Source organism: Pempheris klunzingeri, chromosome 12 (genome assembly GCF_042242105.1).
Source record: "Pempheris klunzingeri isolate RE-2024b chromosome 12, fPemKlu1.hap1, whole genome shotgun sequence".
In the NCBI taxonomy this organism is placed as follows: Eukaryota; Metazoa; Chordata; class Actinopteri; order Acropomatiformes; family Pempheridae; genus Pempheris; species Pempheris klunzingeri.
This window is the reverse complement of record NC_092023.1, coordinates 11307688-11379776: the sequence shown is the minus strand read 5'-3', so window position 1 is coordinate 11379776 and position 72089 is coordinate 11307688. Positions and strand designations below refer to the sequence as shown.

The following is a 72089-nucleotide window of genomic DNA, read 5'->3' as shown; positions in this document are numbered from 1 at the left end:
ACAATCTACAGTGGATATTTCTTATCAAGTATGCTTGATTGTATCAATGTAAAAAGACAATAAAAAACTGGAGCTGGTCTCTGAGAGATGAAAATCTTTGTGATAAGTGATATTGGTTAGTGATACAAATGATTTCTTGAGGGACATTGGAAGAAAACTTCGGGTTTTTTTGTTTTGTTGGGGTTTTTTTATGTGGTTAACTGAAAACCCCACACATTCCTTTGACTTCAACTTTGTGATTATTGTGTATTTTTAAGTTTAGTATGATTTATGTCATGATTCACCTTGCCTGTGATATGTCTTATATATCTATACTTGAATGTTATTATTTGCAGCAACAAATACCAAAATGTGAGATATATCAATCAAAGGTAATGTGCTGTAATGTGATGTCATGGCACTGGGACAGCACAAGAATTATTTACAAACCATTATTTACATCATTTACGAACCATTTTGTGCAATATCCAAACATACCTTCCCTTACCCAGGGTTTGTACAGAGTCTGGAAAATACTGAAAAATGTTTTCAAGGTCAGGAATATGAATATACTCTTTGGAAAATGCTTGATTTTAACATAATCTGGGGTTTCAGCCACAGAATGTAAACCCCAAATCTTCAGTTTTTGAAATGAAATGCTCCTGCTGAAATTAAAAGGGCCGTTTTTCTGTTCTGCTCTGTGTTGTGTGTAAATATGCATCCTCTGACCTTTAACTTCTACATGCATTTAAACATCCATGTTGCATGCACACTGATGCTAGCTAACTATTGCCCCTGCATCCGAGCTTTAAATAATCATGATCAAAACATACAATCAAAGTTAATATGAATAGCTGGTAAAATAAACAAAGCGATGATATATGTATTGATTGCTGTGGGTTTAAAGGAATTCTGGAAACTTTTGCAGTCACATTTATAGTAACAATTAAGATGTGGGTGTTTCCAGCCACTAGGGAGCAGCAGAACCATTCATGTGTGCAGAGTCTTGGTGCTCCATCTGTCAAATGTCTCATACATCAAAAACAACAGCTGACTGCCAATTGGACTGTGATGATGTGAAAACGCTGCTTGATGAAACCAAAAGCTACAAAACTAAGTTTAAAATGACATTATTGGAAAAACATGCTGGGAAATTGCTTTTAATTTGGACTTTGATGAATAATAATTGCCAAAATGAAAGCCTAGTTTTGTGTGATATTAGGAGAAACTGTTTTGTCCAAATTGATTCTAAAGTGCCAGGTCACATTAGGGCAGGCAAAAAAAGTAAATTCCCCTTTAACTTACCATTACAAGTACACACACACACACACACACACACACACACGCATAGTTTTTTGTGTAGTTTGCCTGTCTTGTGTGTGCCACGTGATGTATGCAGATTAAATGCATGTGTGACTGTGATCTGTGTGTATGTGTGTGTTGTAGTGCCTGTACTGGGTGTGTGTGTGTGTGTGTGAGAGAACATCCCGTTCTGAGTGTGTCTGCCCCCACACAGGGAGCCCTGCATTGTTCCGCTGCTGCAACCACAATTGCGTGTTTTTTCTGCATCCTCAAATGTGACACGTTTGTCTGTACTCATCACACTGTATGTCTGTGTATGTACTGTACATATATGTGTGTGTGTGTGTGTTTGGATTTGATTTTATTAGTGTCCCAATACCATCATTCTCCAATATTTTGTGTATCTGCTGTTCCTTATCGACAGCTGATGTTTTGTGTCATTTTTGTGTTTATTAACCCAGAAATATGTGTCACTCAGAAATAAGGTCAATTTCAGTTTCTCAAAATACTTGTTGTCAATAAATTAGTTACACTGGGCAATAACAATATAAAGAGTTCACATTATGAAGACATAACTATAGTTTTAGGTCAAAATGAAACCAGAAGTTCTTCAGTTAATATCTCACTATCAGCTAAAAAAAATTGAGGATGCATTCTCTGTTTTAATAGTGTCTTAATTTTACTGTTGGTTTTGCCGTTATGTCACAAATCTCTTTGTAACAACCTTTGGGGAACCCTCATAGAGGTCCACTGGATGATGACACACTGTTAGAAAAGACTGACAGCTACTCTAGAAGAGAGTCGTCTCATTCTGGAGATGATGCAGTGCAGTGATTTTCTTAATGAAAATGAGAAATCTGTTAAGCTAGTTATATTTCCAGCATAAGGTTTTGTCTTAAACTCTAGTCTGTAATCCAAAACTAATCAGGGGAAATTGCACTGATTGGAAATATGACTAGCTGACAGCTTGTTTTGTAGTGTAAGTTGGGTCACAGTATTCAACCAGCAGATAACCTGCCTCAGGACTCTATTACCATTAGTATATTCTCAAATTGTAGGAAACACTGACTCAACTATTTGCCATTAATGATACTTGTAGTATACATCCACTGTACAAACCTGATGTATTTAAAACAGGAACAGCTAGCTGAGCTGATACACTATGATGGCTTCTAGTTAATGTAGTTTACCTATATTTTTGCCCACAGTAGATTCAACCCTCATATGAAAAAGAGATGCCATCATAACTTGACACAATATGTGCACCTTATGTGTGTTCAGGGCTGCAGTACAAACCACAAATGATATGACATGTCTGTTCGTTTCTGGCTAGCTGTTTAATGCCACCAGTTTCTCCAAGCACATGATCTTCGGTATGACTGCCAGAAGGTGTGTTACATCACCTGAAAGTCTCCACAGGCAGCCTCTGTGATCAACCACTGCGTGTGTGTGTGTGTGTTTTTCAGACAGAAATTTCCACTGTGTAGGTGGATGCGTGGGCGGCAAGCGGAGGAGGGGTTTCCTTTGAGGTTGGCATCCCCGAACACAGAAAAAAAAACACAGAGGAGAAAAGGACTTCCCCCTGCTTCTGTAATTACACACACACACACACACACACACACACTGAATGGTGTTTCCATCACTTTGGAAGACATTACATTGAGTTATATTAATTTCCTGGGGACATAAACCTTAACTCAAACTTAACCCAACCCTAACTTTAAACCAAGGCTTCATCCTAAAATTTAATGATTTACATTATGGGGACTTACATTTTATCCCCAAAGGAAGGCGAGTCCCCATAATCAGACCATGTTAACAGATCTATGTCCCCACAACGTCAGTAATACGTGGTCTATGCACACACACACACACACACGCTCATAAATTAATTATGAAATTTGTCAATACTTGTCCGTGTTCTTGCTTGTAGTAGACTTTAATCACAGTTCACTAGAACATGATTCTTTTCTTCTCCTTCCCTTTCTCATTGTTTCTGTGGGTCCTTTACCACACAGGGCATAGATATAATAATGCAACCACTGCAATACAGTGTATATAATCACTGCCTGCTTTGCAAGCATGCATACTTATCTACATGGGGGAGGCAAGCCAATGTGATGGTGCAGAGTATGTAAACATGGCCACCACGTGGGAGTGTGTGCTTTTATACATTCTGCAACAGTACAAAAAGCTTAATAATTATTGCCGGTGGATTCTTCTCTAAATCCTCCGGTTTCGTTTGTTCACACAGTCAGCAAGAAGAGTTTGGACTGCACGGATCTCCATACACCGGATCAGTATCAGTTTTCCCTTTGTATTGTCATGAGTGATGCTTGTGTTGTGTATGATACATTATCCTGTTAATGTTCAGGAAGAAAATCATCAAATTGCAAAGATATTCAAACCAGTATCTACTTGCTGTCTTCAGAAATGAGCTTTGGCTGTTCCCACATCTTTTATAGTAACGCAGCACATGCTGATTTACTGCTAATGGTCTCAAATTAACATGTCACTTTAACATTATACTCTTCCTTACAAGCTACAAGCTATAAAACAAGTCTTAATCATGATTTCAATCAAGTTTTTTTTTCCATTTTACTCAGACACTGTTGAACTACAGCAAAGTACCGCTGATGTTAGCCAGGAAACGTGATCTCTCTCTCTCTCTCACACACACACACACACACACACAGGCAACACCTGCGTTGTTGGTTTACACTAGATTCGCGCTGATAAACTTCATGCTGCTGCCAGGTGCATAATGCCAGTGCGTATGTGTGTGTGCGCGCACGTGTATGTGTGTGTGTGTGTGTGTGTGTGTGTGTGTGAGAGTGTGAGTGTGTGTGTGTGCGTGCGCATGTGCCTGTAAGTGTGCTACCACATCACTCATACACACTTCTCTGTGGGAACACAAACACTCTATGAAACACAAGATACTCCTGAGGAAGCACAGATGAAAAGGACACATGTTGACACTTCCACACAGCCAGATTCTGTATGTTCCCTCATGAAATCATTATCTTATTTGTTATTGTGTAGTATTTCAGACTGTTGCTGGTATAAGGGCTTCTGAGTAAAACAGTTTGTCCCTCAAGGTTTGATGTGTCGTGTATTAACTGTCTCGCTATAACTGGATAACTAGATCGACTGCAGTCTAAGAAAGAAGGCACGGTAACCCTTGTATTAAACAGCTCATAGCCGTGTGGAGACATGGCGCTGCTTTCGTGTTTGGTTTTACCCATTGTACTCTGGTATAGAGAATGTGATCCTTGTATTTGTGTTGCCAAATAAACAAACGCTTGAAAGCCATAATTCATGTTCACTCTTTCTTTTACAGAAGAACTCTGATCTATACTGCGGGATGAATCTGGCTGTTTCATTTTATGCGCTGCAGTCCACTATTGACCAAAGAGGAATGCAGACAGCAGTGTGTTTTATGTGCCACTTATATTTGTTAAAATGCACAACTATGCTGAAGATGCCCCCACTGTGAATGGAAACCAGGATCCCTGCAGGCCTCTGTGAGAACTTGCCAATTGTACACGTAGAAGGCAGTAACCTCAAAGCGGGCCTGTTTCGTGCATGTCACTCTTCTCCAGTTTCCGATTCAAAATAATGATGGTGTGCAATACCTTTTAATGAATTATGCTGTTTTTTCTGTTTCCATTGACTCTCATATGTGTCCTACTGAAGGATGGGGGCAAGATGATGATTATCGAGCACCAGACTCCTCTGAAACTGATGTCGCCTCCAGCCACAGCTGTCGTGCTCGTCCTCACCATCAGGTAACAATGGATTCACACACTTAAGACAATTACCACAAAACTTTTCAGGGTGCACACTTCAGACTGAGCAAAAGAGCGATCACCCCTAAACCCTATGTTTCATGCAAGATTTTGAATGCCACTGACCATTAAAATAAACTGCTGTCATCATTTAATTGTTGATGAAGGTGATCTACTAGACCAGTGCTTCCCAATCCCGGTACTGGGGGCCACTGCCCTGCATGTTTTAGATGTTTCCCAGCTCCAACACACATAATTCAAGTGACCAGCTCTTCATCAAGCCTCTGCAGAAGTGTGATATGACCCAATCATTTGAATCAGGTTTAGTTACAAGTGATCCTCAATTAATTGGCCGGGATCTGTTTTCTTACCCCTCCGTCTGGTGTTTTAAGACCTCCCATTTTACACCTCTACTTACTTGATAGTTATATACTCTGAATTAATGTTTCGCAGACTTATGCAAGCCTAAAAAGCTTTACACTGCTAGCTCCTATCCCCAAAGTCTATAAACAGTTGTGGAAGCTCAGTCACTTTCAGTAGAACACTTCAGCAAACGTTTTTATGTCTTCAAACATTTAGCTTTATTCTTTAACTGGACTGACCCTCAGCATTAGACTGTTCCAACTGTGAGATAAATATCTTGTGTATCAAAAACAGGCAATTAGATTTGCTTTATCTAACTTTCAATGGATGTTGCCCTATTTTTCAGTGATAAAAATTGTTTTAAAAAGTTAGCCTGAAGTGAACTTCTTGTCCTTATTTGAAAAGTAGAAACCTCTCAGGTCCTCATGTTATGCAATGTCTCCATAGCCATCAATTATATATCTGTTAGTAATTATCTGAGGCTTTTCTGGCTCATTTTAAGCCGTGTTGAGAATCAGCACAGCACTGCCCAACATGCACAGCCGGCTGTAGGCCAATCTTGAGTTGGAGTATCCAGATAAACTTGAATACTGGGTTAAATATATGATAATTACAGAATTTAAAAGACTTATTTGGAGTTGATCTGCTGTCTCATTTTGAGTGCAAATTATCATAGTTGTGGTGTAAAGGTGAGAAAGCTTTGCTCAGGAGCAGTAGCTTCTGGCCTGAATTTCAAAATGAGACCTGAAATTTAGATCAGGGAGAGTGGAGGGGTTCACACGATCAACACGCTCTTGAGCACGTAACAAATTAGTTAAATTATGATATTTTCTTTCAATCTGTATTCATGATGTTGATGTTAATGTTTATCTATTGTTGCACTGTCACTAAACACACCACTGCATTGTTTCCCTTAATATTTGGAATATATAATATATGTTGCACTTAAAATATGCTTTAGGTTGGTTATGCTTTGGTTGAATTTGGCTCTCTTCATCTTCCCAAACAGACACACTGAAGTTCAACAGACTGGCGATGCATGCTGTTCCCATGACCTACAGCAGCTAAAGCCGTGAGCAGTGGAGACCAGTTCGCCTGATCCCAAACTGAACTCTCTGTCCTCATCTTTAGCAGAGAAGTCCTCACGTTCAGTCACAAGGCTTCCCCGGTCCACTTGACTCTTGAAAGCGACCTTTGTCGACTGCTGAAACCAGAATGCATTAAGTGACCACTCGCAATGTGGAAAAATCAGATTTTTCTTGCTTTGAAGGCAAACGGGAGATTTAACAGGTCTATCAGCGGGAAGATATGTGGAGTTGTAACATTGTAATTAAGTTAACTCAGTGCTTAGTTAATCTCAATAAAAAGTCATGAGAGGCATGTAAACTGTGTTTTCAGGCAAAGTGAGGGCGCCATGTGGACACAACTTCTTAGAATAATTCTCATCAAAACAAGGCTACAAGGAGAGATGGTGTCATTAGACAGCACGCACACACAGAAAGATGGAGCCGTCAGCGTAGTGATTGAGAGATTAATCTTTCTATGATAATTATCTTTGTTGATAAAGCATGTGCATGCACAATGTCAACAGTGTGTTTTATTTGACACAGAAAAAGCACATATTCAGAGATAGCAACAGAATAAATAGATAAAAAATGAAAAGCAGAGTATAAAAAATAATCTAGGTTGAAATATTAGAATAAAAATAAGATCCAGAGAGGCTGAAAGACCTAGAAAAGATGGATTACATCAAATAAAGTCGTAAAAACTTTCATAATTGAAAATCTTTCTGCTTGTGCAAGTTGTATCCCAGTTTAATGATGCTTGATGTGTGTTTTTAAAACAAATTTTGTTCTCACTGCATAGTTGGACAGAGAGAGGGGGGGGTCCCCAGCAGGAATAAACGTCATGACGTCATGTTTATGTGTGCGTTATGTGTCACAACCACAAAGTCACCAGGATGCCTCTTACTGACGTGTTTTTAATTGTTTTGTTAAATAAAACATATTGTAGCGTTTGGTCAGGTAGAGCTCTAAGGTAGCGCTTGTATTAGCTGACTGGCATCCGCTGTTTCATTTATGCTTCACAGTGCCAGGCTCGTTCACAGATGTGTGGCTGTCAGGTGACTCATAGCATCCAATCATATTCATACAGGTCTACAGTGCAACTGTTATGACCTGATACATATTTCTATTACTGATACACAAGTGTCTGACTGAACTGTAGTTTATTTTTCTTAATCTCCAACTGTAGCTATAGCCTGAATTTAAGTTGTAGAGTTGTAGATGTTTAGGGATTCCATCATCTGCTGTATTTTTCACCATTTTGGCCATAGTGTTTGTTAAATATAATATGCTATTAAACACAGTATCTTGAATGCCACTCACTGCAATTTTCCCGAGAATAGATAAATTACACTCATGTTACCCTACAGGGCCACTGTTAGTTTAGGTTACTTGTATTTTACTGTAACATGAGATAATGATGCATTACAAGACTACTGTATGTTGTCACATTTTCTAATTAGACTGATCTCAGAGAAGGGACACAATGAATAATGAGTTCACCCTCTTACAGTATGTGGCCCCCGTCGGTTTATATACCGCTGTTTAAAGCCTCAAGTTTGGCTTTACAAGCATTGCCATCTTGTTTATAGGAACCCAAAGTGACGTTCCTCAAACAGAGATGATTGAGTAGTCTCAACGTTGTCCCATCCTAAAGTAAACCCTGCTTTATCGTCTATTTCACTCTAAAGGGGACCCTAACTTACTAAATGATCATCATGCGAAATTGAAGAACACTATAAACTAGCGACTGAGACCATGAACTCATTAGGAAAGAGTTTACTGCGGTAATGAATCAGTTGAGAAGTAGGTTCATTTTCTCATAGACTTCCATTCATTCTGACTTCTTCTTTGCAACCTGCTGGTGATTAGAAAGAATGCAGGTTTAAGGCACTTCACTTCACTTCACTTTTGAGACATGGAAGCCACGTTCACCTCTTATATATAGTCTATGGTCACACACAGTATCTCAGATACTACTTACCTCACCACTTTCGCCTCTGCATTCCTGTAAAGGGAGACCAACCGACTGAAGTGTCAGGAAATTGTATTTGCCTTGTTGACATTGCAGTGCTGCATGTGGCCTTGTGATCAGACAGTGACATTTGTACACTTCATAAAAGTGACCACGTTTCTGGAGCTTGAATACACACACACACACACACACACACACACATGTATAATTTGGTCATAAAGGATTGTCTGATGAACGGCTGATGCAGCAATAATCTGTAAAAATTGGAATGTGACGCTCGTTATATTAGGTCTGTATTCTCAGAAGTGCCTCACACACACTAAACCATTATACCAATAATTAATTTCTTAGAAGTGTGCGTGTGTGTGTGTGTGTGTGTGTGTGTGTGCATGTCCTCATGTCCAGGCAGGTACATTTAACCACACACATTCACTCTTAGTGTGTGTGGTTAAATGTACCTGTGTGTATGTCTGCATGATTTATGTTGCTTTAAGTTGTTACTGCTTGCTTTCTTGCACCTTCTACCAGTGAAGGTATAGAAAACCACAACCTTTCCTATCTTTCTTCTTCACCCTCCCACACACACACACACACACACACACACACACACACACACACACGCACACACACATCTGTTGCTTTTAGAGGATAATAGAGAAAAATAAAAATAAAGAATCAGCACAGAATGAAAACTTAGAAAAAGGCTTATTACTAATATGAGGAAACAGAGAGAAAGAAATAGAGAAAGTAAGAAAGAAAAGATTGGTTTGGGGGCAGGTTCACTCTTTGAAACAGCCAAGGTGTGAGGAGGGATTTGTGTTTAAATATTAAAACCTCGCAGTGTGCAAGAAACAACAGAGATGAAAAACGGCCATGGTTAAAAAAGAAACACAAAAAAAACATAAAAGGTGTGCTGCTTTGTTGTGGCACGTTTCTTTGTCCTCTGGCTGTTGCCATCTCTCACCAGCTGTTTTATGTTCACCACAAGAGATTTGATTTTAAATAAATAGAACTGTGAGAAACTGAGCTTCTCAGAGTGATGGTGACTCAACTCAAACACACAATCTGCAGAATGTCTAAATAAATGGATGAACAGTATGTTTACATACTAAACGTTTGTTTACTTTGTCACTGTCCTTTTACCATGGTCAGAAGGAGTCAACCTGCTGCATACAGAAATTAACAAAGAAGCAATGAAGGTGCAATATTTATATCTATATTCTATATCTTTTTTTCATATGAACAAACACATGCATATTTTCTGACTGGTGTCATAAAATGCATCTCATAGATTTAATGAGATGGTTAGAATTTAAAAGACTATTGTTAATGTTAAAATGTTTCTCTATTTTTTTCTGATATTATATTCAGGTTTGTGACAGAAAAGATTTGATACAATCTTTGAAACTTATTTTGATGCAGCGTGATGCATAAATCCTATGTTTTTGCATTATAACGCTTGTCGATTTTGACCTTTGAACTCTTGTGGTGGCCCTGTTGCTTGTTTAGCCCCCTGTGTGCTCCTGCACAGTTACCCTGGAGCAGTTGAGTGGTGCCTCCTACACCTTGTAACGCCTGTGTCACAGTGTAAATACGGTATGCAAGTGTCCTCGTCTCACTGTGTGCACAGTATGTTGTGATTGCATGTCAGCTGCTGGGTTTTGCATTGCTTGTTTTAAGGGGTGCATTCTTTGATGTGTGTAAATGATATAGTATGTTTTTTTAAAATTATAGTATGGTTTTGTAGAATATTGTGCTCTTGTGCTTGTGTGTGAAACCAGTTTTCCACTCGTCTTCGGTCTCTCAGGCTTGTAGAGGAAACCCTGATCTCTCAATTTGAGTCAGCCCACTGTTCTCTATGGAAACTTCACACACAGTGACACATAAACACACACACATACAAACAGACATGGCACAATGATGGGACATGCCGTTAACATGTGAACACGTTAACAGATACACATCACCTGTTAGATAGATATAGATATATATATAGATAGACGGATCTAAGTACAGAAAAACAAAGATGACAACCACTATAAGAACTTTGTAGGCAATAATATGTTTTTTAAGTTCTTTGTTACAAAAATGCTCATAGTAGCTTCCCCCAGATGACTGAAAGGACAACATTTCAAAGATTGCTTGCAATTTTGTTCTTTGAAAGGTGCGATCACACCCTCAAGTTGTTGAAAGCAATCCTCATTCTTATCCTTTTTTTGTTGTGTTCATGACTTTGGTTCTTTGGTGTTCATCCACCTCTTGAAGCTAAACGAAGCCTGTACACAGAAGCCACATGCTCCGGAACAGTTGGGGTAATCTTAGTAACTTTCCATCAGCCCAAGGGACAGTTTGTCTCATCTTTAAATTTGGCTGATGGTCATTGGGCTGACTTCACTTTGTTCGACTCACACTGTGGCTGTCAGAAGCTTAAGAATGGGAGGGGGAGAGATGTTATCAGTGCCTTATACCAAATATCACAGAGATAAAAGTTGTGTGGTCAGCAGAGCAGTTCAAGTTTTTCTCTTAATGCTTGCTCTGGCAGGACGTGGCAGTGGGTTGGAGATTTCTGCTCTTGTCTAATAACATCTTTGCAGACCGAGTTACTGATCCATCTGACATCAAACCCACACAATTTATGCAAAACAATTCCACACAAACGCAGCGCACAGTCAGGATACACCTTGCACATGTCCAGACCAATCATGTTATATCAAACCTTTCTTGTTTTTAGGGGATATTTCGGTGTATCTCTTTGTGTTGAAATAAAATGCCACCAGGCCCTATGCAGGGGGAAACACCGAGTGCAAGTTATACCGTCTCTGCTTCTTTCATCTAAATATCTGCACCCTGCCTCCAAAATATCATGTTTTGGGTTTTTTAAAAGGGGGTTCGTGGTGGGTTTTATTTCTCTCACTTGTGCTAGATGAGTTGGAACGTGTGTGAGTGTGTGTGCATGCATGTCAAGTGCCATGTTTTCCGTGTGCAAGTGTTGCATGACTGAGTTTTCACCCGTAAATCAGGTACTGACAAAACTTGAATTTTAAGTAAAATTAACATCGTGAGAGTTGCCTGTGTAATGTGTCAACATATACAAACAGCACAGGCGTGACAAAAAGTTAAAATATTGCCGGTTTTGTCAAGTTACACAAATTGTTAGACCCAAGCAGCCCCATCCAAAATTTGGATAAAAGCATCTACAATACTTAATAAAAATAAAATGTTTTATCTACCAAATTGGGTGCGACCAAAAAGAATCCAAATGAAAAAAGACAGAAACTTACTGATGTTTTTTTCCTCCAATTATTCAGTCAGATGTGATAATGTCAACATGAAAGTATGTGCACACTTCACAACGTGCTTTTCCACTCTTTGCTTTGAGCTCGTGGCAGTTAAAAGTTAAGAGTAACACACAGAAGCACTGTAGAGACCATCTATTAGACCAACCATGTCTATTTTTCCATTTCCTCTGTTCACACTGAGCTGTTGAAGTAACTCACTAACCACATGCTTTTCTTGTCCAATAACCAAACTGACTTTGTACTCACAAAACACAGCTCAATGTGTGTCTTAGTTCTCAGTTTGAAGAGTTTCATGCATACTGTCCAAAAAATCATGTAGATGCAACAGGCAAGTAGGGGCCAGTCTGAAACAACGTGTTAGAATACTCGCCGAAAATCTCACCACGAAGCAATGTAGTGTGACAGAAATGTTTCAGGCTACTCAAACGCCTGGTGGATTAACGAACACCATCATGCAGTGGGGGATTGCAACTATCAATTTGTAATTGATGCAGAAGATCTGCTTTGGCACTGAAACACTCTGTAGCTGTTGTGGGGCTTTTGATCATATCACATGATCGTCATCACTAGTGTGCCAACTTATCATGGAATTGTATATTTTAAAGTTTCCCCTTATTTGGAGCATTGTAAGGATTCCTCGTCTATGTTCACTCTTCACCTTGGAAATTGCAGTTGAGGAAATTTCATTGGACAGTTAATTTGGTGGCTATTCTGGAGCTTGGGGTCATATCAAATGTTCTTTATTACTAGATAAAGTTAAATATAAAGATATAAAAGTGTATAAAGGGTGGCAGTGGCTCAGAGGTAGCATCAATCCACTAATCAAACAGTCAGAGGTTTGATTCCCGACTCCTCCAGTGTGCCTGTCAAAATGTCATTTGACTTGGTAATACACTGAACATGCCATACACCTGCAAACGTGACCCAAAGCGTATAACGCTCCTTAATTCCACTACTTGTGAAGAGTGTTCAAAACATCTCCTACCGACGGCTTCATCAAGGTGAGATGACAAATTTATTAAGAGAAATAATGCAGAACAAATGCGGACCCTGTCTCAAGGGAGTTTCAAGTCTTTTCGTGTTAATTTTCGTAACATGCTGACATAAAGTGAAACCAACCTGAAATCTTTCTAAAAATTGTGTTCAGTAAGTTATCACTGCATGGCGTTTTGAACATCATGTAGTGTACCACAGGGTGTCAGTGTTGTTGCGGTTCCTATTGGATGCCTGTTGGAGCCACTAAAGTAAAGACATTACTTTATGCCTCTTAAACAAAATCAGAATGCTGCTTTGAATCCCTGCGATACCTTGAAGACAGAGTGAAGCTGCCATTGTCTTCGATCTCATTGGCTTCTGCACGGCCATTGGTTCACGTGAGGCCAACCATTGGTTGTTTGCGTCTGTTCAATTCGCCAATTCAGGAGGCTGAATAAGTGTCACATGCAGTCATTGAGAACAAACTGTCTGGTATATCAGTGACTTCATCCACTGAGTGCCTCTTTTGTGTCCTCTTCTTCTGTGAGCAATTAACAGCACCACTTCCACTCAGCTGCAACTTCAATCATTCTCAATTTTTATGACGACGTTTTAGTTGGCTAGTCTGTTTTCTTTGTCAGTCTCTGTAAGTGTGTGTCTTTGTGTGCTTTTACCTCGGAACACTTCAGATCAGACTACAGACCAGTTATTTCCTCTCACACAGGCACAAAACATACATACGTGCCAGTTGAGTTGAGCTGGCCGTCTGCTGTAGTCCCTGTGGTGTTTTCAGGTGCAAATTTGAACAGTGAGGCAGCTTCTCTGCTGGTCTTTGTCAGCATTAGTTGTTGAGGTCTGTTCGGTGTGTTGGGACCTGAAGGATAAACAGTGTGCTGAATGGACTCCAGTCCAAACATGCCAACACTACAGTACAGTATGTGTGTGTGTGTGTGTGTGTCTATACTGTTTGATCACAGCAAAGTGAGAACAACTGTACTACCAGACTGCTGGAACTCATCAACAAGCAGAGTACACACACACACACACACACACACACACACACGCTCTCAGCACAAGCACAAGCCAAGCACACACACATGCAGCAGTGTTTTTCAGTCACTGCAACGTATTCTGTTTCACAGTACAGTACCAGATAGAAATTAATAAATGGAGTTCCAGGCAGAGTCGTAAGATAAAGATCGAGAGACTAGACAGATGGGAGTGATAGGAAAAAAGTATGAGACAAAGAAAAAGTCAAGTGAAAAAAAAAAAGAGAAAGAGATTAGAGGGCCTTTAGATTCATATTACAACGAACATGTTGTGCATTCAAATAAGTGTCACGCATTTCCGTGCAGTAGGCTTGGTGTTAATCAGTAAACAAAGCAATGTAGTGTGACAGAGATGTTTCAGACTTGTCAAACTCCTAGTGGACTCACAAACACCATCATGCAGTGGGGGATTGCAACTATCAATTTGTAATTGACGCAGAAGATCTCCTTTGACACTGACATGCTGCGAGGCCAATTATTAAAAGTTATAAACAAATATGTTATTTCTTTTTTAAGATTTACAGATTTACAGGTCACTAAGTATTGAGTGATGGACTAACGTGTGACTTTTGGTCTTTACATGAGATCAGCTGACATCAGAAATGATACTACAGTGGTATATAAAATAACCTTTGATTTAAGTCTTTTGGTTTTTCATAACTTACGACTGACTCAACATTTCTGAGCTATAAAAAGGATGTTTAAAAAATAAACAAATAGTTCATATTCAAAGATTTGACCTCACATGTGATTGTATCTGTGCATGGCTTGCTATTTGCTGAATATTCCAAAAACATCTGAACCCAACAATGCTGTCTTTTCTTGTCTAGTGTGCCATATTTAGGAAAAATAGTGAATACTGTAGCTACTGTGTTCATTTTTAAGACGGAAAAAACCATTTAAACAAGGGGGCTTATTTTTTCCTCTTTCTTATATACAGCTTGTTTACATTGAAGCAGTTGCATTGAGACACTGATGAGGATGATAAAGTACCTAAATGATTGTGTTTGTGCATTCAAGCTTGCATGTGATTTTTTTTTGGATCAGTTGCAGTCTTTGTGGGACCAAGTTATTGAATATTTGTTCGTTATCACCCATGAAAATAGGTGCAATGGGTGTCAAGCTCTACTGTCATGTATGTGATACAAATCAGGAAAATGAAGAAAAACAGTGTGAGCAAAGACATGCTGAGTGACATAAAGATGGATACTGAAGTAGAAGTGTGTGTGTGTGTGTGTGTGTGTGTGTGTGTGTGTGTGTGTGTGTGTGTGTGTGTGTGTGAGTGAGTGTGTGACACATAGCTGTGACCTCTCTCAGCATGGTGTTAGGTCTTCAGAGTCACAGCGCTATTGTGTCCTGACCTCTCACATTACAACCAGTCAATATTATTATGGACACACACACCCCTGCACACACACACACACCCGCACACACACACACACACAGACACACACACACACACACACTCCACTGGCCCAGGTGGTCAGTATTGTCTTATTGGAGGAGGACGGGGGGAGGGGAGGGGAGGGGGGGTTATGGTTCACTGCATGGGAACCGATTGGCTTTCCATTAGCACTCAATGACCAGCAGTCAATATCTGTTAATCAAATGCACGCGCACACACCACACACATGCACACACACATTCTTTTTTTTTTTTTTTTTTCTTTCATATTTCATATTTCTTATTGATTATGTAGTTTTTATTAGGGCTGCAGTGACCAATTCTTTATTCTTATTATTATGGTACAAATTTTGATAACTGAGCATTTGGACATAGCTGAAGATTCACTGATGCAAGGCTGACGTGGGAATCGTGCTGCACTGGTGTCTTCATCACCAAAACAGAACAGTATTTTTTCCCTTTTTTGTTTTTTTTATATACAAATGTGTAGTTTAGACTCTTTCAGAGCATTTTAGCATTGCATGATCTCATGGTAAAAATGGATCTCTGTGCATAGTAATTTAACTGAAGTGCTACTGTTTCCAAGAACAAAGACAGAAATGTTAGTACTATTAATTGCATTATCCCCTCATTATATACAGTGTGTGTCCACCACTGTGAACAACTTGTTTCACACAGCCCTGTGTTCGCCAGCCGTAGTCAGCCATTTTTAACGCTTCACTGACTTTAACAGCTGAGTCAATATGCTGTAATGAAGCCTCTCCTGAGGCGACACGGGCATGCTGATGATGGAGATCTGCATCTATGTTTTACACATGATTGCAACAGCAAAATAAGCCTGAATTTGTTTGTTAGCAACATTACCAGACACTACCATGTTTGCAGCTTTTACTCAGTAAAGAGCTAATGTTGAGGCGAGTGGACTGCTACGGTGTATATTAAGACTGATTGATTTTATGGATAGAGTGAGAAGCATGCAGCACCTCTTGTCTGAATTTCTCTAAACATCAGGACACAGTTGACTTATGGCCATCAGTTTGTATGTTCACTCGAGCACTTTACTCTAATTTAAAGCTCTTACGTCTGTATTGTGTTCCAATGGTATTTACTGTGGTGAGTAATCTGTAATTACCCTTAAATCCCCTCAGGGCTGCTGAATGGTGCCATAAAACTCTGTTAGGTTTCGATGTTCCAGCGGTGTCAGTCTCCAACAATGATTTCCCTGTTCAAGCATATTTGCAGAGCACATTATAAAGCGGGAAACATTTAAATGCACTTGTATAAAATCAGCCATGCAGAAAACCCCTCTCTTTCTTATCTCCTCGTCTCTGTAAACTCAGCAGAAGCGGTAGCGGATGGGAACGATATCGTGACAAAGGCCATGAACCAAAGGCACGACACACCACAACACTTTTTCTAATAGCACGTTCTTTCTGCCTAGCTCATATTTATAGGTCTGGCATTAAAAAAACTGTTATCCAGGTGGTGCAGTCCACACTGTTCATGCAGAAATCAAATGGATTTGATAGGAACCCTGGCCTTAACTAATGGTGCTCCACTTTTTGTTTGCATCTGCAGGTGCTTTTATTGCAGAAGTATAATAAATGTGGTTTAATACATTAAAGGGACTACAAGACAAGACACTACAGCTATGCTTGCTACTTGTGTGGTCGTCTGAGCTAACTACAAATATCAGCATGCTCACAATCACAATACTAGCATGCTAATGATAAGTAAGTTTGTTTGCCAGTATGCTAACATATGTCAGTAAACACTAAACACAAGGGACTGTCAGTAGTTCTGCAGGTATTTACTCATAAACCAAAGTATTTTGGCAAATTATAGTTTTAACCTCTGGGAATCACCAACATTATTGCAAAACATCCTGAGATCCTGACATGAATCTCTAAAACTTCATGGCAGTCTATCCAATAGTTTAGATATTTCACCTAAAACCACATGTGCCAACTTTCTGTTTTCCTAAATATACATTATTAACTGTCACAACAGGTGTATTTGTATTTTGTGGGTGAAATGACCCTGGTGGAGGTTGTAATTAATAGAATTTGGACTCCATCCTGGTGTTATGTATTGGCCTTTATGTAGCTAAAACTATGAATATATCTCTATAACTGTACTTATGCTATCTCTCCTGTTGTACTTACACTAAACACAGTCACAGCCCACAGAAATCCTACAGGTTCCATACAAAAATCTATTCATGATCTTAGGGGTCAGCATGGCAATCCTTCTACCCCGTCTACAGTACCACCACCACCACCATCATCATCATCACTTTAAACAGGCCTCCAAACTGCTTCACAAAGAGAAAGTACTCAGGCAGACATTTACAGCCATTCACACACATTTTCCCACACTCTTAGGAATTGATCAGTATTGACTACATGTAAATTCTATTGATTGTTTCACCCTTTTGTCTGTCTGCAGAGATTTGTGTGTGTGTGTGTGTGTGTGCGTGTGTGTGTGTGCGCACGCTTGTGTATACGTGTGTGTGTGTGTGTGTGTGTGTGTGTGTGTGTGTGTGTAGATCAGTCCATCCTGCTGCTTCCAGGCGCCCAACACTACTCTACCTCTATCAGAAATGTGACTAACAGTACATGACACACACATACAGGGACTTTATACCTCACACAGAGTGTGCAAAAGGATATGGAGCAGAGATCCCTTAGCTATAGTGGAAAAATATTGTTCACTGGACTTCCTCTGTTTTTCAGACACACACACTTGAACGTGTCTGAAGCATAAATGTGGCATCTGCAGAGCTCTTAGGATGATTCATAGCGGCAGTAGTGGCTCATGCTGGGTTTTACTTTCATGCCAGCAGTCATAGTAAAGGTGTAGGTGTCGGTTTCATCCAAATTGTGAACGTTTCATTATCATTTGTATATTTTCTTTAATTGTCCGTAAGGGGAAACACTTGTTAAAAGGCATTTTTGTAATTTAGTTCTATGTTTTATGTCATGTTTGAGTGTCTGCTATTTTGTTAGTAGTATTTTTACATTAAAGGCACGGACAAGCTGCAGGGACAGACAGAATGAATCTAACAGGAGCTGCGTTTTTATTGAAATCTCCTCTACAGTGTAGGTCTTAACTGTGCTTTTAGCACCAGTCAACTGCTGGAGTATTTAAAGCCGGTAAAGGCTGGTGTGACAGACAGAGGGAGACAGAGAGAGGAACAAAAAGCCAAGAGAGAATGCCCCACCCACCCACTCACCCAGTGCTCGGTGGGTGGTGTCCTCCTGATGGGAGCGTCCTCCTCCGTTTTTCGGAGGCGGACACTCAGATCAGCTTAGAGACAGAGGGGGAGAGGAAGGAAACCCTCTCAGTGTTGAGCTGCTTCAAGCAGGAGTTTGTTTACCTCGTCTGGTGCAGCTTCCAGTCGGACGAGGCGGATTATTCAACCATTCCTCAAAAACTCTGGGATTTATTTCGCCTTTAACTTTTAGTTTTGCTTTTACCAGTGAATGCTTGGCTCGCCTCGGACCTGCCGATCCGGCCCGGTCTTGCACTGATATCATTTAGACGTATTTCCATCACAGCCATCACATCGTGTTATTTTCAGAGCCAGCGGTGATGTCCCGCCACTGACATGCATCATCCGTCCAGGTGAGTCGGGACAGAGGGGGCAGAGGTGTGCGCGCGCTGTGTTTTTGAGCAATTATTCAACAAAAATCCAGTTTCCCTTTGCGCCTTACCGGCATGTCAGCTGTCACGCTGCAAACAGCGGCGGTTCAGCCTCCACAGAGTTTGATGGCAGTGTTTTTAAAATACAGGAAACTACCGACGGCTTTTCCTTTACATCGTAATGCCCTATCTGATTGTGAAATAACAATGAAATCCAAATGAGTGTCTCAAAAACGAATTTAATTTCATGCAATATCTCCGTTTAACAGTTCTGTCAGAGTTTAAAGCGACGTCTTCCTACTTTATGGAGGTCGCTTCTCTTATTTTAAGAGGAGTTTAAGAGTCTGTTTGTGCGTTTTGCAGTGACTTTATTTATTTTTGGCAGCTTCAGTTCCCTCTATCAGCCCCGTAACCCACTAGTTTAGTCATGAAGGTCTAACTGTGGCGCTTTGTCCTCAGAGGTGCGGAGGATAAACCACATTATAGAATAGATCGTTTGGCGATTTTAAGACAAACACTAAATAACGCCGAGATGTGTGCGATGTTTTCCCTGTAATAGAAATGCTGATTTTTTTTTTTTTTTTTTTGCTCATGGATGAGAGACCGTCTGCTTCTGCTGTTATCGAGGTCACAGTGCATTTAATTCACCTCTCCGTGTCAGCTAGTGCATTCACATGAGACTTTTAAGACCCACTCAGGCTCAGTTCACCTGTAGCTTTGCTGGTATGAACGACTTTGGATAACAGGTCATTACCAAGACTGTAAAGGGTCATTTTGCCACTTTATTACCAGTTCAGGATTGTGGTTCTGTAAGTATGCGCGCTGTCCTGCGGGAGGCGCACATACACCGCGGGGTTTTTCTAGAAGAAAGTCTCTAATATCGAGCACCATCCATGGAGCACACACACCGTCCAAGTGACAGCTGCTCAAATGTTTTAATACTCGGTAAGACTACCGAGTGTCAAGTGAAACCGTGTCGTGTAATCTGTAACGTCGGTTCAGCGGAGACTACGCTGTTCCCTCGTCGCTCACGGAGACTCAGACAGAACATACAGCCTCCCCCTTCGTGTTAATAACAGTGACTGTGCGTACGTGCTGCCGAACGGATCTCCTTAAACTTTTAGCGCCGCGGCACCTGATTAAATGTTTGTTAGTTTTTCTGGCACCAGCTTTCCTTTTCTTCCATCTGTCTGCTTTTCCCTCCGCCGGTGCGCTTTGGTGCCGTTTCAGTCCACGCCGCCTGACACGCACAATATCTCTCCTCGTAAGCGCTCGGATCCGCACCGAAGCCCACGGGGAAAGATTACATTTTCATGTGGCTGGGGCACAGACGTCGCGTCCAGTTATATTGTGGTTGTCGTCGCAGTTCCTCCGTGCGTAAAACATGCGTAAAAAGCAAAAGGACGACTGTTTACATCAAAGGTGCGTAAAAGTGTTTGTGGCTACATGGAGACTCGGTGCTAAAAGCCAGTTGGTTGTAATTTTAGGTCATTTTGGCACAGAAGTAGGTCATTGCCGCTGGGAATCCGTGCGCTTAGGAGGCTGTCGTTTTGTCTGGACAAACAGGAAGCTTTGCAACAAAATACCCCCCAGAGTCACTTTTTTTTAGATAGTCACGGTGGGAGTTTTGGTGATTAAAACGGAAAATGACAAAAGTGTAGTATTTTTGGATGTTGGTGCAAATCACCCAATAAAAAGTAAGATAACATCTGCAGAATTTTTTAACTTCGATAATATGTTAATCAACCGTCTATAAGCCGATCAAACTGAAAGACTGTTTTAGTTTATTGACTCGAGGACTGAGACCTCCGGACTGACTCTGGCCGCTGAGAGATTTCTTCCAGGCTGTTTCTATGTGACGCAGCTGAAGTTACTCCAGCCGCTTCCTTAATGCCTGATTATTCTAGTCCCCACAGTCAAACAAAGATTTGCTGCAATCAGCAACGTCTGCCAAACAATGGACATGCACCGGGCAGCCAGTTTGGACAGGAAATCTGGGCTACCACCTGACCAGGCACATATTCACTGCACATAAACTAGCCAAAGTCTCACCTCACAACTTTACACGCTCATGTGGGTGTCGGTTGCAGTGGGACGTGAGCTAGAATATGGTTTCATAAAAGACAAACCTACTGGCCAGTTTATTGTCCGGTGTTATTTAGTAAAAAGTCGGTGCTCCTCGGCGCGCGGTTCCCTGTGAAAACAATCAGATGTAAATTACAGAAATCCCGCAGTTTTAAGTGAGCCATGACGCAGCAGTGCGCTGCTTCATTTCCAGCTGCAGCTCCACACGCAGCAGAGACGCGAGGCTGTAGGCTGTTTGGGCAGAGTGATGAAGGCTGACGGTGCCGCTCTGTTCATCCAACAGACCACCAAACCGGCCCGATGGCTCGACCGCAGTAAGGGCGACACAGGGCAGCGGAGGAGATCCACCACCCGTCGGTGCATCTGGAGTTTCAGCGCAAACCACCCGTTCAGACAAGGGTGGCGAGCGGAGCTTTGTATTCCACCCCCCCCGCCGTGCCTCCAGTGGATATTTCTCCTCCGACGGCGACTCGTTGCCAACTTCCCCGCTGTCCCCGAGGCCAATGACGGCTGACAAAGCCACGCAGACTCCGAGCCCCACTGCCCAGGTGATGAAACACGCCCTACAGCGCATGGCTGAGGCGCACGGCGAAGGACCGGGGGCGCACCAGCAGCACGGTGAGCACAGGCACTTTGCATACAAAACCGATGATTAACCGCCACATGCATGTGGAACAGATTTAACTTTGTCACTACGAGGTCTTCTGACAAGTGTTGGACTGACTCAGCCGCGAATTAAGTAATATGCAGATCAGTGATGAACTGCGACACGTAAATAAGACACTAGTCTTTCTTTAAATGTGCATCATGTATATGATTATATAAAACAATTTTACTAACACTTTGCAGCTTTATAGTGTCCATATTTTCTACTAGTGAGAAAGTACCCTTTTTTATTTAAAGAACCTCAATAAATCATCGATATCCTCAAAAATCAAGTGTGTGTTTCCCGCTACTAATGTGTGTCATCCAGAATCAGTTTCAAAAATGTAGTGTTTAAAGTGTGGATGTCTAAATATGTGAATACACACCCTGATACTACATTAAAAAATACAGCACCTGTTGTGTGTGTGTGTGTGTGTGTGTGTGTGTGTGTGTGTGTGTGTGAAAGTTCCTGGCTTTAGCTGCTCTGACTGTTTTCACTGTGAAATATAGCTGCTGCTGGTGTTGTGTGGGTGTGCAGCAAAATATGAAACCAGAGCCCAGCACAAGCTCCCTGAAGCTTCCTTTAACAAAAAGCTGGGGTTGTTGGTGTTGAATGTTAACAGTGATAGTAAAAAGTTTAACAAAAACATACTCAGGATGTTTTTGCACTCCCCTTTCAGATCTTACTCACAAGGAAAGAGGTTGTTTCACTACTCTTGTGGGGTTTTTTTTTTATGTTCAAATGTATCAACTAATACACAGCACGTCTCACTCCATTGGCCCTCAGAGGGAAATCCAACAAATTCAGGCTGAAACATGAAACACGCTAACATGACTCCTCAGTGCTGCCTGACACATTTCTGCTGACGCTCATGTTTTCATTCCATCGTAGTATTACTCCTCTTTCTGTTAAGTAACACCTACAGACTTTCAGTGTGTAAAACCCCTGTTAACTTCACAAGGTTTATTTAAATGAAACACACATAATATGATAGGAAACTCAAAGCTTAGTTGTATGTGTATTTGATAGAAATAAACAATTGGGTCATAACCTTGACCAATACCCATATATTAACCTAAATGGTAACTAATGGCTTTCATATCATCCAACACCCAACTCACTAATCACAAAATAGCCCCTTAAATAGTGATTATTGTCATATTTACTTTCTGGTCAGTAGACATTTGGTCTCTTGGACTCAAACAAACCCATAATGGATACTTTGAGACATTATGTAATGTTGTATTTTTTTGTTTTTTTTCTGTTTGGCATCAGACACTTTGTGAATGAATCTGACTCAGGCGTCTCAGTAGGCTTTGTTAGACCTGCTGATGTTGGATTACTGCCCTGGATTTACAGTTTTCACGGAGGCCAGCTGAGTAAGTCTCACAGGAAGGAAAAAAGGTCTTGACTTCGTACTTCTACAACATTGTTGGACTCAAGATGGACCGTTTAACAACAGGTATTGAAGAATGGATGCAGCAGAACTCATAGATGCCTCAACTCTGGCACTTTGGCTGTCACCATCTTGGACTAGATATGACGTTCGTTCCGTGAGGACCCCTGCGTCTGATTGGTTATGTTTAGGCATGATCTGCTTCTGATTGGTTAGTAACAAGGTAGTCCCACCCTAAAGCATGCCCCATTTTATTGTCTATTTTACTCTAAAGAGGATCATGATTTATAAAATGAACATAATTCTGTACTGAAGAAGACTTGGAACTAGCAACTGAGACCATAAACTTGTTATGAAATGTTTACTGAGGTAATAATCAAGTGAGAAGTAGGGTTTTTAGGCATGTTCTCATAGACTCCCATGCAATTGGCCCCCTGTTGGCACTTCCATACTGGCTTCACTTGTCAGACCCGAATGCTAAATCCACTTATTTTATAACATCTATGTCAGAACCACACATTTATTCCACGCATTCTTCTTCCTTGTCAAAACCTGACGCCTTCTTTAACCACAATGCAACTTAGTCATTGATATTTTGATGAGAGATGTGGGAGTGTTATGCTAGTAACGGCTAATTGTAGCTTTGAGCCGCTAGCGGGTTACAGAGCTTTGGCAAACTCACTTCTTTCTAATGCCATACCTTCAAATCTTATCTTACTTTCGGACTTGTAGTCGTCAGCCTGAACCAATGCTGACTCGAACCAATGCTGACTTGATATCACTTGAGGCAATTTATCAGATTTCTCGCAACTCCCTATGGAGCCACAAAACGCTTTATTCAATGTTTTTCATATGTGCAGTAGTACTCTCCAAGACCGTAAACAGATTTTATGTGTAAAATTGGCAAACTTTCCCTTTTGGAGTTCAAGTGTTGAAGCAATGAAAGAAACTGAAGTGTCAGTTGAAGCAAAAACATTGAATGGAGTCGTCTGTTGAAGTGTAAAGGATGAAAAGCAGCTGATATGCCAGTTGACGTGTAATAGGTGACAACAAGCTAGTCAAAGTGAATGAAAATCTATTCATCCACTTACTACCTTTTTGTATTTTCTGAACCTACATCAACATGTTTGTTGGACATTCATCACTTTGCACAGCCCTGATCCTGTTTCTATTTCTGCTGCCTATTTAGATACAAAAACAGAACAAGACACGAATGCTTTTAACTATTTTGCTTTCGGCTAAAGCTGCCTATCCTGTTGCTTGGTAACAAACAAAACTGCTGCACAAGGCTGAGATTTTGCACAATCATGAAAAACACATAAAACAAACAGCCACCAGAGTAAATACCCCCACAGTGTTGGTGCAGTGGATGACAAATATGTCCACTTTGTAATAATCTCTCAATTCGAAGATTCCCCAAATTGAGCAGTGATATCTCTTTCAGATGCAGAAATATATAATACTACATGTTAAAACCAACTTAAACCACATCCGTATCTATGTGGATTTGTGTTTTTTTATAAGAATAATGGTGTTTTGTAAGCAAAAAAATAATCATTGGAGGATGGAATAAAACTTCAGTAAGCCTCAGTGTGTTGTAACCTCTGTACATATGACTCTGCTTTTTATAATAGCAGTGATTGGCTTCCCTGATTGCCTTGTGTCTCTTATTCTCTTTCACTACAGCCAGCCAGACAAGATACCAGTCAAAACAGACCAACGCGCGTGTGTGTCATTCATTAAGTACGCCAATCAAAATAAGCCTCAGTGAGTGTGTGTGTGTAGCAGTCAAAATAGGCCTGCAGGTCTTTTGTAAGATGCAGACAGAAACCCTTTGCCTCCCATTCAGTCTGCAACATCCATCAGATAGGACAGATAGAAGATAAACACACATACGCTCATACAAAATATAACACACAAAAAAAAAGTCTCAGTTATCAAACATGCTGTTCTGGTTGTGTGTTAGAGAGTGAGATCGAGCGTCAGAGCTTAAGGAGGATCAGTTTATCATCTTGTTGTTGCTTCCTGACAGCGTGATTACAGCTTCTCCTATCACAACACTCCCTCCTGCTGCAGCAGGAAGATCACACCTGATCTGCAGAAACTGTCATGTTTCTTCAGTCTCATCCAAAGTGGAGCAATCGACCTTAACGCATTGCTGATTCTGCTTGATTTATATTCATAAAGTTTAACTATGTCAAAACCTCGGGGCTGGTAAACATCCATCTACACGAAGCTAGCTAATAATAACTTTTCTAAGCCAAAGCTATTCATTGTTTATTGTGAGTAAATCAAGTAAAGGCTCTTCGCAGCTGTAGATCTGTGTCTTCTGAAACAAATTGACTGTTATAAAGAACATTCAGTCATCCAAGATGTGACTGCTGTGAAATTAGCTTAGTATAATTGTTGTATATGCCAGCCAATAAACAACAACAAATTGTGGTACAGAAATGCCATTTTTTTGTAATTTAGAAGCAGCCTCGCCATTATGCTAGGAGACTACACAATAATTTGTCTGTTAAGATGGTCACTGCATCAGATAATGCGATTATAGAGTCATATATTCTTGCCGTGACTTGGCTAACAGACCTGACAGACTACACGCTGGTCCCGGTCCAATTATAGCTTGTGTGACAGCACCAGAAGGAGGGGCTAGGGTTTGATGTCCGGCAAAAAGAATGTAAACAGACGAAGCAGCGTGTATGACACCGGCTGTCTTGGATGCCGAAAAGCCTAAAAAAAGAGAGAAAAAAAAACGGTGGTGACTTTTCTTCATGTTTATAGTTGTGCACGAAAGAGTGCTCTGAGCTCTGATTGGGAAATGCTTGGAAGACGTTGTACAAAAAAAAAATTCTTAATGTCGTATGATATACTACACGGGACGTAAACAATCACTTGTTGTGCCTATTTTTGTTCCTGACACATAGTTTGTTTACATTATGCAGTTATGGTTTTAAAAAGCAGATCTAGCAGATCTGTCTACAGCTGTAATTGGACAGTCCACTAACACAGTTTGATTGACTGTTGATCCCTGGGAAATGCAGCCTAGAAAACACGTAGTGACTTGTGTAGCCATGGGTTACACTGCCGTCCTGTCCACCTCCCATCGCAAACATGGATGTTGTTGGTGTAGTCATCAGCATGATAGATTAATCGGAACGCAGTGTCTTTGCTGTATTGGTCTCCTCAAGATTACAGGATATGAGAAATATTAAGTGTGGGTTTTGTCACAGTATTGATGACTCATAAGTGGAGATGGGTTAGAGGTCAGAGCCTTTCATAGTCATTCAGTTGTTCAGACTGAAAATACATAACTAGATTAACCAAGAAAACACACACACACACACACACGTTCGCTCACCCGATTAGCTGGCAGTGGTATGTTATCTATATCTTTATTATGCTGATATTGACACACATCAATACACTCATGACTTACATCTCTTCTGTGTTTTTTAGCACAGCTTTGTGAGCATGCATCTTCTATAAGATAAAATACACTCAACTGGATCAAAACTGGGCAGCACCGTCTTCTGGTTAGCACTGTTGCCTCACAGCATGAAGGCCAGCTGGGGCCTTTGTGTCTGGAGGTTGCATGTTCTCCCCATGCATGTATGGGCTCTCTTGGGATACTTCAGCTTGCTTCCTCCTGCAATCCAACGACATGCAGGTTAGGTTAATTGGTGACTCTAAATTGCCCGTATGTGTGGTTATGTACCCTGTGATACCCAGGGTGTACCTGCCCCCCTGCAACCCTTAGGGATGAGGAGTAATGGATAATGGATAATGAATGAATGAATGAAAGAACGAATGATACTGTGAACCACCCACTGTCTGAATCACACTCGATGTGTCTGGTTGGTTTTTTTGTCTGTTTATTTCATTTCCTATAAAATTTTACTTCTCATGTGATTTTCCTGGCGATCAGGACATTCATCTTTGTAACTGTAACCACTGTGCTGCATTCATGTGCTGAACATGCACAAAAAAAACATCCGGTTTGAAGGTTTGCATTTAACTAACTTGCTAGTGTTGAGATTTTGGTCTAGTGACTGCGGTTTGAACTGCAGGTCTGGTGATGCTGTGTTGCACAAGAGGACTCATTTGATATTTGCAGTGAGTGGACATGCTCTGCAGTGAATGGGCCACTTGGAGCACTACATGCATCTGAAAATATACATCCAATGAGTCTAGTCCCTCTCTGGTTTCTGTTAATATTACAAGTCATATTTGAAAAATCTTGGTGCTGAAATTTCACCATCTTTTCATGCCTAAACCAAAACCTCACATAAAGCTGCAGACCCTTTACTTCACATGAATGAACATTGAAATACGATTAGTTGAACATGCAGTTTGTCTCTGTGAAGAGCTTTGAACCTTTTAATGATGGCAAAACTGTACTATATCAGCAAAAGTTTTTTTCTCTGTTTCAGGACACTCTCCCAGCCCCTCTAGCATGCGGCCACGAAACGCAGCAGGGGACATGCAGACGGAGGCAATTGGACGAGAGCTCCAACGCATTGGAGACGACTACAATAGATCGCTGTTAAGGGTCGGTGATCACAGACACTTTTTGTGTGTGTGTGTGTGTGTGTGTGTGTTTGAAAGAGAGAGCGAGAGCTCTTGAGCAAATTGCCGAATGCTATACAGCTACAGAAGAGCAAGTGATTGGCTGACTGTGGTTAGCTAACAAATGTAAAATCCAACATTAGTTTGTCCTTTTTTGTGGTTGTTGATCTAAGTTATAGTTACTTTAGCAACTTAGTTAAGGTTTTTTATTTCAACTTTGCCAAAAGGCGACTTCCATCTAGATATGACAGCATAAATATGCAAATCACTTCTTGTTCTGTGATTTATTTCCCCATTTAACATTATTTGAGGGAATTCATTTGTCGGTGTTCATGAAATCATTGCAGCTTGCAGTACAGCAATCAAAACAAACCCAAAAGCAAGTCTGTTAAACTGTGTGAATGTGAAACAGGACTTTGTTGAAAATGAGCAATAAGAAATAAAAGGGAAGGAAGGGGGTGGAGGGGTCAGGACAAAAATGGCCCTAAAATGCCGCCGTGGGTGATCTGAGGGAGCCTGTGACCAGCTGGTTATTTCCACTGTGCTCGGGGTGAGAAAAACGAAATGACTTTTGATCAGAAAATAACCAAGCAGACAGCCTGAAGCTGCAGAAAATCCAGATGCCACATTAACCACTGTAGTTAAAAAAAAACCCAAACGAAAAAACAAGAAAACAGCCATATGATACAAAAACATCACCAGTGCAGTAGCAGATGATGGACTTGTTGAGCACAGAGGGGGGAGGAGGGGGGCAGCTTGATTCTCCTCTGCAAAGCCCTCTGTCAGTTTCCAGCAGTGGGAAAGATTCAAAAACACAACTTAGTGGTACAACTTGGGTGTTTAAATGTGGTCAAACCCAGAGGAGCTCATTGACTGCTCTCATTATTGAGAGAGATTATTTGCTCAGCAGCAGTTGAGCTGATGATTAGTTGGCTGGTTAACTGAGGTACTGATATGAAGATGTTTGTGAATGTTGTTTCTCTTTGGCAGATGAGAACAGGAAGTTATTTAACTTGTGAATATTAGATGTAATTGTAAATGGATGGTATTAATGTTATGTGGTGTTGCAGTTGAAAATAATTGACAAACAATGCCAGAGACTCTACTTGTTGAAAAGATGGAGAAACAGTAAAGTTTTATAATTTAAGACAATCAGTGCAAAGCTTCTGATTCCCAACCCTCAAATCCTCTCTGCTCTGATCCTGAGGTGTTAGAGTTGGCCACAGGAAAAACAAGGCTCCACAAAAACTGCCCGTGCTTAAATTCATTACAGCGGAACAGTCTGATTAGCCAGGCTGACAGATCCTGTAGTCCCTCCTTGTCACCAGTGAGTCAAATGACAGCGCTGGTGACCAGGAAGTACAACAGATATTGCAACAGGAGAGCTCAGTTTCTCTCAGTATAGCACCAAATAAGGTATTTATTTCATCATATAGCTACATTTACCAACAACACTGATTGGACATTCACATAAAATATGGCAAAGTTTCCCTTTAAAGGCTCTCTCTCTAAAAGGTTTTTTTTTTAATTTTTTTTTTTATGACTCTTAGCACTAAGAAGCAATGCTTTTATGACTGGGTATGTGAAATGGTAGACATTCTTTCCACTGATTTCACACTGTTCTGCTCTTTGACATTTGATGACGATAACACACAAAGAAGCGTGTTAATGTTCCAACAAATTCAGGGAAGAAGAAAACTGCAAATTAGTAAATGCGGACATAAACATAACACAAAGAAAGCAAGATAATAATAATAATAATAATAATAATAATAATAATAATAATACATTTTATTTTTAGGGCGCCTTTCAAAGCTCACAAGGTCGCCACACAGAATTCACATAAAACATACAATATAATAGATAAAACAGGTGTAAAACAGGTATAAAAACAAGCAATAAAATACAGTAGCAGTGCAAAATGAATCAGAGGGAGTAGGAAAGTGTGAAAAGATGGGTTTTGAGTTTTGAGGATCGGAGGGTGCGGGTAGGTGCAGAAACGTGGATGAGGTCAGAGAGGTATGGAGGGGCGAGGCTGTAGATGGCTTTGAATGTGTGAAGCAGGACTTTATATTGAATGCGATAGGTGAAAAAGATAAAAAAATGGGTTTGCAGATTTAAAAGAAAGTGACAGAGTATTTTTAAAGATGGATTGTTAGCTTGTCTAGCTTGGTTAAACAGCTCTGATTATGATAAGGAATGGCAGTAGTTTGCCTAATGCCTTACTGAAGAGATAATCACATTATTTCAGGGAATATAAATCCTCTGAATGGTGCAGTTTACCAATCAGTCAATCAGACTCGGTGTGTTGTAAAATTGTATAGCTGTAATAAGAGTTCATTTCCTTTTGGCTCCTGTTTCCTTGGCAACATTTCTGCATGTTGCATCATCATTTGTTTACTCCTCTATCAAAGAGCTGACTGGAACCCTGGAAAGCCAGAGAGGAAGTGGGGGAAAAAGCGCTGGTTTGAATATACTTTAATCTCATCAAAGAAACGGATTAAAAAAATAAAAGTCAAGAACGAGCATGACAGGCCTGTTATATCCCAGCGAAGAGCTTAAAGTGCTCCCTCAGTGTTAAAAGCTTAACAGCGATAAAGCTACAACTCTCCAGCCGAGCAGTCTGAGTAGTCTGAAATGTTCTGTGTTTAACCTTCTGGGTGCTAATGAGCATCAAACACAAAGACAGTTAACCCTTTCTGCCTTTTTGCCTCTGCACCCCCTCCCAAATCACACACCCATATTTAACCAAAAAGCCATGAAACCCCTTAAGGGATGTTATTGGACTGCACTTGTGGTTCCAGCGGTCATCACTTTGCTCTCAAACCCATCATTAACAGAGCTGGGTTACTCATCCATCTCTCAGTTTTTGGTTTGGATTAATCACTGCATTTATCTGCCTTCTGGATGATCAAATGTCAACACACTCCTTGAGCATTTCACCAAGTAAGGCTAACTGCAGTATCGCTCAGTGCACTGACATCGGGGAGAATTGAATTCATTTCGTACATGAAAAAAACCCAAGTTGGGATAAGGTACGTGCCAAGAGTCACGCAAGGCAAGCCTGGTTTGGCCCTCACAGCTGTGACTGGAGCTGCAAAGGAAAAGAGAGGGAGGATGGAGAAATATGTGAGAACAGGATGAGCTGAGGCTGTGACTCAACACCTAGTCACACTACCAGAAGGAGAAAAAAAGAAGAGAAGTGCATATTTGTTTGTGTCTTAGTGGCAAGCCCTCTGTGAACCTGCATACAGAGTTGTCCAGAAAATGTGTGATTGTGTGTTTGCTCGTGCTGTAGAACATTGAGGCAGACAAAAGAGGAACATAGAGGCTTGTTCCCTGTTCTCTTGCCAGGTGTTGGTGTTGCTGTGGATGAGTGCACATGCATGGGGACACATGATTGGGTAACCACAGTAGCATAAGATGTTTTACGGGTTTTTCAGAGTTTACTTGGATACATAATCATCAATTTAAGAAGAAGGAAGATTTTTTTTGTTTGCTTCATTGCAGTTTGTTCTGCTAAGAATGATGATTAAATAGATTAATTTCAATACAGACTGCACAAAATGAACACATGGCTGAAGAATTTGGACACCACTCAGAGATCCTGGTTTGTTTCCCCATAGTGGCTGAACACTGGTGTTCACTGATGGGAAGCTGGTGAGGGATCACGCCTTTGACAGTCTGCTCCTACTGGTAGGTTATAGTGCTTGCATGGAAAGGGTGGGGGTCTTGTAAGGATAGCATGAATCTACATGTTTCACTTCCTGTATTGCAAAGGTATGACGAAAGGAAGAGACTGACATAACTGGAGTTGTCTATTTTCTCCTTTGGCTAACACTGGCCAAGAATTACAGTGTAGCAGAGTGGATCAGTCTGAATTTTAGAGAAGATAAATTAAGAAAAATGCTAAAAAATAAGATTTAATATAGAAGTAACAGGTCTGCCAGCTCTGCCCAACTCAAACTGGAAATTTGAAAGGTCTGGGAGGCACTTTTCTGAGTTCTCAACAATCCCACGAACTCTACACAGTCATCCAACAGGCCCGGCAAGATATGTGAATCATGATGAATCATAATCTGGCTCCTGTCCATCTGGGCTCATCTGGGTTGAATTTGGGGTGATTCAGGCACCTGGTGTGGCTGCACCCTGAACAAATTCATCATGTGACTTCCTAAATAACCCCTTAAAATGAAGAGGAGTACTGATATCTGCTTGCAACACCTTGCTTGTATACTGTCTTTATTCTAAATCCATTTTAGAAGTAAAAGTTAAAAGTAATTCAAAAGGAAAAACAGCAGAGATTAGAACAGATTTGGCGAAAAATGAAATAACATGGATTAACTTTACTAACTTAGGTGATTGCCTGACCTTTCTTCTAGCATCACAATGAGGTTGACATTTTTGCTTTTTGTCTCCATGACCATTGGATGGATTGCCATGAAGTTTGGGACATACATTCATGGTACCCAGAGGATGAATCATAATGACCTGGTGATCTCCTGTAGCACCACCATGAGGTTTACAGGTGCAGTTTTGAGTGAATTATCTCAATAGCTTTAACATGGATTACTATGAAATTTTGTGCACATGTTCATGCTCCTTTCTGGATCAAATTGTAATCACTTCGGTCATCCCTAAATTTCAGTGTAGTACCACCATCTGGTGAAAAATGCAATTATCTAATACTTTGGTCTATGACCAAATATTTGCAAAACTAATGACATTCCCACAATCCCATTTTGACTCATCTCACAACTGTTTAGGCGTCCCAACCCCCCGAGTGAGGAAGCTTCTGCAGCAGTACAGACATCCTTTCAATCATCAAACAAGGGAATAAAGGAACAATTATTCTTTTAAATAGATTAAATTATTTAAAACTGATGAACTTGGTGATATTGCAGTATGTGGATTGTTTTACATTATCAGTAAAGTTATTAACGGGTTTAGGAGGATATTTTAGGACACTGACAAGTTCTAACACTATTACCCACTCATCATTACATTGCTGTAGGATACTGAACCACCAGCATTTTGCCACTGTTGACAGAATTGCTTTAGTCAGTTTCATTGCCTAAAGGCACTGACCAAAAGGCAGAGCTGCATGGCTTCAGGACCTGCCTGAGAAATTATTAAGTTCTTTTTTATTATTATTAAGATGCTTACACGCGGAGGGGATTTTCTATTTGTCAGGAAAATGTAGAGAGGTGTGTAATCACCAATATAATGATGAGTCATTATTTATTTTTCAGTAGTCTTTTGCTCTCGCTCACTGGCTCTCTCTCCTTTGTCCTCATTTAATCCAGCCCCCCTTGCTCAGTTAAACATTTACACAATGTGTGCGTGATTATGTGTGCGTGTTTGTATTCAAACATCTGTAAATGTGCTCAGTATGATGTTCGCCTGTGTGTGTGTGTGTGTGTGTGTGTGTGTGTGTGTGTGTGGTGTGACAGTGTAGTGTCCGTGACAGTGTAGATTCATTATGGCTCAGCCCTGTGGTTAAAGAACTCTCAGGGAGCAAAGCACAAGGTCTAATTATCCTGCCAAAACACACACACGCTTACACACAGAGACACACACACACACTCACTCAAACAAACTCCAACACACACACTGTCAGCTTTATGGAGGAGGTAAAACCCTTTGTCCTGAAGACAGAAATAACTCTGAAGAACATTGTGGACCAGTCGGGTGTCACTGGTGGCTGGTTGTGTTTTTGTTTGTGTGTGTTCGACTGTGCGTGAAAGACAAAGAGCGGGAGAAAGACAATGTTTTTAACCCTTGTTTAACCGAGAGTTAAGAATGCATTGCTGCTCCATCAGTGGAATGCAGGACTAAACACTGATTTACTGTAGCTTTTACCTGTGTACAGCCCACCAGCTGAAGGGTTGTTTTGTTGAACGCTTGTCCTGGATTGCAAGAGGAGTTGAAAGGCATTAATGTATAAAGACATTAGACTTTGACTCCATAAGCACAAATTCCAACAATGGGCGCCGTCTAACCTCTGCTTTACTCACAAAATGCACTTAGATTGCATTATTTTCAGTTTCAACAGTCTCTTAAGGCTACATGGCACACAGAATTAGTTTAAAATCCTGAGCCACAATGAAACTCACAACAACACTAAATAACAGCACTTGAATGACAGTGCTGCTGAAGGCGAAGATGAAAAATACAGTATATTGCATGAAGTGGACTTGAAGGAATGTTAGTCAGCTGGACTTTGGTTTCTGGCCCTGGTTAAATGAGGAAACCCCTCAGTTGTAATGGAATAACTGACTGACAAAAAAAAGTATTCTTGGGAACTACACACTTTCTGTTTCCCTTTCTGTTGTGTTTCACTGTCAGACTAGAGCAGCATGCTCTACCCATGTGTCATCTAGGTTACTGGTTACTGATTAGTGTGCCAGATTTCCTTCACTTTCTATGCGTAAAGCCTCATGTTTGCATCTTCAAACATGATCCTCAGATTGCAGTGTGAAAACTAAAGGTATGACAATGATGGCTTTTCACAAGGATGGACACGCCAGCACATTTATTTTGAGGAGAGAAAAGCTTGCAGAAATGTTTAGTGGTCACAGCTTTAGCCACAAATGGGAGATAGCAATTGAGATGACGTTTTTTGAAGGTCATCAGTTAGATTCAGAACCACAACATCACTAATGCATCATCTGTGTATGGCTGTTGCTGTATTGTGGGAAACTGCATGTAAAGGATAATGTGCAATGGATGCTTACATGTAGAGATGTAGGTGAGACGGCATATTTATGTGTTAAAACGTCATAAAAATCAAAAGAAATATTTTCTAAGTTACAACTTTAAGACTCTGCTATTTCGGGAGATTTGGATAGTGCCAGAGTGGGCAAGAGCAGGAAGGGCAGAGAAATAATATAACAAAGCCTAACTCAGTTTGCATTGTGTGTGTGTATATGGGCTAGCTTGGTGTGTGTGTGTGTGTGTGTGTGTGTGTGTGCTTTTAAGTGTAGCCTTGTTTAGAGAGCTATTTTTGAGAGGCAGCATAGTAAGTTGTGGTGACCGAAGAAAATCACATGAGCTGTTTGGAACGGACTGACTCAATGTTTCCACTGTGAAGAGAGAAAGACAAGAAGACGAGTAAGAAAGCAAGATGAGATATTTGAAATTCACTCTCAATTTCTTTTCCAGGTTGACTAATTAGTCTTGAACACTGAGCAGTCAAACAGGATTGCGTTTTAGCCCTTTCTATGAGTCACACACAGAAGGGTGACACAGGTAAAACCTTTGAGCCTTACAGTGAAGGGATTCGATGGCTCTTTATCCTGTGGTGGGCATATTGCTGGCTTCTTTTGGGACTATTTGTCCCCTGAGAGTCAGTCCAAGGGTCAGTCCAGATCGATACAAAGATCGACTTTGATGAGACATTTCTTTCCTGATGGTAGTGACTTAGTTTCAGTTCAGCACCTTGGCATTTTTCCACTCAAAGCAGTTCTACAACATAAAAAAATAAAGCTATTTACCATAACTTTAAGTTGCCTATTAACAATTTGTCAATAAATTAAAATGCATGCTTCCTTCATTCAAATACAAATGAACTTGCAGACACTTGTAACCTAAGATGGATACTTCATCACAGTGAACATCTAGCGTACTTTTTTCTCATTGTCATTGTAATGCTGCTAGGGTCACAAATTAGTTCAAGATGGTGCTGGTGGGAAGGTCAGACAACCCTCCAATCTTGCTCAGTGTGCAAAGCTGCCAAAATCACTCATACATTTTTACCTTCACAACACGATTTATTCCTGTAGTGCAAGAATGCAAATCTTGGATGTTGGAGCTTCCCACCAACATTTAAAATTGTAAAACAGATTGGGATATTGGAAATGTATTTAAAGGAAACGCAATCTGTTGTAACCGGGGATAAACATGCAATCATAATAAGCATCATCCTTTAAAGTAGTAGTCTGCAGATGTGGCACACCAATTCACTTTTTGGTTGACTGATCTAGTAAGTTGATTGGCTGACTGCCTGCTTGGTTTTTCTCTGGTGCTTTTTTTTTTTTTTTTGTTACTGTTGTCGTATTCCGTCGCACTACTCTAGCACTATTGTGTGCACATGTACGTGCATGCACATGCTGGTGAAGGCATGTGTGTGTATGCCAGATGAAGTAATTGTTAGATGCCTGCAGAGTTGCAGTGAGAGCAGGAAAACGATTTGTGGCAGCAGGTTTTCTATTCTCAGCTGATGGAAGGGGTTATTTGAGGTAAGAGTTTAAATGAGGGATCTATTAGAGGGTTACCCGTGTGTGTCTGTGTGTGCATGCGTGTATTTCCTTTTCAGTAATCCTGAGGTATAAGGTTGAATATCAGGAGTGTTGGTGAAACTGGCTTTGGCTTCGTGTCAGACTCCCAGCCCACAGTTTGTCAGCTGAGAAGCACATCTGCTTCTGATTGCAGTGGAAATCAAACCTCTCATCCTGAATGTGAAATACAACCTACCCAAATAGCAGACCGGCCCTTTTGTCTACATGGTGTTTTTAATCTTTGGTAATTATCTGTTTTCCCAGAAAACTTGATTTTCTGTTTAAACAAATGAGATGCAACATGTTGTCTGTTTTGGGAGTGCTGATAGCTGTGTTTTTGAACTTGAGAGAGGAGAGAGTTTCATACTTGTTGCACTGACATGAGAGTGATATCGATCATCTCTTCTAACACACAGCAAGAAAGCAAATAAGTAGTTTGCTGCAATCTCAAACTATCCCCTCGACTCCTTAAAACCAGTTGAAATTCTGAGCATACACCTTCTGTTATCAGACAGCTATCCTATAAGGATTAATAGAAATGAATCCAGGTGTATATCGGGGCTGCAACTAACAAGTATTTTGATAGTCGAATAATCTATGGATATTGTCAATAATAATTCGCTATTTTGATTAGGAATCAAACAGTTACTTTATGGCTCTTATTTAGCTGCCAGCTTTTAGATTTAGCTGGAGCAGTAAGCACTTGTGAGCATCTGTTTACCCGCCAGAAGCTCAGTCTTAAATTCACTTTTTATTCGGTCTTAGGCAATATTTACAACACACCTTTTAGATCTTGGGTGTTTTTAGGTGTAACTTTTAACCGAATTTTAGTCAGAGGACGTGGATTTTTAGCTGTTTTTGCAGCAGAGAACAAACGTTATTCAGCATGCCAGTGTGACAGTGTGCCAGTATACACACCGCGACGTCTCGGACTGTGGGAATGTCAGTTAACTAATATGAACCATTGCTTGCTAAGCTAATGTTAAGCTATTTCATTGAGTTGCCTGTTGGTTCTTTGAGTGTTGAGGAGGGTAGGAATAGAAGGAGTAAAGCTAAGCTATGTTGTTTCAGTGCTGGTCAGTGCAACAAGGGTTTTTGCGCCTATACATAAACATAACAATACAGTGCTCCGTTGTCTGAACCAGAAAGGCTACTTTATTGTAGCGTTTGTAGTATTTTATTAGTTTAAGTAGGAGCAAAATATAACCCGGTAACATTAACTCTCATTAATGCATTTTAAATTAGAGTGAAAAACATGCAATGACATCACAGGCTACTCAACAATTCATTGTCAACTAATTTCATCATTAATTCATTGTTGCATCCTTAGTGTGAATGCACCGACTGCAGAAGGACAATGTTCTGATCATGATCTGATCCAGAGGTGGTTTGAGACTTGGTGCATACAGATGTGTGTTATATGTAAATGCATCAGTTGTGTTATACCACATACATCAGGTCTCAGCTCCTCCCAGGTACACCACATCCTCCCCTGTTGCTGCCATTGACAGTTTCTCCTGCACTTTCATTAGTTGTAGATGTAAAATTATAACACAAATACAAGTATATAATTGCCTGCTACTACTACTACAGAGCAGGATATACTGTAATGTGGGATTTTACATTTTGGGTCAGAACATCTTATTGATTTGAAATTAAAACTGATATGGTGTAAATCTCTCCCTTATCTGGAATTTTGCTGTTCTTTTTAGATGCTGCGAATCCCAATTGTTCCAGTAGAGCTTCTCTTGTGGTTATACTTGGCATCATGTAGCTTCAAATGCATGCTCTTTGCAACCATATACAAAAACAGCTCCCCATTTCTAGCTATATAGTCAGATATCTAGACATCAACAAATCAAACGTGTTACAGTGAAATAAACTGTCACTGAGTTTCCTTTGTGTCTTGAGACTCATAAATCTGCCAGCACGGCCCCTTCCCTCAAACTGTAGGCCATATTGACAGTTAAATCATTACAGCGGTTCGTGAGGTGAGGAAAGAGCACAGAAACTTTGCCAACTTAACAACCACAAAGCTCGTGTCTGTCTTCCAAAGCTACTTTGAGGAGAGACAAGTGTCTAATATGCAACATTATACTTGCAGCTGCAAGCAAATCAACATTAATAACAATAATTGTAAAGTTTTCACGACAGAAAAGGATAATTATAGATGTAAAAGCCAAAAATGGTGTGACCTGAAAGAGTAAATCATTGAAGGAAAATTGCAACCTTTTACCACTTTTGCTCCTCAGCTGTAAATCCACTGCAACTTTCTACTGAAAATAAAAAGGCAGAGCTCTAATCTGTGATGTCGAAGGACAAACTTCTGAGCTTGTGTGCTGCCAAATGAAAAGAGAGGCAGACCTAATGGGTGTTCACTTGACCTTCTACACCCACACAAGTCTTGATTTAAGATAATGGCTAAAGACCAGGTTGTGGAGATGAAATCACCCCCCCATAAAAAGAAGCCCAATTTTTTGGAGAATTTTCTCTTCCTTTCACTGCCAAACACAACAGTCCCTTGATGATATTTGGGGGAAATGTGGCTCAGTTTTATCTACAGTGAAATGGGTCTTACAGTTCAGGTTGTCTGCTGCTCTTTCAAGTACTTGCTCCACTGGTTTCTCCTCAAAAGTTGATTCAAAGTTAGAAAGTTCATGAGGTGATGATTACTGAGGAAAAAACAAATCCCAAGAAAGAAGGAAAAAGTATTGCATGTTGTGTCATAATTAAGTGTTTTTCCAGATGTGTTTGGGGAGATTTCAGTCCAATTTTCTTCTTTAATGGTGAATTTAATTTAATAGTCCAACCAATAATAAAGAGTCTACAGTCACATCTGTGGGGCTGTACTATAGGCTAAATGTGCTATCAGGCTCACCATTTTAGTTTAGCCTGTTATCATGCTAACACTTGCAGGTATTTGGTCATAAACTTGGGACAAGTTAAAAAGTTGACTAGATGGCAACGCTAGATGAAAAATTAAAGGATCACCAAAGTTATTACAGCAACATGAATGTCTGAACCAAATTTCATGGCAGCTCATCCAATAGTTTTTGAGACATTTCAATGAGAATCACAAATGCCAACCTCATGGTGCCCTCAGAAGAAAATCACATCCTCTGAGGACCATGAATATCAGTTTCATGGCAATCCATCCAATAGTTATTATTAATTATTATGTTATTAATAGTAATTTGGAGGTTGCTTCCAGTCTCTCAGTCTTTATGTGTGGATGGTTGGCTCAAAGCCCACTAAGATAGATTTTAATAACGGCTTGGCTATGGGTGTCTCTTCTACAATATTTCTTTCTATACAGGAAATGGGGGTCAAGTTTTATTCGGCTCTGGTGAATTTTGGCAGCTCGTGGGTCATCTCTGACCTGTTTGTTTGACTTGGTCAGAGTCAGAAGCAGACGTGATTCATTACAGGGTTAACTAGTCGTTCCCTCACCTGTTTCCTCCTATGGCATTATGGGTTTCTGTGGTTTTTGGCTCACTCAAATCAAACCACACAGCTTTGATATTCCTCTCTCACTCTAGCCCATAAAGATCCTGTTTTTCAGTGAACAGTCTCACCCTGGGGCAAAACACTCATTCTGTGCCAGTCTGGACGGTATTGTATACTTCATCCGCCTGGGCTGTATTTTAAGGGCTTCATGCCAAAACAGGACATCCATCTTCCAGCGGAAAAACAGATTCCTACTCTTGTAAATGCCTTCTTTATCCTTGTAAATGCTCCAGTTAGAGTGCTAGGTCTCCTTTTTAAACCTTTATTTATGAGATTATTGGTATCTGTGGATGGATTGTTTTTTTGGCTTCATATTGCAAAAGACCTTCAGCAATTAATTGATTAGCTGTCAACTAGTAAATTGATTGCCAACTATTTTGGTAATTGATTTATCAGTTTGAGTATTTTTTTAAGAAAAAAGCAAGATTTTTCTGATTCCATATCCATCCATCCATCCATCCATCCATTCTTTATGTGAATATTTTCTTTACTCCTTCATGACAGTCAACTGAATATCTTTGGTATGTGGATAAAGCAAGATTAGGTTTTGATCAACATTTTACACAATTTTTAGACATTTTATAGACAACTAATCAAGTAATTGAGGAAATAATTGGCATATAAATTGACAACTAAAATAATCATTAGATCCATTGCGAATCCAAGTTTTGAACTGAGGTTAATAGGTAAATTATGGAAATAACTAAAGTTTCCCCCACTAGAATTGTTTGTTGGTATAAGCAGAGTTACCAGATCATTTTTAAGTCATTCATTTCGGAGATCCCCCACCCACCTTTACAGCTTTGCTCAGCAACAGGAACCTTGTTGTTTCAGAAGAGTGTTTTCCTCTGGGCAATCTTCACAGTGTGTGTTCACCCAGGCGAAATGTCTTTTATCTTCTGTGGAGCGGGCGGACCTCTTATCAGTGACAAGGTGCTGCTGTTTAGGCGATGTACCGAGGCCAAGGTGCAGTGCTTGGGATGGAGAGCAGAAAAGAAAATGGAACATTTATTTCAGTCGACAGCATGCCAAGTGTGTCAGAATGACTGCAGAAAGGTGTTCATAATAGCAAGAGACAGGAAATACTGTTGAGACGTACAATGTGAAGGAGTCCTTACCAAAATCACAGCAAATGATTTTACTTATCAATTAAACTTTGACGGAAGAAGGTCTTGACGCCTGGACAGCACAGATTAGGCCTGATATATAATCATGTTGTAAAATGATTCTAACATCTTGCATAATCTAGTATGAATCTAACCAACTCAGCTTGTCCTGCTGTAGGTTTCTGCAAACTCAGCTGTCTGGCTGTTGGTCTTGAAGGAACTGCACATAAGAGTTTAAAGAAGAAAATTTGAAAAAAAACAAAACAGGCCAATAGTCCTCGTATGTCTCACGTCTCTTCTTCGGCATTCAGAGTTTAGTATGTATTTCGTAAACTAGCTACTGTAGATGATTTTTTTAAAGGGGAACTCAGCTTGTGAAAACAGGTACGTCATGTCTTTTATGGCTTTGGAGGGTGATTTCCAAAGTCTGATAATAAGTTATCTTGAGTTCAGCTTGATACTTTAAATATTTGACAGTTGTATTATGGGTAGTGCAGGATCAAGAAAGTTGACTCTTACTAGGATATCTTTGCCTCTGTTGCGCCTGTTTTAGTCATTTAGTTATTTAAATATATCTTCCCTTCTTAAAGGTCCCATATTATGCAAAATTTACTTTTTACTCTTTTCAACATAAATGTGTGCCTACAGAACACCATCTCCTGCTCCAAATGTATAAAGAAATGTGACTGAAAATGTTCAGTTGAGATTTGGCTTCCTTTATGATGTCATAACAGGATTTTTTGATCATGTGACAGATATGTGACTGTCCCCGCCCACTGAAAACTTCTTGAATCCACCTCGCTGTCCTCCATTGTTTTTTCCTCACTAACACCAGCTCCAGCTAACACAGAGATGTTGGAGCGTGCAGAAGGAGGCTGAATGCAGCTGCAGCAGCCATGTCAACAAATTCAAACACGTTTCACATATGCAATCATACACACTAATGTAAGGAGATCACACCTGGAGGTGGAGATAATAAAGAGAGTTATGGCAGGATGTGGAGAACTGTATTTACCTGCTTCCTGTGGATGTAAACATACAGTATGTGTGTGTGCGAACGTGTGTGTGTGTGTCTTGGATTTCAAATCATCAAGGGATCCCAGGACGTTTATTTGAACATTTGATGTATATCACAACACACTAAGAACATTTTGTGAAATAAGAGCCCAAAAAGCAGAAGCCAGTGAAAGTGATGTATTTGGACACGGGTAACTTCATGAACTAGGAGTGGTGTGCTCACTTTTTTGCAGCTGATGGTTGAGTTGAGGCAAATGAAACAACTTATAATAAAGTAGGTTTTTCACCCATTAAGCACATAAATAGATTATTTTCTTTGCCCATCAACCACGATTGACATCAACATCCATCCTTAGTATGGGATAATTTGTGTGTCATACTTCCAATCTTTTCCTGTTTGAGAAACAGATCTCAGGTCGGTGCAACCATGCTGTATATCTGTGACATATTTCTCGTTAATACTGAAGCATCTCTCCTCCTGTCTTTCCTTTCTATTCCAGGGGGAGGCAGGCAGACATGGACGGGTTGTGATCCTTCCCAACCCGCAGCCGCACATTCACCAGGAGCTTGCCATGCTGCTGTGCTGTGCTGTCCTTCTGGTCTTTCTGATTGGACGGATAATCTACTCGCAAAGCAATACAAACAACCAAGACCACTCTCAGGTTTAGTCTTAGGAAAACCCAGCAGTCGTAGCATTTTTCTTAAATAATGTATCTGTGTTGGATCTGTCACACCTTGAATCTCCTTTTCGATTTCGGGGACCTAATTTTGACTCTACTTCCTCCCCTTTCCCAACTGAGGAAGGAGACTTTGGGCCCTGCTTGTCTTTATTTTGATGGAGATGATTCGTTAAAGAACTCTAAAATGCCTGGATTTTTGTTTTTTCACCTCTGTTTTTTCTTCACGGTCTCTGAGCCTTTGCAATGCCACCAAAGAGCTGGGACTTTGCACTCCTTTCCAGCACAGAGGTGGTCATGTCACCTATATATGCCTCTGTGCAAAATTACGCCTGTGGAAATTCAAACGTGCCTTGTACAGTTTCCTGTTTACTTTTTTTAGCTACCTTTAACATGTTTTTATTGTACAGAAATTCATTGACTGATCAACTCAGCAGATCCAGGGTTGTTAAACATCAGGATCCAACATGCAAAAGACTTGTGATCTGTGTGGGAACGGACTGGGCCAAAGTTATCATTCTTATCCAACATTTTCATCACTCAATGTTCCTCAACTATTATGCTATTTAATGTTTTTGTTACCATGAATTAATGTCTGTTTATATTTACTTGGTGAGTTAACACAAGCCAACTGTACACCTACATTTTCCACCCCGGAAATTAATTGTGTCATGATAATTTGAGTACTATTGACTTAAGAGATGCCATGCCATTCTGTCTTTTGCTGGCTTCTACAGGTAAAGCGCCATTTGGACAGGATCAGTATTCCAGGGAGAGGTGAGGGTGGTAATAAAATATTTCCTGTGGTCCTTGGCAACTAAACTCCTTGTGCTGGGTGGCAAACTACAGCATTTAGTTTGTAAAAGACAAATATTCTGAGGGAAAATCATTATCCGTAACTGAGCTGCCGGACCAAAATAACAGGAAAAGCAGATCTTTCCTTGTCAAAACAATTATTTATGGGTGTAAATGACTCTATGGTAAGGGTGAAAAATGTGCTCTGGACTCATCTGCACATACAAAATTAAAATTACCCAACCCCAAAGAGATGAATCCTGTACGAATGCAGCTTAACACTGTATTTGCCTTCATTAATGAGTGCCCATTTTGTATCGTGTGTCATATTTCAATACCCTGGGTCAAGTTTTGGCAACAGGTAATCTGTAAAAAGGATTATTATCTCTTCAAAGGTACTTTAAGTAGATGCATCAGTCCTGTAGTTTAAAAAAAAAAAGAGAATACATTTCCTATCAATAGTTTTCTAAACATCAATATTGCAAAATTAATGTTTTATTCATGTATTTCATGATTACTTTGCAACTTATTAAACCGCAATTTGTACACAATAGAAAGTCTGACCCGTGAATGTGGAAACTGAACACGCCCCGACAGATTTTACCCTCTGTATTGCTCAGTTTTTCATGGAAATCCCCTCACCCATTGACACTAGTAAGATGATACTGTACAAACCTTCAAGTAATTGATACCAATACCTGTATGGAAAACCTGTGTGTTTCTGCAACCACTAGAGTCAGATTGAATGATGAAGGCACATGACTTCCTTCCTACTCACTAAAATGTAATTTCAAAGATTTCCAAGAATTTCAGAATTTTATCACAAAATACAAATAATAACAGTAAAAAAATTAAGCGGTTTCATTTGCATCTTTGCTGTGGTTGTATTCAGCATTAAAACAATGATTTTGCACATTGAAAATCCAAAGCAGGACTAGATTACTTCACCTGCCAATACAATAATCAGACCTGAGTATTTGTTACTAAGCTGCCCAGTTAGTGGAGTGAAACTCAAAACAGCAAGATGACGAACAAAATGTAAGTCATTTAAACTATTAAACAGTGTCATTTCCTGCTGCCTTGTTTACTCATCCTCTGCGTTTTGCATTTACAAACCATGCTTCGACGTGGATGCAATTTTCAAAGCATTTTACAGCAATAGCTGGTCAAACCATTCTTTCTGTTTCAGCCTCTGGATTTGCTATTAGTAGAGAGTTGGCAAGTATTGGTTTGTTGACAAGGTCATGTTATCCGTTTATTAGCACAGTGATTCAGACCCGGCCAAGTCCCCTCGTGCTTGCCAGGTCATTAAACACTCCCAGAGAGAGGTTGCTGGAACACAACCAGACACTGAATCAGGAGTCACTGACTAGTTAGCTAACAATAAAGTATCAAATAATGGTGATACAGCCTTCAGATTAAGTACGTTTAGTCTTATCTTTGAACTCTTTAGGCTCATGAAGACATATCTCGGTTCTGTTCTCATGTGAGGTCCAAGGTTAGGTCAGTGTTTTTTTATTGGCTTTCTATCGTTCAATTGCATGTTACTGGTTACAGCTAATTAAAAGTGAACCAGAACAGTGATAAACAGCTGAGTGGCTTGTGAAAGTGCAAAAATCTTTTATGCAAAAAATATGAAATGCCTGCTCTTTTGTATACAAATATTTGATTTGCTTCCCATTTGGAGGATGAAGTTCTGTATATGTCAGTTAATTTCATTAACTCTAAACAATGTTAAGTATTTGATTACACAGCGTTGAAGAAGAAATGAATCCCAAGCACCTTAAAATACCAGGAGTGCTGGTGGTGCACTGCTCTTATTGGTGGTGGGGAATGTAACCAGATGCACAAACCAACCAGGTAGTCCTCAGCATTGAAGCAGTCTTTCCTGTTAAACCAAAACATACTGTTTAACATCACTTCCAATAAAAACAAATTTCACTTTTTTGTGTCATGTTCAAGATTGCATGTTAGTGTGGAATGGGTTCATTGTTGCCCCTTGTACCAATGGGGGGGAAAACACCCATTACGAATTACCGCAACTCCTAGTTACAGCCGTTATTCTCTGCTCTCCAGCCTCTGGGGGCAGCAATGAGCTCATTACAGCTTGGTGAAGGTTACACAAAAACTTATTTGGACATGCCACAAAAAAGTGAGATTTAGACCTTATCGGAAATGTTTTCAAACTGTAATTTTCAGGTTTTACAAGAGGAGAGGCTTCAAGGATGAACACGAACTGCTTGGTTTGGTAAATATATAATCCCACTTCCCTGTTTGTCAGGGAAGTGGAAGTTAACATCAAACAGAGTGTTTTGAAAGTCCATGGATGCAGTGTGAGTCAACCAAAGAGATTGTGCAAACTTATTTGCTATATACTACAAACTATTTGCCAACTATGTTTTCTGTGTTGTTTTGGGCGGTACAAGTGAAATGTTACCAAATTCTCTGTATTGTTTGTTGTTTTGATCGGTACCAATCAATCATAGGATCACATCAGCAGTGTGTGCTTCAGCCTGACTGGAATATGGATGTAAATGTAAATTGCTGTTCATCAATTAATGTTTAAAGCAGTTTAACTGCAGCTCAGTTTCAGGAATCACCCTTCATAGTTTTACTGTTCAATGGAAGTTCATCTATTTCAAATGATTGTTGGCAACATTGCAGACAGACTGTTGTACTGTGTGTTACATGTGTTGGATTTAATCTTAAACAAATCAGTTTCATCACCGCTGTTCTCTTCCTGTGAAGTGAGACAAATGAGAACAGCAAATCTCAGCAACAACAGAAGTTTGTTGTAACACAATCAACAACCAAACTCATCTCAGTGTGTTTTTAGTCAAGCTTGGATGTTTGTACAGTTGTGTCAACAGGAATACATCACAGTATAAAGTATGATCACAGTTTTCATCATCCCTAAACTTAACAGTGTTATATTTGGTGTTCAGCCTCAAGCTTCATTTTCAAACTTCCACCAATGAGATGATGGATTAGGATCAGGCTGTCTATTCTGTAGCTGAAGCTTGTGGACACTTGCTATTGCATGCATAATGTAAATTGTAAAGACATGGATGATTCATTTCAGTGGTTACGGTCTATATAAATAAAGTGATTGTTAATATTTCTGCAAAGTGACCACAGAGACACAGAAAAGACTACGGAGAGATTTGAAACAACTACAGAGAGAAACAAAATGACCATAAAGAGTGGTCACCCTGTAGTCTTGGGATCTTACTCCTATGTAGGAATGGTGAGGGACCTTTTATATGCCCGTGTCAAGGGTCCCATTTTCTCGTGATCTGTCCAATGCTGTTAGTTACAGATAGCAACCATTTATTGATGCTATTTCATATTAGAATATTTAAAGGCCCCATATTATGCAAAATGCACTTTTTAAAGTCTCTTCAACATCAATATTTACCCCCAATGTGTCTGGAGTCTGCTCCGTGTAGATTTGGCTCCCCTTATGACATGATAAGGGGATCTGTTGATCATGTGACCTCCTCCAGCCCTGCAGCAGGCTGACTGTTCACGTCTCCTGAATCCATCTTGCTATCCGCCATTGTTTTTGCCTCACTAACGCCTGCTCCTGCTACCATGAAGAGATCGATGGTGAGAGCAAAGCAGCAGACTACTGTTTTTCTAAACCGGAGCATTCAGACAGAGGCTGAAAGCAAAATAATGTGTTTTCTGAACATTAAACCATGCAAACCTGTTCTAGAAGGACTTCCAAATACAAGAAGGAACTTGAAAAGGAGCAGAATATGGGACCTTTAAAGTTGTTCATTCATCAGTCATTTATTACTATTTACAGTTTCGTTTGTTGGTCACTGCTAGAACTCAAGATGCTAAAAATGAAAGCGTTGTTTGTCATTATGTTCACATTACATGTTCAGCACACTGATTCACACTACTTTCTGTCTCTACAGTTGTTTTTCCTCTGTCTAAATCTTGTCTTCCTGGTAATGCACGTCTCATGCTCTCTTTTCTGTGCCCCAAACTTTGCTCTTTGCTTTTCCTCCGCTGTGACATTGAAAGCGCTGTGACTTCATGTTGATTTCTGATATTGTGCCATGTGAAACTTAAGACCTCATTTAGAAGTACTGTATTACAGCTGGAGTGTGAGAGGAGAGCATGGCAGGGAGGAAACCGAAAGATGAATTACCGTCTTCTGAAACGGATATGGAAACCTTGTAATGTGTTCATTCACCGCCTATCATTTGTAGGTGTTACAGTATAGAAACGGTTGTGTGACATTCAGGGTTTTTACTGACTTGCCAAAATACAGCTGGAGCCGCTGCTTTTGCTTTAGCTTTTAGAATTAATAGACTGGGAGAGTAACTCAAAGTCTATCTATTAACAGGAAAATAAACATTTATACTCACTTTTTTTTCATTGGAATTGTTAAAAAAAAAAAATGAAGTATAGGGCAGCCAGCGAAACTGGTGTGTTGTGCTTTGCTGCAAATGTTGTACAGAAATGTATCTCTTGGAGCCTGTTTGTTCAGAGATAGAAACAAACTGATCCGAATGGCCCCAAATGACCCAGTACAAGTGTAGCAACATGATGCTTGTTTTTGTACACTGAAAATAGTGTAATTATGATGTTTTAATTGCTTTAAAATTCTGCAAATAAAGCTTTTACATCTTTTTACATTAAAGTGCATGACTGGTTTATTATATTCAGTAGCTTCAAGTAAATGCATTTACTTAAGTACTGTACTTTTTTGAAGTACTTGTAATTAAGTTGAGTGCCTCCATTTCGTGCTACTTTGTTCCTCTACTCCATGACTTTTCAGAGAAAATCTACTTCTTACTCCACAACATTCAATATCTGACAACTGTAGTTACTGGTCACTACACACAGCACAGCACACCTCACCTCACATTATTTTAAGGTGGTCTAACCTAAAGACTTACGTTCCTCTGCTGCTGTCAGTGTATTTAGGTTGAATAATTAGGCATGGTTCAACTGCAAAACCAAGTTAACTGAACTAGGGAAAACAAGCTTAAATAAACTTCAAACATTGAATTGAACAACTCCTCAGTCAAACTGACTCAGTTCTTCATGGATGGACAGATGGACGAGTTTGATATAAACCATTATTGTGGTTGTCTCTGATATGAAATTAAACAGCCATGACTTCATTTAACATTAATTAAAATCACAGCAAATTTCCACCATGTATATTTTCCTCAAACTACGGATGGAAGTTTTATCTGTCAAACTGTCCACAAAGTCCACTAATATGCTGACGATGCCTCTTTATAAACTCAACTACATGAGTTGAGTGAAGTCGGAGGTGTACATTCATTCAACTCATCATTTCTCGTCAGAAGAACGTGTGTTTCTGAAGTAGTCTGAAAATAAAAACTAAATATTTTAAAGTCAACTTTAAATTAAAGTATAATTTTTATAATTATGTACGTGAGAAAAGATAAGCTGATTCTACTAAAAGCTCATTTATTTTACAGTGTATATCAGCACTTGTGCTTAGGATACCTTACATGATTCTTACTTGCATTTGTATGTTGTGGTTTTATGGGTGTGACTTAAAGGATGTGAGTACTTCTAATAGTTAATTTAAAAAGTAAAATATGAAAAACATTACAAATTCACCACACGTATGAATGTCCTCAATTGGGCTTTTGAGCGTTAAGTCTTAACCAAGCATCGGTTAAAAAAAAAAAAAAAAAAAGTTGACAAACTATTTTTTAAAAAAACACATTAAAGAGAAAATGCAAAAGAACACAACATCCAGTTTTAAAAGAATGTATGTATGATCCATAACCACCCTCGCAGTTCAGTTCAGGTCATTGTACTTGGTTGGCATGAAAGTTCATTTAGGTGACATGAGGACAGATTTCTATTTGAGTAACTCTGTCTGAGGCACTCAGACTCCATTTATTTCTTTCCCCTTGTCCTCTATGCATCTGCATGTGTGCGCGCGTGTATGTGTGTGTATGTGTGTGCACGCGCACGTCTGTGCACTTGTGTGTGTGTGTGTGTGTGTGTGGGTGGGTGCTCATCTGCAGGAGACGGAAAGTATGGTGCTTTCTGCATGCTCAGATAATTATATGTCCACACTTCAACACACGCACATACACACAACTCATTAACAGACATACACACGGTCGCGCGCACAAATGGCTTCTGCGCATACACGCACACACAAACGCGCGCGAGTACGCAAGCACATGTGTATGAGTCAGAGCAGCGGTCCAGCAGGGTGGATTCTTCCATCTGCAGACAAAGAGAGAAGTAACATTCTTTACCCTTTGTGGTTTTCAAGGTGAGGGGACAAAAGACTCTGAATTTGCTTTCATACAGCAGGTTGTGAAATTAAATTGCATGATTACTGTCTGCAACAGCACACAGTCAGTTTCATGTGGTGTACAGTCTTCAGAAAAAAACGCAGTACTACCTCAAAGCCAGTAATTTTTGTCTCATAACGCGAAACATTAACATCTGTGCAAACAGTAAATCAAACAATTGATTTTTAACATATTGAAACCTATTTAACTGTCACTGGCCCACCCCATACCCCAGGCTTTACTACCTGATCTTGAGGCTGTGTCTTCAAGAGGTGTAAAAATTAAAAGAGTTTTAGGATTCATTATTTCAGTTTTGTGCTTATATGTTGCATCTTCCTTACAAATTTATTTCAGCAGTTGTTGTTCAGCAGTTTATGTCAGTTGTGAAGCATTGACGTTAAATGCACTGTGTTGTTTTTAATTTTCTTCACCATGTGTGAAGACAAGTTTCTGACAAGTTACTAGCATGGAAACTACAATTATTGGTGCTAAAAAAAATAACATTTGAAAAATACATTTTTTACTATGAAAAGAAATGGCTGTTCTGATTTCAGATGAACTTTAAAGAACCCATAAGGTTTTAAATATGCATTAATTTTTAATTCAAGTACATGTCTGACATACAGTAAATTGCTCAGTAAAACTTTTTGCATCTCTGGTCCACTGTGGGAGTCATTTCTCTTACATCTGTGGTGCCTTACATATTGATACTGCTAATAGTAAAACTAAGGCCATGATTACACAGGAAGCACTTTTAATTATGGTAGTACTTTGTGGTTCTCAATGGTTTGGTTCCACCCAACACCTGTCTACTCCAAACTACCACTAACTACTGCGTAAAACACAGCAGGAACCAGGTGTGCACATAATTTCCCAACGCTCAGCTTCTCACTGTCACTCTCTCTCTCTGCCTCTCCCTGTTTGGGCACAAACTCAGGATGCTGTGGTCAGAGACCTCCAGTCTGGTCTCTTCCTCTATTGACTGCTCTCTGTGTGTGAAGAGTGAGCCACCAACTGAATAGTAAGTATGCAGACTCCTTACTTGAATGTACAAAATCATGTAAAAGTAAACCATTACAAATAAAAGTCTGCTTCTTACAAATGCAAGTGCACAAGTATTATATTATATTATATTATATTATATACAGCAACAAGTACTCAATGTGAATGATGTATCTGGCTGAAGTGACATACTTTTGTTTAAGCTATAATAACGTATCATATTTAACAAGAACGTTATGGATGTGAAAACTGAATGAGAAGTAACAACTAACAATAGCTGTCAGATAAATGTAATGCATCCATCCATCCATCCATTTTCTATACTGCTTATCCGTCAGGATCGCGGGGGAGCTGGAGCCTATCCCAGCTGACTTTGGGCGAGAGGCGGGGTACACCCTGGACTGGTCACCAGCCAATCACAGGGCCACATACAGAGACAGACAAACACTCAATCTCACACTCACACCTACGGGCAATTTAGAGTCAACAATTAACCTAATGTGCATGTTTTTGGATTGTGGGAGGAAGCCGGAGTACCCAGAGAGTACTCCACACAGAAAGAACAAACCGTGGTTCAAACCGCTGGACCTTCTTGCTGTGAGGCAACAGTGCTAACCACAGCACCACCATGCAAATGTAATGTAGTAAAAAGTAATGACAATATACATTACAATACAGAAGCAGGAAGTAGAAAATAATTGTAATACTCTAAAGACTGCTGCCTTGTTTACTCTAGACTAAAGTGCAAGTAATTCAAAACAATATTTGCAATTCCTGCAAAATATACCTCCATTATTTTCCACTGTCGTGGACATCAGACCGAACTAGCCAAATAAGTAGCCATCACGCCAAAATAAGGCAATCAACACACTCAGAGTAAAGCTCCAAGTATTCTCAGTGAAACTAACCAGTCTTCTTGGCTCTATATAGTTCTATTAGGCTATGCCTGTCTATTAGGCTACAAGCAAAAGTGGCCTAAATCAGATTTTTTTTACACGTGGCTCAGACCTGACTTTTTCACAACCATGTGAACAGCACAAATCACAATGAATCTGACTTTTTCACTTCCGATTCTGGACACTTTCACATGTGGTCCTAAATCAGGTACAGGTCTGATTTTTTTGCAATGCGACCTCAGTGTGAACAGTCTCAACCCAAACGTACAGCACTCATGCATAAACATTTCCAGCCATCCACATTCAACATGTGCAAATATACAGACAGAATAACATCACACAATGATGGCTAGAATACAACATAGCAGGCCAAAGACCGCCCAATGAGAGCTGATGTGCCTCTGATCACGATAACAAACCTCCACACGCAGACGCTCACTTCCTTGTGCCTCATGATATACAGCCCGACTTGCAACAAACAGCAGATAGGATCTTCTCCTGGATATTGTGTGTTTTTACATAATAACGTATCTGTACTCAAACGCTGTAAGCTCAGCAGGGACACAACCTGCTCACACTCCACACGGCTGCAAGCATCACAAAGGTATCAGATCTCACCTGTTTACTATCTGGTGACAGCAGACAGAACCAAATATGGAAGAGTAGACGATATAAAAAATGTATGTAAATGCAAAATAGATGTTTGGTTTTGGTTCACAGGCCAACTCAACTCACAACTACTGTTTCTGTCATCTTTTACAGTGTGTTCATAATACAATATACAGTATGTGTATTGTCCTGCCTCAGTTCTCTCATAAATAAGTGCTGCACAACATTCCTTTTACTCTCAAATACCAATATTTGCTTGGGATTGAAAAATCCCATGTGGATCAAGCTAAAGATTTTTTTCTCCACCCTTTTTCCCCCCAATTATGAGAAAAATCTAACTTCAGTGTTTGAGTGCCACCTCAAATAATGAAGAGACTTAAAAAGCAGAGAGGAAACCAAACAGGTTAAGGAAACAGGCATAATCCTGATAAGAGTGGGTATCTGACTGCAGAACAAAAAAAAAAATCAGCAGAAAAACTGCTGCAGTAGTGCTAAAAATATCAATAATACGAGAAGTGAGGGTTGTAATGAGTTTAGACCTACAATATAGAGTTAGATTTTTTATAGTAGTTCTGCTTTTTAGATGGTGTTTTGAGGCTGGGTGATGGGAGGCAAAGGTGACAAGAGACATTTCAACTGGCCTACATCTTAAATATTTTTTCTCAGTAAGCTTGAAAGTCTTTCAAAGACACAGTGAAGAAATTCTTGTAAAATGCTGATTTTATAAACTCATACAGATATGCGGTCAAATGTGATTTGGGGCAGCCAAATCCCCCCGACCCTTAGCTAAATCCCGGCCAATCACAGCGTAGCACCAGACTGCTCCCACGAGGGTCCGACAACTATACGGCTGCTTCATAGACTCTCATGCAATCATTTCAGATTTTCTTCATTTTCAGGCTGGTTTTGTGGATAGTCGTGGTTAAACGTTGTGCTTGAGGCACATGTAATCAAGATACTCTTCACTCAGAGAGCTTGAGAGATAGATATGTTTCTAGTTTTCAAACTAATATTAGCAGAATAACATTACTGCACATCAATCACTCCCGCTTGTCATCCAACTCGCGGGTATGTTTACGCCAGATGATGCAGATAGCAAGCTGGATGATGAGCAGGGAGCTCTGGCTGCAGGCGAAAGCAGGGAGGAAAGTCGAACATTGCTTCATTGCATATACGACCATGCTGTATGATACAAAAAAATCCCTTTAAAGTATCCCTTTAATTTCATTATCTTCTGTCTTGATCGCCAGGTAATATGGTGGTTCAACATTTTGCTTGAGCTTCTCTTATTTTTTATGTTTTTAACCTAGTTGCTGAGTCACTTTGACATCTTGGTTATAATGCTATCCTTCAAATGCACATTGTAGACTCTTCGCTTCTTTCAGAAATGGCCTTTTTGTTTTTCCAAAAATAAGGGAATATTTCTTAAGGGCAGTTAGTGACGGGCTCCATGCTAGCTCTGGCAGCTTGATGGAGTCGCAGCTGCTAACACAGGGCTGCAACCTCTCACACATTGACCGTGAGACTCGTGCAATTGACGCTTGGATTGTTTTAATAGTAAGTTTACTGACATCTAAACAGTCATGCAAACAAGAGCTGTCTAGTAACTAATCCTTTAGGCTAAATCCAGCATATGCATTAGACAGGCAGATGAATGCTTTATACGTGGGTGTTCATCCTAGCTCCTATCCAAATGTTTGTTATCCCAAGGGATCCACTGTCTTTGACCTGTTTTTCTCCATTTACTTTTGGTGCAATATTACTGTTGGTAGATGGACTTGCTTGCCTCCAGATTCTCCTGAAATTTCAATTTTCCAACAGTGACTTCCCCCTATCCTCGCAACTCTACATTTCAGCAACACAGTTACTCCATAAGTTCCCTTGGATGAGGGAAAACTGGCCAAAATTACCAGTTCTCTAGGAGAAGATTGAACATTTTTGAAAACTTAGCTTTTCCTCTATAAAGGCTTCACAATTGTGAATTTTGCTGTGTGAGAGGAGGTCAGCTTTCATCTTCAAGCCCATAACCCAGTACACCTCTGTATCACTCTATATTGTCCACACAACACCCACTTCTTAATGATCCAATCAAATTTTAAAGATTTTATTCATATTTGCTTATTTACCAAAGCCGAGCTCAACATGAAAGACTGCGATTGTATTTAGGCCCCAGCATGTAGATCTGATGATTGCAGTGATTCTATTTAAAGCAATTCGTTTTGCTGAGGATAGGTGTACAGTAGAAACTCTGTGGGGGGTGACTGGCAGGTGTGTGAGCAGAAGGAGGATCAGATGATGTGGAAAAGTGGAAACGCACTACACACAACTGGTGGGTAGAAGACGGCAGAAGCAAACCACACTGCAAATTTATCTAACACATTTCTTTACAAGGACTCGGTGTGCTTTACATTCAAATGTGCCAAACATCACCCACTCTCCCAAAGAAAGTAGGGAACCCCACATTCATAAGGGACATAGACATATAACACAACCTTGTTCCCTAATGATGAGAAAATACAGCAACAGCACAGTGCTTTGTCATACGATATATCTGTTCATCTGGCACCAGAAAGAAAGAAGATGTCCTTTTCCTTTCTTAGGCCTCATCAACGGGTTGTCAGTATGAATGGAAATACCCCATACCATCACCTCCCTCCTAGTCAACATAAAAGTCCAATCAATCAAAGGCAAAATGTGGCCTGATGTTTACATATTGTTTGTAGGGCAGCCGGCTATTTGCATTTCTCCTGCAATCTTTTCTCTGTGACATGTTTCCGTACACAGAAGCTTACATCATGTGACCCTGCTCCTTTCTTTTTAAAACTTAACTCACATCTCCTCATTAAAATATAGAGTATATCCTATGATGTCCCTTTGATGAGTGCTCGGGGAAAAAAAAGTTCCACTTCGCTCTCCTCGGAAGGCTGTGGCTTTCTGAGAGATTCTGTGTGTGTGTGTGTGTGTGTGTCCTTGCACATACAGTATATGAGCCTGTTTTTGTCTTGTATCAAAGCATCTCTATATGTGAGCAGCACTGCAGTGTTGCAGCTCTTTGGCTCAGTGTTACATCACCCTCAGTGAAGCAGATATGCAGCTCTGTAGCAGTTCAACCCAACGTACACCACCAGAGTCATCAAGGCAAATCAGGCCCGCCACTCCTGAGTCAACCTCTAAATCTAGGCTAAAGAGGGGACAAACAAGTGAACCAAAGTAAAGGGATTAAAACCAACTTAAACAACCCACAGGAAAGGAAAGCAGTGAGAACAGACAGACACAACCAATTTAACTCAAACTAGTCTTAACCAACTTGATCTGCACAAGAGAACATGCTGCTCCCTAATCACAACAGTGGTGAGCGAATGTGGCCAGGACAAAACATGTCAGGAAACCAAACCAAGCCACAAAACACCCCCTGACAGAGAGCACACACAGGAGCCAAGTTATAACAGCCAAATCAAATACACCCAATCCAACCTGGACTAAACAATCACGGCAAGATAAGCTAAAAAGAGAATATCACCCAGGGCAGTTACAATGAATCCACACGGACCAAATCAACCAGCCAGCCACCACAGCAAACACTAGATTTGGCCTGCACACCAGCCTAATTTATCAACCACTGAAATGAACCAACCAGTCATCAAAACAGCCAGAGCCAAGCACAGTAATCTACGGACTGATCTTCCAGCTAGTTAAAGCAATACTTTAACATATCATATGCTTATTTAGTTTCTTACAAGACGTGGATGAGAAAACTGACATCACTTTCATGTCTGTACAGTAAATATGACTCTACAGCAAGCAGCCAGTTAGGTTAGCTTAATGCAAGCAATGCTAGCTGGCTGGCTGTTTCTTGACAACCATACAAATATGAAACTTGTCTCAATCTTTTTATGTGATTCTTGGCAAGAAAGTGTTCCAGTAATCAGCCTACAAATGTAACCAATCAACCGTTCTGGGTTAAATCATCAATCAAATGAACTGAACTAGCCAAACAACTAACCAACAGACCAAAGTGAACTAACTGTGTCTAATCAGTCCAGTTGTTTCTATGTATGCTGATATTCAATAGAGCTGCTGGTTTGTTTTCCTCTTTTTTTCAAACATTTCAAATGTCTCTGTTAATGACATTATTAATGCTACCAGTGTACACTCCTATATTACATTACATTTTCCTGTATTGGCTTTAGTGCTCACCTCAAGTTCCTGTTTACAGCTCCAATCTCCCACAAACCCCTGCTCCTCTACCAGGAAATGCTATGCACAGGCCCAAAGCCTGCAGCCAGGAGAGTTTAAGAGTTTAAGCTTGTTGAATAGAGATTACTGACATTACTGACAACCTGTGAGGTTGTTTGCACAGTATCTGTGTGGTTTGGGTTGAAGAGGCCAGAAATAGTGGACTTTCACTTTGAATGAAAGTTTTTTAGCTAAACACTACTGTCAACAGGGCCGCATTGTCATGTAACAACCTTTAATGTCTAATGTTGGTCATTTGAATGCTCTTTCATAGGACAACTTTTTCATTTGTTGCACTTTTGTTGTTCTTCTTTGTGCTTGTATGAGGCCCTGCTGTGGCCATTTTGGACTCTTTGATTGTGCTGACATCACATTCAAACCCTTCCTCTAAAGATTCCCCTCCTGCCTTCATCTTTTTAAGGAGGAAGACTATGTGTGAATGCTGAAATGGAGCACAGAGAATCCTTAGTCTTCAACGAAACAAAAGCAGCATGGAAGAATTTCCACGGTAGAAATTTTTTACTTTCCAAACACAGATGGGCACTGCAGTTGTGTCGAATCAGTAGACGTCTCCAGGTCATATGTATCAGTGCAAACAGGGTTTTAGCTGTAGAAGAGCTGACACTGCAAAGATAACAGAGACTAAAAGAAGTGCTTCCTGGTCACGTCGTAATGGAGTTGGGTTAATTGTTGATATGTTTATTTTGTTCCCTTTAATTCAAATTACATCATGCGTCACATAAGATGCTGTGGATATTTGAGTGGTAACTTTGGTTTGCAGCCTGGACTTTTATATTCTACTTAAATTTAGCAATTTGTAATTCTCAGCATCAGTATTGTCATTACTGCAAAGTATGTTTACACATTCAAGGAGCTTGCTTTGGTATATAACCATGAAGATAGTAAGAGAAAGTAAAAAAGTACTTTATCAGCACGGTCATGGTCTGAGTTCGTTCTGAAGGTCACAAGTACACATCTTATCTTCCCTTTCTTACTACATATCCTGATTTCTTTTTTTTGTGGGTTTTTTTCTCAGTAAATATGACATGTTTTGGATGTGTGACAGATGTCATGTGATTCTGTAAGGGCAAAAGGGCAAAAGGAAGTCAGTCAGTTTACTCCTGACAAATACAAAGCTGTCGTTCATAAATGCACCCCAAGTTTGCAATTTTGCCTTCTCACAACATGACTTGCAATAAAATAGATTTAGTTTGATGTCACTTAACCATGAAGAAAATATGGGACATCCAAATGAACAGTTTTGCTCTGAGAAGTCTGGTGCTCAGCTCGAGCTGCTGCCTCTGTGCCCTCTGGGTTAATGACAGGTTTGTCTCACAGCATATAATCGCTGGCAGTTAGCAGAGAAAACACGTCACTCAGTGACTCACAGCGAGATTCAATGTTATTCTGTCTCATGATATTCTCCCGAACAAAAGAAGCTGTTGTTCCCCTTTGGTCTGAGGAACATTGGATGATTTTTATTAGACACTTGTTTTCAAATGCTTTACAAAGAAAATGTGATGTTTTACAGATTAGTAATTCTTACTCAAAGTCTAATTGACTTAATTATATAGAAAGAATGTGCTGCACAATGTCAGACCTCTGACTGTCTGACAGCAGCTCTTCTTGTTCATACATGGCATGAATGCAGCACACGTTTGCCTAATGTGGTGAAAACTTTAAAGAAGAATTATAGATAGCGGTCAGGGCTGGAGCTATCATAGAGGACATGGAGGTCAAGTTCTTAGAATTATTCTTGGGATTTTGGTGGTTTTAGCTACCAGGACGGTTTTTCATTTTCTCCAGTTAAAACCTACACATGATGGGTATGTCAGGGGCAGATTCCGGCAATTCCAGACTTAATAGATTTTAAATGTGACTTTTAGGATGACAAAATGAATAACTAACTAAAGAATTCCATGTTTCCCTACCAGAACTGTGCTCCAGGCAGCGTCGAGAGAGATTTGAAACAGCATTTATAATATCACATTGTTTAATGAAATAGAGAATGTACATAATTTAATATGTAAGTGATTAAATACAATATAGAAAAGTTTTCATTGGTTGGACTTGAAATTATGACTTCACGATTCATAAAATCCCTGCTATGGGCCTGATAGTAGTGCAGTGACTGGTTTTCCTGACAAGTCGTGGTGTTGCTATTATAGCTGGAAACTAGTGATTAGTGATTTTCAGGTGACAGTAAAAGCAAGAGTTACATTTGTGTTTAATTTAACCTCCATGCATGGACCTAGTTTATTTAATTGCTATATACACTCAGGTGCAAATGTCCAACTTTACCAAATGAAATAAAATTCACTGATAAAAATCAGTGTCTTTATGATAATGTAAAGGAATCCCTTTAAGTGTGAAAGTCCTTTAAAAAGGCAGCCTTATTGGATAAATAGAAATTAAAAACAGTAGGATGGATTAAAGGCTTCACACTGCACGTGAAGCTCTGGTATTGCTGTAACACACGTTAAGGTTTTTCATCACATGACTTCCTCTCCTGCCATGTGCCTCATCATGCCACCAATATTTCATCAGCCGTTTGACTCACTGCAAAACTGTAAAGTAGACAAATAGATCTAATCTCTGTGAAGCCCGTGAAAGACCTTTTAAACCCCACTTAAGTTAAAAATCAGGTGCTGTTGCAGAAACTCCACCACAGGTTTCAGAATCAAAAGGTTTCACATCTTCAAAAACAAAGATATCAAAGCTGCTCCATCACCTCGGGCAACTTAACAGCCTCCTGCTCCAGAGATTGATTTTTCACGCTGAACTCCAGGGAAAATGATGAGAGAGAGGGAGAGAGAGAGAGAGACACTTGAGTAAAGTGAAAAGTTGAAAGGCTTGTGCAACATCCTTGATAAGATTATTATTATTGTACATACACAGTGTTACATAGTGTTGCGTTTTGTTGTGCTGTTGTCTTGTTTTTGTGTTTTTGCACACGTGTCAATTTGTGTTGCGTATGTTTTGCTTTGCTGCGATAAGAATCCATAAAACTGAGTGTTCACGCAGAGAAAAAACAGCTCCAGGAAGGGTGACCGTCACCACAGGTACACTTAATCGGATGCAGATTTTACACATGAAGCTTAGTTTACTTGTCACAAAGGAGCACAGCTCTGTGTGTGAAAACAGTTTGATAATATCTTCTGTTGGTCTGGAGGAGCCAGTCTGAAAAAATCTCAGGTTGGAGTTTATACAGGGAGGTCCTGATTAAATATCCTATTCTGCTGCATTATGGGAAATGTAGGGTTCAGTGTTTTTTGGGGGGGTTTGACCCATACTTTAGACTAAAAATCTGAGATTTTTGGTTCCGCTGCCTCCATCTGTCTGTTGTCTCTCTATAGACATCCGATACTAAATCACATCCCTTTTTAAATATCTTTTTATAAAAAGCTGTGTATGCTTGTTTTCATAGTTTACTCATCTGGATCAGTGAGTCAGTCAATTTGGGGCCGAGTTCACAAGGGTATAAAACAGGAAATGCGTAGACTCAGATCAAACAGGCTTTATTCTGCACTCATATGACACTATTAAAAGTATCAAGTCCCATTTTTATTAGAAACTAGATGCTTAGAGACAGACAGATTGTATCCTGTGTATATTCAGTATCTATTCAAATTCACTGTCAGAAATTAGTTGGAAAATGAAACATTTTAAGATGGGATATCCACTTCAATTTAGTCATTTCCCACGGGCACTACTCACTTATAAATTATGACTATTGTCGGTTGAGGGCAAAAGAAGAAAGTGGTGCGACGTTGTCATAAAGCCACAGTCCACAAAGGGAGGAGGTTGTGGTGGATCAACCCAACGTCCTACTTTGACACAGGAGACAACTGTTTTGGTACCAACACAGCAGTCAGTGTGGATATCATTTAACCAGTCACCATTGTTCTCTCACCCAATTGTTCTTATTCTAACCATGATGATGACGACGGTCCCCTGAACCTTAACAAAGCGATTTTACCCCAAGCCACAATATTTCTCTAACCAAGTTGTTTTTGGGCCAAAACAGAGAGACATTAAGACATCGACTTTAAATGAAAGCCTATGTCTGATATGGTTTTCCACAAAAAAAAAAAAAAATCCTTAAAAGATTAAATCCATAACACACATTGTTGAAGTGGAGAAAGATAATAACCACAGCTGTGAAAGATCGGGCAACATTGTAACTATTTGTGACAAATAATGTCATCCTCTGTCATTCTGAAGAGAAAATCACTGAAACATATTTTGTTGTTTGCTTAATTTGGAGGACGTGTTTTACAGTTTGTAGGACAAACTAAATTGGACTACACATTGAAACATTCATGTACTTCACATCAGAGAAGGAGCTTCAGATGGGAGGGAATTAAACAGGAAAAGGTCTGCGAAAGTGAGAAAAGCATTTTCGTTCCCTCTCACATAACTTGAATTCCCAGAAATACAATCCAAATAAGGAAGTAGCGTTAATCACGTTGTTGCTTTTTGTAAGGTCATACATCAGAGTCCAACTCATGACTCATGCTCAACCACAAACTGGGGTAACCGTGCCACTCGTGCAAATGTGTGTAAATCTTTTCTGAGAAAACCGTTGCTTTTACAATACATCAAAACATCTGTAAAAACAAAACAACAGGCGAGCACAGTTTCACGTCTCGTTCATATGTGGGAAATGACATTCACACCCAATGGTCTATTATCAGCCACTGTGTAATTTAGCTCTACTGCACAAGTTGCACGTGAAATACCTTGATGTACATTTATTAGAGAGTACACCTTTGTCACAATTTTCCTTTTAATAAAGGAGAGTGTTCTTTCCTTTTAATCATCATATCATCACAGGATATGATAAACTGGTCAGTCCAGGGTGGAGACAGACTTCAGCTGCAGAGATGAATGAACAATTCATGGTCTGACTGTTAAAATGTTGATATGAACACATACTTGCACAAACTCCCACTGCCTTTTCTCCTTAAGGCTATTGACTCTGGTGTGAAGGAAATGCGCAACACTTCCTAAAGTTGACTAAATTCCGTGATTTATTAGAAGACTGCACTATTTCTTGTGCACTGACTAATCAAGACCTCATGATCTAATGTTTGATGCTACATAGGCAGATGAAAAGCTTACAAGACCATTAACAAGGATTGCACAAGGACAGTTTTAAATTTTGGGGACTTTCCATCATTTGTGAGCTGGATTTTGCTGTTAGAAGCCGCTGCTGCAACTCGCTGAAATGGAAATGTGCATGCCATAAACCTGCACAATATAAAGCTGTCCATTCAGACAAGGCAATTGTCTGAATGGAGTGTTGTCTATCGCTGTATAATTTGTCAGCCTAATGACTCTTTATTGCAACGATTTTCATTCAATCAAAGCTGGTTTTCAATATTGTTTGTGGCATTTTTACAGCAATAACCATTCATAGTATTTACACTCTATTATGACCCCTATAATTATGTCTTTTGTAGTGGTGGTGTCTGAAATTCTGATGGGGGGTTAAAATTGCCTTCTCATGCACAGGGAACAATGTGTATATGTATGTTTCATCTCATTGATATTATCTTCACTGGGACGAGTTAACTCTCCTTACACCATGTAAAAATTGTGTTAAGTTACTACTAATGTAAAAATTGTAACTTTTGCTGCTGCTGCTTCTCATTTTAAATTGGTTCACTTTGAAACAAAACCTTGATAATAGTAAATTTACCAGTTGCCTTGTACAGATTTAAAGAAATGTGGGGTACGAAATTTAGTGCGTCGTTGAGGGTTTCAGAATCATCCAATATCAACAATCTGGACTGGTTGATTTACTTACAATAAATAGTACATGATTTAATAATAGTATGTAGATTATAATTGGCCCTTGTGTAATATGTATTTTATTCAATAGCTGCTGCTTCTGATTTTAATGTCTGGGAAAAGCAGGAGTAAAATGTAGCACTGTTTTGTCTGAGGGAGAGAAATGGAAAACTTGTCATGATACAAAAGTTTGCGCCAGTGACAGGGACTCTAGTGTATGGCAAATGCAAGAAAAGCAAGGGGGAGAACCTTAATTTATGTTTGAACTGTGTAATTTCTCTTCTTCAAATATTAGTATTTTAATTAGCATAAATTACAGTCAGACAATCATCCCTGTCTTTCCCATTTGAAGCCAAATCAGGCAAAGAAATATATTCCAAACTCAAAAAATGCAATTTTAACGTTTTGCTGTTATTGCAGACATTATTGTGTCACTGGGAGTTGTTTTGATGTGGATGCAGAGCTGTTTCTCAGTCGGGTCAACCACATCTAAAAGCCTCCTGGATGGTCATGGAAATTATGTGTCACTGAGCCAAACCGAGGCAAACAATGTATGGCTGAGCTAATGTGAGGAGAGTCTCTTTGTTTGTGTCTGTGTGTCTGTCTCTTTGTAAGTCTGTCTGTCTTCTTTCCTCTTATTCTCTCTTTTTTTTTAAATAAATTCATTATATCCAAAAACAGACAAGTTAAAGAACACCTGGTTGTTCAAATGAAGTAACTCAATTTAGTTTCCTTAATAAAAAAATATTTACCCCAATGTTTACTCAAATCACTGCAGAGTAAGCCTGGAGGCACTAATCACACTCAGAGTTGAATACACTTGACCTTCCTGATTCCAAACCCATCGAAAAAACTTCAGGTACTTTCCATATGGATCCCTCCCCATTTACTGGAAATCACACCATACTGTAAGTCCCACCTTTGTTTTTGTGTCCACCAATCAGAGAGCTCTATGTCTCATAAAGTGAAGTTAATCTCTGAGTGTGTGTCTCTGCTTGGAGTGCGTGGTGGTGGTAGTCCCTAAATTAATTGTTCAGTGTGAAGTTTCAGAAGTTTTCTGAGGAAGATCAAACCATATGTGACACAATGCAAAACACAAATACAATCAAAATGGCTTGCAGAGTAAAAAACTGAATCATATTTGTGTCAACATAATCAAACAAAACCTCTTAAAAATGGAAAAAAGGACAAGAATTTGAGAGTATAAAACTTCCTGAAGCAAAGCAAAAAGCAAAAACTTCTACATTCATACCATGCAAAAACTCTTGTTAGATATAGAACTGCACATATATTTTAAAAAATCTATACAGCATTGTTTGTATTTCATTTCTATATGCTGTTTGTTTCGATGTGCATACTGAATGGCATCTCTTATCCGTTAGTATTCATGTTTGAGTCGGATAATGTCACTTAAATTTGCTATTTCACGTTTGCGCACGAAGGTAATTTCCCATCTGAAAGTACCAAACAGCCCAGTCATTTCTGATTCCCATTCACATGATTCCTATTAAACCAACTGCTTTAAAACGTGCATGAACTTGAATGATCTTTCTTGTATCTAAAAGCCACATCATGAATTATTCAAGGAATGACAAGTCCTGAATCGAGTACCTAAACCTGACCTGTTTTGTGTGTGCCCTGAGTTCAAGTACTTATCAGGGTCAGGGTTAGATACACACGGTGCTATGGTGCTGTGACACGTTATGTGACACGTTATTCCTTCTGTCCTCTTTCGTGGAAATGTTCTTACTTCCACTTCCTCTAGGAGGTGAACATCATTTTCTGTGTTCAGAGGAGTTTAGAATAGCTAAAGCTTTCATACAGTAGTTTTAACCCACTGTATGCTGTGTCTTCAGGTAGTAGCCTTGAATATATAGAATAAGTATATTATAGAAATAATAGTGTCCTAAAGTCCAGTATCAAATGCCACTGAAGTGACAACGGCATGTGTCAGCTCTGAGTCAGGGTACAGAAATACCTGAGTGGGAAATTCAAGCGGCAGCAGGCAGCTCTGGTCAGACTGGTCTTTGTTCATTATATCAAAGACATTTTTATTCCTCCCACTGGGTGGAGAGACCATGCCAGAGTTTGGTGAATACAATAAATATACAACATCTCACTCAAGGTAAGTGGGCAAAGGGATCACTGGAGAAGTCTCCCGTAAGAATAACAGATGTAGCTAAAAAGACAAAGCAAGGGTGATGTTGGAGGAGAATTTTCTTCACCCTGGGAACCCAAAAGTTAATCTTCATGATGGCTATGGTTGATCTATAAAACATCACCAAGTTGTCTATTAATCATCAATAAAGCCTTTAGTTAAAACTCATCTATAATCCTCTATAAACAGTGTCTTATCAGAGAGTATTTTATTCACTTTAGAACAACTCTTGCCTTTCAGTATGAGTTCTGGGTTGGATAACGTTAGTTCACTGTGTTCTGTTTCACGGTCTGTGCACCAAGGTAAATTCCTTTTCTATCTGAAAGTACCTGGCAGCTTCCTTTTAATTCTCAATCAAACAGGAATATCTACCTGCTCTAAAACATGCATAAACATCTTTACCTCCTGTTCCACCACTTCCCAAATAATTCCTCTCATACGCAGAATGCTGCGCTGTGTGTGTGTGTGTGTGTGTGTGTGTGTGTGTGTGTATTTGTAACTTCTTTGGAATTTCTCTTCTGTGAAGTTTCATTTTCTGTTAGCGCTGTTCTTCCTTTTTCAGACATGGTGGACGAAGCTGATGCTGCTAACGCTGCTATTATTACCCATTTCTTCTTCTCTCAGCTCAGAGTTAAACAGAAATGTTGTCCAGACAAATGGGTCCAGCTGGACAAACTTTAAACCTTAAAGCAAAAGTGTGACATTTTGTGAATTACACTTAATCGCCTGCTGGCAGAGAGTTAAAATCTTGTCATACTTTTCTGCATTCTAAAATAACCATAATGAGTTTGTTTTAAATATATTGTTAATACTTTTTAATTGTTAAAATGAAGCAAGCAAGGTATCTAAAGGAAGACAAATGAAAAATGCTTTTTGTCTCAGCTGAGTGGAGGGACATGATGTCTTCTTTGATGTTACATCATAAGGAAAAAAGAGACAGAGTAAACAAATTTGTGCTGTGACCTACATGTCATGGGCCAACAGTGTTTTGTTTGTGTTATTATAGAATAGGAGTGGGATAGGAGGATGTTTACCAGCTAAACATCCTCCTATCCTGCGTCCCTTGTTTGGTGGCTCATTCACCAAGCAACAGTGAGGTGCAGAACAAGACGTGTTCGTGTTTGTCAGTTAGATAAGAAGGAGGCTTTAGCAGGAAATGTGGGGGTGAAAACTGTGCGTTGGTCAGAGTTTGTGGCTCTAGCTGGCTGCTATCTGGCTCAGTATGACTGTCTGCTCTGCCTGTGATACAATTCCTATGTTACTGCTTTATGCAAGATGTGACTGGCTATATGGAAATGAAGTCTCATCTCTGTAGACACACACCAACTGGTATTCCATCAAATGGACACAAAACTGGAAGTGAAACCAAAAACTGGAGCCACTCCCAGCTGACATTGGACAAGAGGCGGGGTACATCCTGGACTGGTCGCCAGACACATAGAGACAGACAACTATTCACACTCACACCTACAGGCAATTTAGAGTCACCACTTAACCTAACCTGCATGTCTTTGGACTGTGGGAGGAAGCCGGAGTACCCAGAGAAAACCCACGCAAGCACGGAGAGAACATGCAAACTCCACACAGAAACATTTAAGGTTCAAACCATAAACCTGCCGGCCAACAGAACCCTCTTGCTGTGAGGCAACAGTACTAACCACCGCACCACCATGCTGCCCCCCATGACCAGGTTTGGGAAAACACTCCTATAGTACAATAATTTAATATCAGTTGGTTTTTAAAAATTAATAAACATATCATGTCTCATGCTGACACACTTGCATACAAATTGTAAAGCCCTCGAACTGAAAATTTCAGTTGACTTGACCTTAGCGAGGGACAGAACAGACTCACTCCTGTCAACCAAGAATTTAAGACAAAAGTTTAATTTAGTGTATAAATCAAAAACTTAATTCCTCTTTAATTGATAGCCACCATACTTTCATTTTTACCACCAAAAAACAAACCAAATGGAGGCGAGTCAGCCTGGATATGGCTCTCATTAGCTGCCTCTTTAGAAGAGAGCTTAGTTTATTCAAAACCACAAAGTGTTTAATGGAAACTTGGCATGTAACTGAAGACCTCAGCTTAAACAGACATTTGGTGTGAGGGGGAAAGTGGGCGGCACAAAGAAAGAGAGCTTTTGTTCTCCAGGTGCCTTCAGTGTCAAGAGAGAAACTCAACTTTAGTCACATCTCAGCTCCTGGGACAGTGGTAGCCTGGAGGTTGAAGAGGTGGGTTGTGATTGGCAGTGTCGTGGGTAAACTGTAAATCCCGGTCTAAGTGGGAAAAATTTGGGTGAGGTTTAGAGGTGGAGTGATTGAAGTTTGAGGTTGGGTGGAGCATTTCTGATGCACACTTATGTTCCACTGCATCAATCTGATGCATTGTAGTGGTGTGGATATGTAAATGCCAGTTGTGTAAAAAAACTGGCATGAATATTGGTTAGTAAGAATGGGAGACCTGTTTGAAGTGTTCACCTGTAAGTGTTTATACTCTGACTCACTAGTATAGAGCTTAATTTCTGTCAGTACATGCAAGATGTGTTTTCTACATATTCGATCACATACTAGGCTGCTCTAGTGATTCTCTGATCCCTGATCAGCTCAACCAGTGAATGATCAGTGTGGGTGACAGAGCATTGATCTGTACAGGAAAAATAGTGGTGTGAGTTAGAGCCCATGAAGACTGTCAAAGTTTTGTCTCACGAAAAACAAATCATTCATGTGAAGCAGATTTAACCTCCTGTTTGTTTGGGATATTTGATATTTGTCACCTTGTGAAAGGGTCAACTCTTTTTCATGCCTGTATGTATACCAACCAGCTTTATAAACCATCAACCCACCGCTAAATATGGGCTAATATTAGCTAAAGTCTCAGGCGTTCTCCCCCTTTTGAGTATAAGTCATTAGTTTTTTCACTCCTAAACAAGTTCTCACTTGAAGTTTGAAAGCTTTTCACTTAGCTTGGTTAGCTTTCCACCAATGAGGAACTGTTGCCTGGTGACTCTGAACTCTTCCCACCAATCAGATTCCTGCCTCTATTTAGCCACTGTGACTCATCTTCTCAACATTAATGTGGCAGCTGATAGGGCAATGATTCAGTGTACATGTCTCTTGTGATTGGCTTGGATATTCTTGGACAGATATATAAACACAGCAGAGATTTGGTGGCTGTGTTAAGACAGAATAGAGAGGGAGAGAGAGGCTACATAGATTCATGTTATGCACAAGTTTGCTAATGGTGAAAATATGAATGATTCGTTCACTTTTAGTTCATGTATTCATGTACAGTCTTTCTAAAAATATTTAATAGCTTTATTTTGTATGTTTTTAGTGTGAATCTTGCAAGTTGTCTATTGTTCACACATTTAGTCCATAAACTAATCCAGGTTATGGATGGAAGTAAACAAACCACCATCACTGCAGTGGCATCTCACTTGTAAATCAGTGCTATAACTCTGTAATTGCACTTAAAAAAGGGTTATTACTTTTAAAAGACTTTTTCTCACTTTTTGCCATTTGTTCTTTTTCTCGCTTCATCAGGAAAACAGGAAAACCACGACTTGTTCTGTGCTGTTATCAGCTGCTCCAATGACAAACCTGAACTCTCAAAAAAAAAGCTAAACCCACAAGTTTCTTCTCTGTGAAATCATTTTGACATTCTTCATAAATCCTTCCTTTCAAACTGAAACCAAAGTCTAATCACCACATTAGTGTTATGAGACTGAATAACTTCCACATTTACACAAGCTTCTCCCACCTCTCAGAGGAGGCTATTGCTGACTGTAATTGTCTGACTACAGTCTCTGTCAGTGATTGTGTGGGTGATTTTGACTGTGCCACTGCGATATCATTCCCACTGACAGGGGGCGCAACACACAGTTTAGCCCCTTGATTATTGTAAAACGGTTTATGACTCCACTTGGTTCCTGGAAACCAAGGGTCAACCCCAAAGCCCAAGTTCTTTTCAATCTAATCGGAAAGAGTCCTGCTGTATTGCCAATCAGACCTGTTGAATTAGGCTTGTAAAGTAACCAGGAAATGTAGTATGAAGAAAAAAAGTTTTGAGGCAACATTTTTCTTCATTCAGAGCACAAAAAAACTATTTGTAGGCACGTTTTGATTCATTTGTGAGCATGAGAGTGTGGTTGTAGGTACAACAGGCCAGTTCTCACTGAAACACATCTATCCTCAGTGGCAGCTATCACACAGACGTCCCACACAGTTTTAGCCTGACCAGTAGCGTCTTGTGTGTATTCGCCCTCTCTGCAGGCTACTTCTCAGCCCTTTCAGACCAAACTCCCTAAGGGTTGCCCTGAAAAAAACGCTCTGTGGCTCAGCTCATCTCCATTTGTGCAGCCTACTGGCCATCTAGCACTCTGGGAGAAATCCTACTGCCGCTGAGGACAGACAGTATTTTAGGGAGAGCTGGTCTGTTGTGCTGGCTCTCTGGACGTACCCTTATCTTGTGTACATTCGATAAAATAATCAGTGCATAACCCCAAATTACTATTATTATTTTTTTTTTTTTCTGTCTATGGCCACTCAGGAGCTTCCTAATTTAAAGCGAGAAAGTTTCTTTTCACCTTCCCTTTACAGGCACAGGTAGGTCTATAATATGTATTCCTGTACAACATAATAGTCCAGTTCCATACCATCCAGGCATATCATTATACTGTGACTATTAGACTATTGTGAACACCCGTGCAGCCTGCTACATAGCAAATACTCCTTTAAATGCGCAACATCTATGACAGTGAACCCCTGCACAACAGGGAGTCAATTGTCTTGCCCCTGAAGCAGCATCTGTTTTCACACTCATCTTTACTGCTTTAATTGGTTTAATTTTTCTATTTTTCTTTTTAGCTAATTCTTGCACTGTTCTTCAGCTGTCTGTTTATTTCCATTTTAATTTCCCCACAGGAATTCTAAATGTTTCTCCTCTGTGCATATGTATTCAAGATCACACTTGACCTCAGTAGATGCCTAAAACTGGCTGCTAAACCTTAATTATGAGGGTACACCAACACACTCTGCATTGATGCGTTGTAATAAGTGGAGTATATGTGAACACAAAGCCAAATTAACTAGTGTCAGTAGTCGTCTGAATCAGCATTTTAGGGTGTAACTGAAACACAATTACCTTCCTGTTCTTATTCCTGTTCTTATCATATTTCTTCCTCTGTGTGTGTCACAGTATAATTTATAAAATCATAGTTGTGATACTTTGTGCTCATTAGGTCTTAATTTAAAGATGAATCTTAATGAACTTTAATCAGTAAAAATAAGAAATATGGTTGTAAGTAAACATGACAACATACCATGATAACGGATAATAAAGCAACTATTCTAACTTCAACATAATCCTCCTAATACACAAATGTACCAAGTGCTCGTGCAAGTATATAATGTTGAATTCTCAACATCAGCGTGTGATTTGGAACTTTATTTCAAATAACCACTGAGTAAACAAAAACGCACAGACAGCCGTATCGCATAGTGAAGAGAAGAATTGCAGCACTTCCTGATGATATCATACATGACTACGTCATTGTGAGTATGACTGTGCAGTTTCACATTTCAACATGTCCGCCTGATGTCCGGTTTGCCTGAACAAGAAAGACAACAGTGTGTGTGTGTGTGTGTGTGTGTGTGTGTGTGTGTGTGTGTGTGCGTGCGCGGCTCCTCCTCTCCACAGCAACAAGCTTCTCCATTTTAACTAAAGCTCACTCTTTACCCCTCATGTGTAGCTGTGAGTTGTCAAGGCTTTGTTTTCTCAAGTATTAAAATCCAGATCCACATATGTGATTTTTCTTTAACAACTGACAATACAAGGAAAATAATCCTTCATTTCCATTAGTATTATTGCTTGTACTCACATTTTTACGTGAGCCATTTTCCAACCAGATATCTCTTTTTATGGTACAAGCTCTGATTAAACCTTTCCTCACTGGACTGTCAAGTTGCAAAAAGCTATAGACCTAATTTTATGTAAAACATCAGTAACAAATAGATTTGACATTTAACATTTGCACTCTTCACACTACAGTATATGTCCCGCCCCACCGATGCAAATCTTATCTACTCAGCTAGTTTCAAAATAGCACATTGTGTCACATTTGTGTGTTTTTTGTGTGTGTGTGTGGTTTCATACATGCTAGGGCAGGATCCATTGAATTAGTATAAAAATTGATTCTTTGTCATTCTTTTCAGCAATTTAACTGTCACATCAAACATGAGTCAAAATGACGGAAAAATTAATTCCTCAGTTACTAATGCATTACAGTTTCACGAAGAATAAGCTGCTGGCAGAAAACAAGCTGGCAGGTAGAAAATTAAAGTGTGAACTATGGAATTACAAACCCCTGTGGTCAAAAACTGTTTTCCTTTCATGCAAATAGGCCATCTGCAGTGCCAGTGGTTACTCCTACGCCTTAACTCTTCCTCTTTGTGTCCTGCACAATATTTCTCACTCAACCATTAGTGTCAACATTGAAAAGGAAGGGAATGTTTCTAGAAAAAGGTTAGATTAATGTACTGGGACTAATCTACCAAACTAAGCACTTTCACAACAGGGCTGAGAGCCTAAAGGGAGCTATGGATTATACAGTAATTGACTTTTAAAGGATAATTATGGTTTATTACAACTTAGATTTTATTGTCCAGGTTTTCGCCATCATTCCTTTTGATAAGAACGACATTTTACCCACTAAATTAATGGCTGAGATCTGAAATGCAGCAAAATCGCCAAAAAGAAGTCCAATGAGGCAAAAGAAACACAGCAGTTAGTGATTTTAACAGCTACCAAACTAATTACATTCATATTGGACGATTCCCCAGATCTCAATTTATGTCCATGCTAACACAGGACATAATGTGCTCTTTATGTAGACAAGCAGTAAAGAGTGTAAAGAGTAGAAAGTTTGTTTTCTCCCTGTCTGGCGACTCCATACCCTCCTTCTGGTCAGCAGCACCCACCGTCGCACGTCTACCTCGTCATCAACCACAAAGACCTGGATTTATTCCCACTACCCCTGTCTGAACTGTCCTCTTTTGAATGCTTGGCATTTAAAACCAAGCCCCCCCATCTCAATGACATTTCTTCTCATCTACCGGCCACCTAAACCTAATCCAAATTTAATTCCAGACTTATCCAACCTACTATCTACATTCTGTCCCACATCTGCAAACATCATGATACTTGGAGACCTGAACATCGTTGGCGTCCCCACACGCACTTGAGGCCATACTCTGGACCTGGTCATCACTGACTCCGCCCCTCCCAACAACCTTCTAGTGTACAACCTGGGTGTTTCTGACCATATGGCCTCTCTCTGGAACTGCCACGTCTGTCCCCCCATCACAGGGACAAATGGCTCCCTCCTCTGTTGCTCTTCTTTCTATTTTTCTCCTGTTAAAGAGGTTTTTTGAGGAGTTTTTCGTCGTCCAAATCAGGAGACCAAGGACAGGGGGTGTTGTGTGCTTTGTGATTTTATATAAATCCGGCTAAAAATTTGACTTGCCTTGATTAATTGCAGGGGATGTGGACACAAACGCCAGTCTTCTGCATGTAAGTCCAAAGTGGTACAGGCCAGTCCACAAACCCAGTGTCCCAACCATTTAGTTAGTGTATTAGTGTAACATTGGTTGGTGTGTGTAATATTACAGATTTTCTGCATCACCAACTGAATGCTTGAGGTTCCTGTGACAACGCAATGCTATAGTTTGGAAACTGTGACTACTACTGGCGTTACTAACAAAAGGCAAGTTTGCATGATGATTTGCACACACAGTATAACGTTTTACCTCAGCTGAGAATCGACATCATCCATGGAGAATATCGCCAGGGAAATGCATCCAATTTAGACCAAAACTCTGAGCAGAACCTCGTCCAGACCGGTTTGCAGCATACGTTACCACGGTTATCCAGGTAAAAGGTCCCGTATTCTGCTCATTTTCAAGTTCATACTTATGGACGTCCTACTAGAACAGGTTTACAGGATTTATTGTTCAAACAACAAATTTTTGACAGCTGCAGGTGTTTTCGGCCTCTGTCTGTTCCCCGTTTTAGAAGAACAGAACACTTTATGTGCTTTGCCTTTGACATCTTTGTATAACCAGAAGCTGACGGTGGTAAGGAAAAAACAATGGCAGATAGC

The 72089-nt window shown here is 39.9% G+C and overlaps 1 protein-coding gene across 4 annotated transcripts; it reads left to right on the top strand.

The window, feature by feature from the left end:
- Window positions 1-18557: 18557 nt before the first annotated feature.
- bcl2l11 (BCL2 like 11) lies at window positions 18558-45981 on the top strand. 4 transcript variants are annotated; one of them, XM_070840502.1, is made up of 5 exons: window positions 18558-18825; window positions 21212-21546; window positions 27404-27522; window positions 41949-42110; window positions 42253-45981. In XM_070840502.1, exons 1-5 carry the CDS (start codon window positions 18809-18811, stop codon window positions 42505-42507), a joined length of 888 nt encoding a protein of 295 aa, XP_070696603.1. In that variant the 5' UTR covers window positions 18558-18808; the 3' UTR covers window positions 42508-45981. The 4 variants fall into 4 exon arrangements, with proteins under 4 accessions (XP_070696603.1, XP_070696602.1, XP_070696604.1 ...); XM_070840501.1 differs by lacking the exon at window positions 18558-18825 and adding an exon at window positions 20103-20265; XM_070840503.1 differs by lacking the exon at window positions 18558-18825 and adding an exon at window positions 20103-20265 and having other exon boundaries at window positions 42249-42418.
- Window positions 45982-72089: the final 26108 nt, after the last annotated feature.

Excerpts from the sequence above, each read along its gene's own strand:
- bcl2l11 (XM_070840501.1), top strand. The coding sequence starts at position 20,228 with ATGCGTAAAAAGCAAAAGGACGACTGTTTACATCAAAG. Across the intron at positions 21,547-27,403 it reads GGGGGCGCACCAGCAGCACG|GACACTCTCCCAGCCCCTCT; the intron begins GTGAGCACAGGC and ends TCTCTGTTTCAG. Across the intron at positions 42,111-42,252 it reads ACAACCAAGACCACTCTCAG|GAGACTTTGGGCCCTGCTTG; the intron begins GTTTAGTCTTAG and ends CAACTGAGGAAG.